General features: G+C 39.8%; 1 protein-coding gene across 1 annotated transcript; it reads left to right on the top strand.

Moving 5' to 3' along the window:
* The first annotated feature begins 8512 nt into the window (after positions 1-8512).
* ISOC1 (isochorismatase domain containing 1) lies at positions 8513-24033 on the top strand. Its single transcript, XM_018086182.2, has 5 exons — positions 8513-8798; positions 18414-18533; positions 18701-18904; positions 19276-19392; positions 22529-24033. Exons 1-5 carry the CDS (start codon positions 8520-8522, stop codon positions 22673-22675), a joined length of 867 nt encoding a protein of 288 aa, XP_017941671.2. The 5' UTR covers positions 8513-8519; the 3' UTR covers positions 22676-24033.
* The last annotated feature ends 48056 nt before the right edge of the window (positions 24034-72089 follow it).

Below are 72089 nucleotides of genomic sequence, written 5' to 3' on the forward strand. Positions count from 1 at the left end.
AATGGAGATAAATGCCGACAGTAAAAGAGCAGGCAGAAGATATTTCTTCAAAAATCTCTAACATTTTCCTCTGTCTTACAGTTGGCTGATATACCTCATAAGAGTGGAACTGCACTTTCCAGCATAGGTCAGAGCCTGACAAAGAAGAAAGCATGTCAAGAGAAAATGTGTAGGCAAAATGTGATAGAAGCACCTTGTTTATTTGGGTAGCTATTCACTCTGAGAAAGGAGCAGAGAGGGTAAGAATTTGATTGCATTTAAACTAACACTATGGAGTTTAGCTCTAAGTAATTGTGCTGGGTTTTGGGTGGGGTAGAATTAATTGCCTCCACAGTGCCTAATATGGGGCTGTGTTTTAGATTTGTGCTGAACACAGGGTTGAAATAATAATACAGAGATGTTTTTGTTATTGCTGAGCAGGGCTTACACTGAGCCAAGGCCTTTTCTGCTTTTCATACTGCCAAGCTGGGGAGGAAATTGGGGGTGCATGGGAGGCTGGGAGGAGACAGAGCCGGGACAGGTGACCCAAACTGGCCAAAGGGATATTCCAGACCATAGGACATCACACTCAGTATAAAAAGTGGGGGGAAGAAGGAGGAAGAGAGGGGTGTTTGGAGTGATGGTGTTTGTCTTCCCAAGTCACCATTACATGTAATGGGGCCCTGCTCTCCTGGCGATGGTTGAACACCTGAATGCCCATGGGAAGCAGTGAATTAATTCCTTGGTTTCCTTTGCTTGTGTGCAACTTTTGCTTTCCCTATTAAACTGTCTTTATCTCAAGCCCTGAGTTTTCTGGCTTTTACCCTTCTGATTCTCCCCCTGGTCCCACTGGTGGGGGAGAGACTGAGTGGCTGTGTGGTGCTTGGTTGCCAGCTGGGGTGAAACCACGACAGGAATCTGTTCATATTTTTAAAGGCTAATTTGTTCACCTGATGATGTATCTGCCAAAACTAGGCTTCATGCTTCATGCTACACAGCTACAGACCTCCTGTCAAAACTCTGTGTGCACCAACAGGCTCTTCACGCTGCTTCTATGGGGGTCTGGCACCCAACTGCAGGGGAAGAGGTAAGCTGCCTTTCAAGGTCCTCCCTTCCTGCCTTTGCCAGGGTGCTGCTTCTGCTTCTAACCTCAGGCCTTTGAGTGATGTTACAGGTATCATTGAGCCCTGACAGACAGCTTGATGATTCCAAGCAAGAAATTGGGCAAGGAAGGCAAGAGACCGGCACGGCTGAGTCAGGAACTGCTGGTCAAACTAAAGGGAAAAAAGCAAATGCACAGGCAGTAGGAATAAGGACAGGTAACCTGGAAAGAGTACTGGCATAATGTTTGGTTGTGTAGGATGGGGTGGGGAAGGTGAGGAATACCAAGGTAAAGCTCAAACTAAAGCAGGCAAGGGATGAAAGAGTAACAGGAAGGGCTTCTACAGGTATGTTAACTAGAAAATGAAGGTGGCCATCAGGGTGAGGGCAGTGATTCTGCCCTCCTCCTCTTCTCTGGTGAGACCCCACCCGGAACACTGCACCCAGCTCTGGGGCCCTCAGCATAAGGAAGGACATTAACTTGCTGGAGCAAGTCCAGAGGAGGGTTACCAAAGATGATCAGAGGGATGGAGCACCTTTCCCATGAGAAAAAGCTGAGAGAATTCTGATTGTTCAGCCTGGAGCAGGGAGAGTCTCAGGGTGACCTAACCGTGGCCTTCCAGTACTTCAAGGGGGGCTACAAGAAGTCTGGAGAAGGATTTTTTACAAGGGCACGTAGTGGCAGGACAAGGGGTGATGGTTTTAAACTGAAAAGAGTGTAGGATTAGCTTTGATATTAGATATCATTAGATATAGAACAAATTCTTTACTGTGAGGGTGGTGAGGCACTGGAGCAGGTTGCCAGAGAAGCTGTGGATGCCCCATCCTTGGTAGTGTTCAAGGCCAGGTTGGATGGGGCTTTGAGCAATCTGGTCTAGTGAAAGGTCTCTCTGTCCAGGGCAGGGGGGCTGAAGATAGATGATCTTTAAGGTCCTTTCCAACACAAGCCATTCTACAATTCTTTGATTCTAACCCTGACCTGCTGTCCTGGCTTTCTTGGCTTGCCCTTGGATCTGCCTCATTGTTAGAGACTGGGCTGTTCCTGAACTGCTCTGCTTTTCTGGTTGCTGCAGCACTGCATCCCTGATGGTTGATGTGTTGCCTCCGACTGGCTTGCTGCCATCCCCAGTGCCTGAGCAGTATTTTCCTGGTGGAATATCCTGCTTTTACACAGCAAACCCTTCACGTACACTCAGTTACTTCTAGAATTCCAAAACAAGCAGCTCAGAAGGTTTTGCAGCCCATAAAGACAGGTGTATTAGGAAACATACCATTAGTTACTTTTCCTTGAGGTTTTTTTTTAGTTTAAATGCCATTTGGTTGAATTTAATGTCCTCAAGGAACTCACTAAGAAGTATGTAAAACTAGAGAGAAAAAGGACAGTTATTGCAAGCTTGGTTCTGTTCTCAGAGTGAGACAACAGAGAAAATTTCAACTCATCTTTGATGGTTGAAGAATAGTTTCATTGTTCTGACTATTAAAATGCATCAAGTGCTTTCCTTCTTTTATCAGTATATGTAAACTACTGCTTCAGTTATTACAAAAAAGTCATACAGTTTACAATTAGGTGTTAATGTAATAAAACAGTGATAGTTTGGGAAAATGAACAGCATTTGTGATTCCATGCACATCACTTAAAAAGACAATAGAATTCAATAAATTGAACTACTCCTATTTGTGGAAGAAGACTCTCATTCTACCAAATGTCCCTGAGTCTCATTCTACCAAATGTCCCTTTTCCACTGTGGAAAAGGCTACCACAGTGTACTGATGGAAAGTCACATATGTATACATTTATTACAGCTGTTGTTCACAATAGCAAAAGCCACCATAGTTGGGGACAGAAACAGAATGCCAAAGCACGATGAAAAGAGTAGAGATGGAAACAAAACTGGGAAGGAATCTGATCTGGCAGCCACTCACTCATGAATAAACACCTCATGTGCAGGAGAAAATCTGTTCGAAGTGTGAAAAACCTGATTACTTGGGGAACCTAGACTTGCCTGACAAATCCCTAGATCTCTGGTCAATCAACATTTTATTGTTGATTTACCACTGTCACATTTTATTATCCTATTGTAAGTGCTGTTATATGTGACAGGAATTTAGGATATTAAAATACGGCCTGAATGACACGGTACTGAATTATTAACAGAGGAGCTTTAAAACACCTATCAAGCTCCAAAATCGGAGGATGGTCAGAGATCCATCCCAGTAATGTGCTTTTTATTTCAAGGTACCACATGGCAGGTGATATTAGAAGCAAACCTAACACCTCAGGTATGCAGCACAGACAGCAAGTAAATCTGCCCGGAAGCCCAGTGTCAAGGGTAGTTTTAAAATACAATGCAGATCTAGCCAGATATATTAAAGTCAATAGAGAGTTCAGGTAAAACTGCAAAGCTGGGACTGCAAAACTAAGCTATTGGTGCTGAACTGCCTGATAATGTGGATACACTGCTACGACAAGGTAAGCTTAAATACAGGTTTGCAGGACAAGGTGCAAGCTCTAACAAAGGTTTCTGTGGCAATGCTCTAGCAGTGTAATCTGCAACATGCCCTCATAGGGAATAAAAGCAGTAATTTGGACATGAGATGAAAATAATTCTGAAATATCACAGGGGAATGGGTTACACAAACACAATAGAAAGTCAATGAATCTGCATAGAAAGGCAGTTTTATATTTTATGCATACGAGTTTATGAAGCACAGTAGTACGGCTGTTACCTTTTCCTTGACTTCCTTCCTATTGGAGATGCGTAAATTCCAGGCAGTGGTGATGCCAAAGAGGATTTTGACCTTTAAGAAATCTGTCAGCTCTCTCTGATTTTAAAGCTACCTGTGCACTTTGGACTTTCAAAACACAAATCTGTTTACTGCAGGACACGCCTCACCATTCACATTTTGCTCACTGAGAAGGCATCACCAGAGGAGTAAATATTTTTCTCTAGAGCTCTCTCTATGCATGATTGCACTGTAATTTTTAACAGAGTACTTTGGGGAGTGTATAATTTTAGTAGATTCAGTTTGACATTGTGTTTCATTCTACAAAGATGACCATATAATGGGCTGTCCAAAGACAGACTGAAACAAACAAGTAAAATAAATCAGGCAGAAATACCCTTCTGAAACTTTGAACTGATAAACTGATAAACCCTTATTTGAAAGTTAGAATACTGAACTGTTTTTTTCTTACAAGAAGCTTACATTTTAATGCTCTGAAGTTCAACTTTTGCTCTGAAAACTCACAGTGACTCTCTCCTTACCGTTGGCATTGCATAAGCTTCCCTCTTTCTCACCTTATCGATCCTAGCTCTTGATGGAAATGCTCCTTAACAGCTGAAAACAAACAAACAAATGATTTCCAGAGGCTGATTTCAGATGACCTTGTTCAGTTCTGCTGCAGGAAGGGAAGGTCCCGTGTGGCTGGCAGGGCCTTGTGTCTGAGCAGAATGCCAATAGACTTGTTGGTAGCAAGACTTCAATATACACATAAATGCTTCAGACCTGGAATAAGGAAATTTGGCTTTCACTTAAAATCTCCAACACTTGAGTAGTTTTCCATCAATTTCTTTATAGTACGCACCACCCAAGAGGTGTATTTGCTGTGATTATATCCCCTTTTTCATGACTTCAGCATATGCTTAGCTTGTAAGCATGAGGTTGGCAGCTTCTTAAAAAAAGACATGGTTGAAGATCAGTTAACACTGAATTTCTACTAGAAGCAATATTTTTCTTTCTTGTATAAAAGACATTACTTGCAATGCAAAATGCCAAAGAGATGTGTTGCAAATGCTCTTACTCACTTGTGTTATTCACACTGAGTTAAAATATTTTAGGCCAATGTAACGGAGATCATCCGACATTTCTCCTGTGTAGTGCACTGTACTTTCTTTTCTTTCTGTGAAGCAAAAAATGCTATGCTGTATTTTGTAGGTGGGCTAGAATCTCATCTTTGTGATAGCACAATAACTCTGCAACTTAATTAAAGGCAGCCTGGTCAGCCACTGCTGCATGATTAAGAGACACATGAAAGGTCAGTGAATCCAACTAACCTCCAGCTGGTGGTGCTTGGAAAGTGTCCCTTCCCAAGTCTGTGTCTCAGGTTGATACCTTGAAAACTGAAGATGACCAGAGTTGGGGCTGGAAAAATTAATAGTCTGAGATCTGCTTGCATCAGAAGCATCTTCCTCTGTGGGACAGTACTATCCAAGAACAGGCAGCTACTCAAAAAGACTTAAGCGGTTTCAGAAGAAAAATTAAACTACCTGTGAAAAGACTGACTGTGGAGTTGCAGGGGAAGAGAAACTGAAACGTGAAAAGATCCAAGGTGGTACAGCATGACACAAGCAGAGTTAAGGCACTGATACAGGCTAGGATTAGGTGTCACTCGGTAAGGAGAGATGAGTTGCATGGTAAAAAAGCAGCTGGTGGCCTCTGCCTTCATGTGTGTGCAGGGATCTGGCAACTGTGCTCCCCTGCCTGTGAGACCTTGTACAGGGAGGGAGGGAGGGAGGGAGGACAGGCCCCCAGTCTGTGTGTCTGGGTCCATCCCCCTGCTTGTTCCTTGACCTGAGGGGCAACAGGGGCAGTAATGGCCAGACGCAGTAGAAGAGTCTCTTCTCCCCCAGATTTTGGATGAGTGTGAGTACTGCCTTGCCAATTCCTTGCCATTACATAAACCTCATCCTGTTAGCAAAAACTTTTTCTGTTTTTTAAGTAAACCCGAATCTGGCCAACTTACTAAAATATGTTATGTATTCTGCATAATAACTGGGTAATTTGTATTCAAATGTATTCACTGTAGACAGCAGTGGTAGAATGGTAAGAACTTGCTATGGCCTATTTTGTTAATACAGATCTACCTCTCTTGCTATAAGGGAAAAAGAAAGCCCATTTAAAAGGCACTATTAATCAACAGAACCACTATCCATGCTATGTTTTCAAAGTATACTGAATTTTAGAACTGCACTCAATTAAAATAAAGTATAAATTAAGAAGTGGAAACCAGGTTAAGTCACAGAAAATAAATAGAATTCAGTGGGTATTCAATTTGTCACCTTTTCTTTCGGAGAACTGAACAGATTCAAGTCAGCTAATGACTAGGCCATAAAATTGCTCACCCTGTATGCCTCTACTGTAGCAGCATTAATGACTGTCTGTAACAATAAATTAAATCAGCAGAACAGTAAGCATGGATAAAAAATTAAAATAAGCCCTGAACCCTGTCTACTGGATATTTTTATAGCTGGCAGGTGGAATAGAGTTGTATATAATCCACCAAATACTCTTAAGTGTATATTTTTAGAGGTGAAAATTTCTTTTTTTTCCTAGCTCAATACTGTCACACGCAGAACAAGATTAAGTGTTTAAACTGAACCCAGACAGGATCTCCTGTGTTTTGACTCTTTAATCACAAAGATGTGTTCCATTAGACTGAATACAATCAGTTCGACTCTACCTCCTTCAGAAAGGTGGAAACTCCATATGAATACATTGAATTCCCTGTCAGTAAGAGAAGGCAGAATCCATGTACATTTTAGACTTGTGATTGAATCCTTTAAAAACTTTAATATATGTAATTTCTGCCTAGACACAGTATAACTTGCATGTTTTTCCTGTAATGTGCAGGCACCATTGCACATTTGCTTCTTGGATAGTGTATGAAATAATCACTTCATGCTGCTTCAGTGAATGCCTGGTGAATATATGGGTGAGTAAATAAGTAATTGTGAAAGACTACATATGCTTGCAATTTTTAAATCAAATCATACCAGCAGTGTATTTTCTAGGGAAAAACCCCAAACCAACAAACTAGTGAAAACATAATATTGACATTTGTATAGAATCACAGAATAGAATCACAGAATATTCTGAACTGGAAGGGACCCACAAGGATCATAAAGTCCAACTCATAAGTGAGGGGCCCCTACAGAGGTCAAACCCACAGCCTTGGCATTATTAGCACCACGCTCTAACCAACTAAGTAATGAGGGTTAACGTGACAGCTCCACACTTCTGACATCAGTAAACCCTGAGAACAACGTTTATAGAATCACAGAACGGCCTGGGTTGGAAGGACCTAAATGATCATCTAGCTCTAATCTCCCTGCTTTGGACAGGAGTACCTTTCACTGGACCAGGTTGCTCACAGCTCCATTCAACTTGGCCTTAAACACTTCCAGGAATGGGGCATCCACATTTTCCAGAGGCAACTTGTTCCACTGCCTCACCACTCTTAAAGATTTTCTTCCTCAAATCTAATATAAACCCACCCTCTTTCAGTTTAAAGCCAGTCCCCTTGTCCTCTCACTATATGCTCTTGTAAAAAGTCTCTCTACATCTTTCTTGTAGGCCCTCCAGGTATTGGAAGGCTGCAGCTGGATCACGCTGAAGCCTTCTCTTTTCCAGACTGAGCAGTGCCAGTTCTCTTAGTCTCTCCTCTTAGTAGAGGTGCTCCATCCCTTTTATTATCTTCGTGCTTCAGTTTGTTGGTATTTAGCTAGGCAGACATGCATTAACCTTGATGGTGGTGCCACTGCATTGGAATAGGGCATGAAAACATACACTTGGCTTTAACAGAGAAGATTTTCTTTTTATGTTTGTAGCACACTACTTAGATCTTTCCCCCCAAAATATGGTCAGCAAGTCCAGCTGCCATCTCTCTTGGAGAAACAAAAATAAAATACGGTAGAAGCTGGGAAGGACAAAACTGGGAGAGGTATTGTATCCTGCTCACTTCTCCTCACCAGTGGATGGAGTTGCAGGCTCGGAGCTGCGGCGTGCAGCCGCTCGGGCACGTCCCGCTGCTCAAACCCGACATTTCCCAAGAAAGCCTCGTGCGAAAACTCAGCAGGCGGTGTCGGCACCGGGAGAGCGAACAGCTGTCCCCCACCCAGACCGGGACTCGGAAGAACCCGGGCACGTTTCAGGCTCCACCAACAGGTTCCTCCCCCGGTTCCAGGGAAGGCGGGCCCGCCCGCCCGCAGCCCGCCGGCCGCGGCCCGCCCGGAGCGCTCCCGACCCGCCGCGTCCCGAGCGGCTCTGCCGGCCCGGGACCTGCCGGGACGGGGCCGCCCACGGGCGCTGTCCCCGCCTCGGCCCGCCTGACCCTCTCCGGGGGGAGCCGGACGAGGGCGGATGTTCCGCGTGTGGGACCGCTCCTCTGGCCGCCCGCGCCGAGCAGGGCAGGCACCGTCCCTGCCGGGAAGCGGCGGAGGCTGTGCCCGCCCGGCGGAAGGCGCCCCCGGGGGCGGCGCTCGACCCCGTGGGGTTGCGGGGTAGGGCCGGGCCCCATGGCGGGGAGGAGGAGCAGGAGCAACCGCAGCCGGGATTGGGGGCCGCCGGCACCGGCCCGGCGGCCGGGGGGGAGGCGGCGGGAGGAGGAGCGGCGCGGACCGCGCAGCGAGCTGGCGGGCTCGGCGCGGCGGTCCCTGAAGATGGCGCGGCGGAGCCGGGCCGCTGCTCCGGGCGCGCGGGCGGCTCCGTGCCCTCCTCTCTGCTTCTCGGTCTTCGCGCGGCCCTCCAGCGTGCCCCACGGCGCCGGCTACGAGCTGCTGATCCAGAAGTTCCTCAGCCTGTACGGGGACCAGATAGACATGCACCGCAAGTTCGTGGTGCAGCTCTTCGCCGAGGAGTGGAGCCAGTACATCGACCTGCCCAAGGGCTTCCTGGTCAACGAGCGCTGCAAGGTGCGCCTGGTCCCGCTGCAGATCCAGGTGAGCCCCGGCCGCCGGCAGGTGCGTGGTCCCTGACCGCTGTCCGGGCGGCTCTCGGCAGCCCCCCACGGCCTCCCGGGGAGAAGGGGGCAGCCCGGGGCCGGCTGGGGCCGCGGCACAGCCCCCGCGTTTAACAGGTTTCTCCGAGGAAACTTTTGTGCTTCCCTGGGGCCGGGCGGCAGGTGCGCTCCGAGCCACACGCGTCTGGTAACCGGGCTCTGCCTTCGGCGAGCCAGAACTTAACTTGGCGCCGTGAATGGGAGAACGGTCAGGTGGCTGAAGCAGTCAGTGTGCTGCATTAAAACAGGCGGCTGGTGCTGCCCGGCCTTGACCGGGGGTAATGCTGCTAGGTGGAAACTCGAAGTAAAATGGGCTCTGCTGGAGCTCGGTATCTTGGCTCGTAGGTCGCCAGGACTTCTGTATCCCTCTTTGCCTCAAAAAACTCTTTCCGATTTACGGGTTTGTAGCTCGCTGGCTTTGTGACCACAAACCGGGGAGCCAGACTGATGCAGTTCGTGTATTTCGTATGCAGATACCTTTATGCACACCGGAGGCTGGTGCAGGTTGTACTGTAATAGTTCAACTCGAAACACATTGCTTCTTCCTTTCCCCAGTGTCTAAGAGTTAAGCTTAACCCCCCCCCCCTCAATCCCCGCAGCAACAAATCATTATTGTTTTCATTCAGAGCATTCTTTTTTTAATTGATAATTAAGAAGTTTTAGTTTGTCGAGACAGCATTTCTAAATAGTTGAGAAAGTGATATCGTGAAACCTGACACATTGCTTGTCTTCTCCCTATGGTCTTAGAAACAGTCTAATTCGTGCTGTTTGTAAACCCTGGTTAATCGTAGTGTCTTGAACCCATAAACCCTCAAGGTGGCCTGTTTGCTTACACTGTATAATAAGGATGCCTTTGGAGTCTCTTGTTCTTTCTTAACTTTATGTATGGAAAGACCGTACATAAGAAGACCAAACTAGTTTAATAACTTATTTTGTCATTTATTATTAATTCTCATCATATACATTCATCATATTCAGTTTAAAACTTTTTTTCTGTGTTGTGAACAGAATTTATGGGGACCCAACCAGGGAATCTGGAAAGGGACAGTCTCTCCAACTTGCAAAAAGAGTTCGTATGGCTGTTAATTCAAACAAGGATTTTGAAAACAGAATCTGTGTAATCTGGTCGTGTAATAGTGTTGCAGGTCAGAATTTTTCTTCTCATCGCTACTCTGCAAGGACTCTCTTGCAGATGCCTTCTGCACTGAAACTGTAAATGCAGCCCAAGCATTCGAAGCAGGACATAGGTCTTAGGTCTTGGTGTGAAAGGTCAGTCTTGAGATAGGGAAGGATATGTCACTCCCAGGGTGCACATGTGCTACAGAGCTTTAACTGACTGCAGGAATTGAGGATGAACCAGTATTTCGTGCATTGATTGCCTACTTACACCAATACTGTTGCATTTCTGTGACAGTAGCAACTGTTGATGTGAAAAGATGGTATTTTTGTATTACTCCTTGATGTGCTTCAGCAGCTGTGAATAAGCTGAAGACATGACAATGAAGACATCACAATGATGTCAGTCAGTTTGCCTTAAGCCACAGGCAAGTGCTCAGAGATCACCTGTTTGGGGAACATTTGGTATGATACAGACACAGCTGTGCTTTTTAAGACCTTTAGGATTTACCAGCTGGAATATTATACTTTCTTTCTGTATGTTCATTCATGCATTGCCACTGTTATGTGCCCTTTTTCTCTTCCTCCCTCCCTCCCTCCCTCCCTCCCTCCCATCCTGATATTTGATCTGCAGTTATACACAACATCAGTTTGTCAACTCGGTGTGTGGCGTAGTCAGTTGAATCACTGTTTTGAATGTATCTTTCAAGAGGGACAACTTTTGCTCACTGATGTGATTAGACTTGTATATTTGGAAAGATATATTTGGTTTAAAGTTAAGAGCACAGATGCTAGGATCTGTATGCTTAGACAATGATTTCAGTGCTTTTATACATTTGTTTTATGAAATATATGTGTGCATTTGGCTGGAGATGGCAGTTTAACCCCCTAGATGGCAGCTAGTGCCCGTGAGCTCTAGAAAGGTATCCTTCTGTTTTGATTCCTATGCAGGTCTGTCGTAGAAGGATTCCTTTTGTTACAGTAGCTCAAGAAATGTCAGCATCAAATGATGTTTGACTGGGCTGTTTCAATTTCCTGTCCCTGCAGCTGAGAGGGGCAGTAATCTCATGGAGAAATTGCCATTTGCTGCCCTTGGAAAGCCACTCCATGCAACTGAATTCAAGGCTTGATCTGTACAGGGATGGTCGCTCCCCTGTAGTTTTATGCCTTTGTATTGTCCTCATCTGTGTACATGTGTTTGGTTTGGCTGTTCTGACTCCAAACAGCCACTTAAACTTTTAGTGGCCCCCCGTGTTGGGTAGGCTGATGGGGTGCAGTGCACTGCGATGTTCGGCCTGGCTGCTGCTCTTGAAACTCCCCCAGCCACAGGCTTGCACCCAGGAGGGACATTTCCTCTGGCCTCTCCCACCTTGAGGGACTTAGTGCTAGCTGAAGGGAGACATCTGCTTTTCGTGGATTTTGTGTGTTTTAAATGATTCAATGGGAAAATATTTACAGTTTGGTTGGGGGGATGCAGGACCACTTCAATCTCTTCTAACTCTAAATGCAGTTACATAGTGCTACAGAAATTATTGTGGTTTGCTGTAATGTTGTAGCTGCCTTTGGAGAAGAGAAGCAGTAAGGAAGAACACTTTGGAGATATCCAAAGAAAACTCAGCTATATGCATATCACAGCTGTGCAATAGAGGAGTTAGGGCAGCATTTGAATACATACCCAAGAGAGGCTATTTCACAGTCACTGTCATAATTTCAAGGTGACTTCTCTGCAGCAGCACTTGTGCTCTCTGTTTACAGACTGTTAAACCTTAAGATACTAAAGGTAAAATGATAAAATTACTGACATCATTGCATAAAGCACTTCTTCAGCACGTTTTTTTGAGACACGTTGGTCTCTCAGGCACGTCTGTCTTGTGAAAAGCCGCTTACTGAACAATACTCAACTGTTGCTGCATGATAATGTAAATAAAATAGAACTATTTATACACAGAATTTCACTCTTATTGCACGTATCTAATATTCCTATGTTCAGATGCTTTGGAAATAGAAGTAACATTAACTGAGGAACCTAAGTTCATTTTCTGAAGATGGAGAAAAGCCGACGCATTAATTGCTGGGGAGTTGTTTGTGGGTTTTTTAGGGTACAGTTATAGATTTTGATACATTAGTAAATTTCTAAATAAATAATTTTTTAAAAAAGCAGCACATGGAACCTTAAAGAAGGGGAAAAAAAGGACTGAAAATATTGAAAGAGGATTTTTTTTTTTTCAAATCCAGACTCTGTGTATCTTGCTCTGCAGCACGCGTTTTAGTAATTTTAGATTTTGTTGAAGAGTTTTATACTGCCTTAGCTATAGGAGCATCACATGAGTATCCAACTAAATCTGTCCTTTGTAAATGCTGAACTGCATATAAAAGGCTGCATATTAGCTTCGCATAAAATAAATATTTATGTTCCTAAATTGAAACACTTTTAACCTATTTTTCTCTTGAAATACATTAAACTGAATTTATTCTTTTTTTTTTTCCTTTGAAAGATAGGCAGGAAAGTACAACTGAATCTTACAGATTTCCTCTTAGAAATATAGGAGAAGAACAGATGATAGCTTCTTTTTGTTGTTGTCTTTTTTATCCCATCCTTGAAATACCAAGGCTGCAACATCCTCTGCTCTGCCCTTTAAGTGGGTAACCTTTGCATGAGATTTATGAGGTGACTGGTGATGTCAGATGGGATTATTTCTTTGCTTCCAGTTTCTTGCTCGTTACGAATACTGTGAGGAAATTTCATTTTGTATGTGTAATGATTTCCTGGAGTTTGGACAGGGAAAGTACAGATAAAGAGGCAGTATAGGTGAATATTTTTGTAAAGCTGAAATTATAGTTCTTCATCACAGTCAAGTTTTGCTTGATTAATAATAACCAGCAGAGATGAAATAGATGTGAAAAAATACCTCTCCTTTCCCACCTAGGCCTTTTCTAGAGTAGGATTTAAAGCTGTATGTAACTCATGGCAGCATACCTTTAAATCCTGGTCTGGACAAGGTCCTAGAGATGACTTCTCTAGCTGGGTAAAAGAGCTGCATCAGGTTACGTGTCCATTTGTTGATGTACCTATTCTTGTGCTGTGGATAACCTCCAGCTGGAGGACAGAAAATCATGGTGACTGAGAGGTGAAGTGCAACAAATGGAAATGCTTATATACTGTTGGGGGGAACTTCAGGCAATTTGGGTTTTGATGTGGGTTTGGGTTTTTTTGTTTGTTCTTTTGTGGGGTTTTTTTGTTACCTTCTTCTTTCCTTTTGAATTCAAGTTTTTTGAGGTAGTTGTGGTTGAGTAGATCTTATATTCAGGGTGGATTCAGACAGGTACTCTGGCCGTAGTGGTTCACCATCCTTGCCCCGCCTGCCTCTGCCTTGAGAGAAATCAGACAGGTGTTGGCATGCCAGCCCATGTGTAGGTTTTTTTCCCTCCCTGGCTCACTGGCAGGGTGTGGCACTGGTGTAGTGTGGGTGGTAGTAGTTTTCACTGTCAGGGGATGTGTGAAGTGGAGGTGACCCATGTCCCTGATGCAGTGTTGCTGTAGATGGGGAGGATGGCTTTGAAAGCCAGTGACTAGTAGGATTTATGTGGCACACTGAAGAACCAGTAAATGGAACCTTTCCTTTATACACAGCAAATACATGAATTTATTTATAGACTGTGTTAGCTGCTGTTTATGAAAATTAATTTCAAACTGCTTTCTGCTGCACTCTGTCCTTCCCATATCTGCTATTCCAGGTAACACCAGCAAGTGTCAACTTTTTGATCTTACCATCTATTTTTTTCAGTTTCTTCATGTTCTGCTATGATTCAGACTGCAAGTTAATCGGAAATGAATATGAAAATGAATGTAAGAAGTATTTGTGTTAGATTTTGTAAAAGCTTCGATTTGGCAAACATATAGTTGACACAAGTTTTATTTTAGAGTGCTGCTGGTATTAATCTGAGTATGATTTAATAAATTAAATCATAGTAAACCAATATGACACTAAAGAAGAACAGATACAATGCTTTTGCTCCAGCTCCCTGTGGTGTTTGACATAAACATATGGGATTATTGATTCAGTGGAAGTCTGTAATGAAGATGCTTTCTGGCTGGATAGGCAGCCAGTTTTCTGGACTTCTCTGTCAAATCAGAATAATAGTGAATTTGGCTCTATAAGATTGGTTTGTAATTTTTTCATTGATTTGTAATTTTTCCATTGTCCTTGTCATTAACAAAATTTAGGAGAAATACTGTTTTTGCAGAAGGCTCCAAACTGAGAGGAACGGCAGGCATCTGAACGAGCAGAATGCAGGCTTTTCAGGGCAAGTTGGAGGGCCTTGAAGTGGGGAGCCATGTGAGGAGCAGCTGAGGTCACTTCTTCTGTTCAGCCTGGAGAAGAGGAGACTGAGGGGGGACATCATTGCAGTTACAGCTTTGTCATGAAGAGAAGAGGAGTGGCAGACACTGATCTCTTCTCTCTCGTGGCCAGTGACAGAATCTGAGGGAATGGCCTGAAGTTGTGCCAGGGGAGTTTAGGTTGGATATTAGATAAAGGTTCTTCCCCCAGAGGGTGGTTGGGCACTGAACAGGCTCCCCAGGGCAGTGGTCACATCACCAAGCCTGACAGAGTTCAAGAAGCATTTGGATGGTACTCTCAGACACATGGTGTGACTCTTGGGGATGGTTCTGTGCAGGGCCTGGAGTTGGACTTGATGACCCTTGCAGGTCCCTTCCAGCTTGGCATATTCTGTGGAACAAGGTAAAATAAGATGCAGTTCAAAATGGAAGCGACAAATGTAGGAATAACAAGCTACACAAACAAAAGATGAGGGAGAGTTCAAGGGATGATATTAAGTTTAAAATGCACCTCAACAGTATAAGTATCATCAATTATGAAAAGAGCAAATAGTGTATTGGAAAGTACAAAATAAACAGGGCCTGCAAGGGCTGTATATTGACTCTCTCTGAGGCTCTGCTAGTTCAGAGAAGTAATATGGGCAGAGGAACACTGCTGTGATAGTAGGTATGAGTGCCTCACTGTAGACTGCAATTTGAAAACTACCCCAGGGAGAACTATGAAAATTATTTGAGTTGTAAGAAGAAATATTAAAAGAATTAGATATGTTTTAGAATAAGGAAAGGTCAGGGAAGGACTAAAGGGAGTCTGAATCCTGAGGTTTGGTAATAGGTTTTGTGCGTGGTTATCCATGTGAAGGAAGATGGTAATGCTCTTGCATTTCCAGTTCACCATGGACTTAACGGGAAATAACACTCTTACATGGCAGCGAAGGAGTTGTGGGTGAGAAGATACCAAAAGGTAAAGATAACAGAGCTGTGTGTTGGGTTTTATAGTAGCTCTACTGCTGATAGGTCCAAGTAGCTGTCTGTGAAGATTACGTGCATTCGTTTGATCCTTCTGTAGAAGGAGACCATGCAGCTTTTTGAAGACCTTCCTAATCTGTTCACATTTATTCCTCTGCTAAGGATGGTAGAGCTATCTGCTACATTAGCATAGGAAGGTGTATATCAAGGGAGTAAATTAACTCCACACAGTTTACTCTATAATCCATGATGGTTTGTGGTAGTTCAAAATGATCTTAAAAAAATTAGTCACAGAGTCAATTAGGTTGGAAAAGACCTCTGAGACTGAGTCCAGCCTATGACTGAACACCACCATGTCAACTAGACCATAGCACTGTATGCTACATTCAGTCTTAAACACCTTGAGGACAGTGACTCCCCCACCTCCCTGGGCAGCCCATTCCAATATTTAATCGCCCTTTCTGTGAATAAATTCTTCCTGATGTCCAACCTAAACATCCCCTGGTACAGCTCTTAAAGTGATGGAAGGATTTTTGGAAGGAAATAGTAGTCTTTGCTTGTCATGTAAATGCCAAGACAAAATGACACATTTTCTGAGTAGGAGCCACACTTATAAATATTGTCTATTCCAATTATTCTATTTTTATTGCTGAGTGGTAGGAAAGTTAAATGTCATAATTGACTTCTGTTATGGTAGTAGGTGCCAAAGTTGGAATGGGTCACAGTGGGTGCTCCCTGTGGTGTTGAACTTTACATCAGTACTTCCTGCCAACTAGTTTCTGCGTTGTTCAAGTGCGTAGATGGGTGGTGTTCAAGAACAAGGCAGTTATTAATGTTTAATTTTATGTCAAATCTTTCTTGGTCCCAGGTGTCCTTTATTATATGCTGTAAAATTGCAGAAGTGTCTTCTGGGGGGGGGTATCTAGAGATTGCCTTCCCTAACTCCTTGATCAAATCAGCTGCTGATTTGCTGAATGCTGAAAACCTCCAAGGATGGAGATCCCACAACCATGCTAACCTGTTTCAATGCAGCTGTATCTTCCTGGTGAGAAAGATATTCCTGATGCCTGTTTTGATGCTCTTCTGTCTTCCTGTGGCATCAGTGGGTCCGGTATTATAACATCTACTTTTTGGTTGTTTCTGCATTTGCCTCTCTAGCTGTTTGTATTAATAGTGTTGCTGTTTGGCCCATGAGGACTGGAGGAACCATGGTTATGAATATTTGCTCTTTCAGCGTTAGTAGTGTGCTGAATCTGAGAGGTGTGGGAATTTAACATTTGTAATTATTACACAAGTAATTTTCCCAACAGTTTGAACAGGCCATTCCATATGGTGTGGCAATTATTGTAGATTTTTAGCCTTGGGAATTGAGATAAAAAGCATTTTACTCAGGAGATGTGGTGAATCAGTGGAAGTTTTGGAACTAGTATTTATGGATTTCCAATTTCCATGCAGTGAGTAGACCTTGGCTGACCACCTGTTACCCAACAAGCTGCTCCATCACTCCCCATCCTCAACAGGACAGAGGGGAGAAAATACAACAAAAAGCTTGTGCATAAGATAGGGAGGGATCGCTCACCAATTAGCATCATGTAGAAAACAGACTTGACTTGGGGAAATTAATTTAATATTTTGCCAATCAATAACAGAGTAGAATAATGCGAAATAAGAACAAATGTAAAACCACCTTTCTCCCATCCCTTCCTTTTTCCCAGGTTTAGCTTTGCTTCCAGCTTCTCTATCTCCTCCCTTCAAGCAGCATGGGGGGATGGGGGAAGCGCAGTTGTGGTCAATTCATAACCCTTCACCTTCTGCCACTCATCCTTTTCACACTCTTCACCTGTTCCAGCATGGGGTCCTTCCCATGGGAGATGTCTCACCATGGGCTGCGCCGTGGGCTGCAAGGGAATCTCTGCTCTGGCACCTGCTGCACAGTGGTTTTCTTACCCTTTCTTAAGTATGTTATCACAGAGGTGTCACCAGCATCACTGACGCAGCAGATCCATCTTGGATTCAGCTGGCATAGGCATTGTCTGACCTGCGGCTGTTTCTGGCATCTTCTCACAAAAGCCAGCCTGACAGCTTCCCCTCACTACCAAGACCTTGCCACAGAAACCCAATACATCTGCACTCTTCTGAAATACATTATTTTACAGATTTTGTAATTCTGTTTTAGCTTAAAACATCACGACCTCAGTTTGCAGTAAATGAAGTGTATATAATTAATGGCTACTTCCCAGGAGCTGTTTATTCAATTTGACTTATCAGTCTGCTGAAAAGCTCCTGAGTGGATGTAATTTCTCTCGAGTTGCCTGACAACTAAGTGATAGTATATAGCTGTTTTCTTTCCCTGTAGCTTCCACCTGAAGCTCTATCCCCGGGTTCTACAGGTAGAGCAAGTAATTTCATGCAAATGCAAAGCACTCTTTCAAAGTATGAGAAAATTAAATGTTTGATTTATTTTTCTTATCCCCTCCCTTCTACTCCACTTGGTAGCCTGTATTAAGGAAACTCTAGGAGATTACTTTTGTCATTAAAATGTATTCAGTTCTGTTTCTGTAATATTGACAAGTTTCTTTGCTTTCATTCTAGCCTTTGGACTTTCATCAGGCTTGTGCTAAAAGATGTCTTTAAACAATCAAATTGACTACACACTGGAAGTGTTGAAAATATGTGTGCATACAATATTTGATAGCAAGTGGAAGTCTGAATTTTTTTTAGCTTTAATTTATCCTGATTTTGTATCAGTTCCCAGAGTTGTGGATTGTAAAATGAATTTGAAGAATGTAGTTTCACTGTTGGTACTTTTTCTTTTTTTTGCTGTGCTTTAGGCAGCACGCTCCTCCAGCCCCATCAGGCTTGAGAAGTTTTCATGTACACTGACTTGTGTCTCCCACCTAATAAAATCTCTGTTACTTATTGATGACTGTACCATACTGTTCATTATCAGCTATTCATTTGAATTCAGAAACGTGCCAAAAATCAGGCTTGAAAAACGTTTCTCCTGTTTTCACTCGAACTAACATAAATCCATAACCTGGCAGAGGCATTGCAGACTCTCTCTCGTTTTGCTGCTTTTATGAAAGGGTCTCCACTGCCATGGAAAACATTATCTTTATTTCTTTTTTTTTTCAGATTACTACTTTGGGCAACCTGACGCCCTCAAGCACCGTTTTTTTCTGCTGTGATATGCAAGAGCGATTCCGGCCTGCCATCAAATACTTTGGTGATATCATCAGCGTGGGTCAACGACTGGTGTGTTCCCGTGTTTTTCTCTTGTTTTGGATCACACACATAAACTATTATTTTATACACAGATAGTTTAGTGGTTACTCAGTTTCGGGTGATAACAGTGTCTTTGTGATTATTGTTCTTAAACAATTTCCTTTTTTTAATATATTTTCCCCCTTGCCCCCTTGCAGCTCCAAGGTGCACGGCTCTTAGGAATTCCAGTTATTGTGACTGAACAGTATCCCAAAGGTCTTGGCAGCACTGTGCAAGAAATTGATTTAACAGGAGCTAAACTTGTGCTTCCCAAGACAAAATTTTCAATGGTGTTGCCAGAAGTTGAAGCAGCATTAGCAGAGATCCCTGGAGTCCGCAGTGTTGTCCTGTTTGGAGTAGAAGTATGTGCCTTGCCATTCTTGTACTGGTTTATGGTAATGTCTTTTGGCCCACAGAAATACTAAGCATTGCTCCCTGTAACTAAAAAACCCAACTCAATTCATATTAACAAGAGCTCATTTATCCTCTACAGAATAAATTATTCTTGTGTTGTCTTTCATATTATCTCATAATAAAATTTGAAATTACATATTTGTAAACTGCAGGGTCTTGTCTCAGTTTTAGCTGGTATTTAAAATGCACACTGAGTTCCCTAGCAATGTCAGGGGTAGAAAAATATGTATTTGAACTCTAATTAATTATGTACTCTAATTTGGTGTTCGGTTACTTACGTTTTGTAATAATAATATATATAATAATTTCTCCCCTGTAGACTCATGTCTGCATCCAGCAAACAGCACTGGAATTGATTGGCAGAGGTCTGGAAGTTCATATTGTAGCTGATGCCACCTCATCAAGAAGTATGATGGACAGAATGTTTGCTCTTGAGGTAAGTTTCTTAGTCAGGGCTTTCTCCACCTTGGGTTTGTATGTTAACTTCCCTCCTTACTGTAAGCTAACAAGGAATTTCTAAAGACAAAGCAGTGGACAAATGTAGATTTGAGAAGACATGAGTGCTCTGATTCTTAGAATAGCATCCAACAGGGAGATTTTTCTTCCTTAAATTATGATTTAATATACATAACCCAGTTTGCTATGTCTGGATTTTTAAAGTGATTGTTTTGTGCAATCTGAGTACTCTATATAAACAGCAGCATTTTAGGATATTTTCTTATGGAGTGTTATCTGTACAGCAGGAGTAAAAGTGCTGCAAAGCTTTTGGTTCTGTTGTCCCAAACAGTATTTATTCAGCTGTTGAAATTCCTTGAAACGCAGTGAAGTGCAGTAAGTGATCCCGTTCAAAGCTCCTTCTTGTATGTCTGTCCCTCCCTGTGCTTTCCCTCATCATTGCAAATTAAAGCTTAATCTCAAGACTCTGTGATTATAGTAAAGATTCCCCTCCCCCTTGCTTCTAGGAGCTTAGCCTAACTAAACGTTGAGAAAGTGGAGATAAATGTAACAAGCAGATTTAAAAGCGTGTACAACTATGTGGTAGCAAATTCATGCAAATGATTTTTTGATGGTGCACTCTTAACTTGCCTGCGGGCATCACTGTGGGAAATCAAAAACTGATACAGACATTAAGTATTGCAGTTATTGCCTCAGGTCCTAACAATTATTTGGAAATTGAAACTAATAATAACTGCAGCGTGTTATACTTTTTTCCTAGCTTGTGAGAAGACTTAATTTCTTCTGCTCCTCATGAATGAGAGAATTAAAGGCTAAAGAGAAATCCCCAACATATAATGATTGATGAAACACGTGACTTTGATTAAGTGGAAACCTAATGTCGACTGTCACGTAGAGCACAGTGACCCACACAGAGTACAGGAATGACTGAAATCATGGACTTCCCAAATCAATGTGGCGCAGCAGCAGTAAGAGGCAAAACAAATACAGAGCACAAGGAGACTGTTTTGCTGTGGTACCCCATGTATCACCATTACAATATGATTCAGGGAACATTTGCTGCCCTGCAGCGTTGAGCAAGCCAGTTATGTGGCAGCAACTCCTTCTCTGCTGTGCATGGTCTCACCGTACAGATCACAGTTCCTAGTCATATTCTTTTAATTAGTGAATCTGACATTGTCTCACTTGCAAATTTGCACCACACCTGGTGAGCTGAGGTGAGATTTATTAAGCTGGGTTCCCTGGATCCTTCTCCTTACCTTTCTGGGAAGGTGAGTGTAGTGTTTGTCTTTTCACAGAAACACAGCTTTTCTCTTTTCACAATGACTTCTCAAGGATGATAAAGAGTGACCTTGCAGTGAAAACAACCAGCTTCTCCAGGAACCTCAAATAAGTCCCATCCCTGCTCCTTCAGTTCTCCACATTTCCCATCACATAAACATGTGTTTTGATCGTGCTGGAGACAAACATCTGAGCAAGTATACTATTAATTGCAGTTTGAATTCATTTATAACCAAAGCTTTCATGTCTGCCTGGATAACAGGTTGTCTCCCCTTCTGTTGTGTACTTAAAAATGACAGCAGGCAAAAACTTGCAGTCAAAAAAATCCTCAGAAACCAAAAACCCTTGAAATTTTCAGTGGTGAAATAATTCAGCCCACCTGTTGAAGGTGGTGGCTGTTCTGAATCTCTTTCCTATCCAATGAAGATATCTTGTATCGCTGCTTGGTCTCGGATTGAGAAAGCTTTGTCTGTTGCTGCTGCATTTCTTTCCTGTTCTTTATCTGTTCTACTTGTTTCTGCAGTGTGGGTGCAACATATCCTTGATAATTTTCTTCTTCTCAAAGACTGTGTGCTAAGAAAACTTGTAATTTCCTTGAAAATCATCCAGGATGCTTAGCACATTCATCTCTTCATTTCTGCTGATCTGCAATCTATTTAAATTGTATTTAGTCCTAGAAATAGGGTATAAGCCAATGCCAGCCTCTTTGGCATGTTATGGTTTGTTTTGCTTCTAAAGAGAAGGCATTCTCTTTTTCAATCAGCATTTCACAGATATGAATTAATAACTTTTCCCCAGCAATTGCTTTGTAACTGAACGACTAAGCAACAGTGATCTAAGTCCTAGAAGGTCTGCAGCTTCTCTTCCATTTAGTGATAGCAGTTGAAACCTGTACGTACGCATCTGTATTTTCTCCCTCTTACCCCGGCTTGGCTCATTCAGGATCGCATTAGACTGGGTGGAGCATGCAGCTGAGTAGAGGATGGTGGAGGGAAAGCTGGGTCTGTGAAGAGTTTTACTGCCAAAGCACCTGTATGATTGCTGAGAAGATGATGGGGGGCCTTTGCTGAGGATAACTTTGCTATGTAAGCAACAACCACAGTCTTAAAAGTCCGGAAACTTTACAATAAGTCCTGTGACTCGGGCTGTGTGAAGCATTGCTCTGTTGAGTTGCACACTTAAAAGATCTAGCAGACCTCTTTTAGTTTTGCTTTCTGTGCGTTTTGTTCTGCAGCATGAGAGAACTAACTCCGGAATTACTGAGGCTGTAATGAAACGTCAGTTAAAAAGAGCTGCTGTTATGCCAGTATGATTTATAATGTCTGTAGAAGAGATTTTCCTTCTGCCTCCAGAGATTATTTTTAAGAGTGCACTGGGTAGTCCAAAAGCCAAAGTAGTAACAAGGACTGAATGAGAAATTGTTACAATTTCTCGCTTAATTATTTTATCTTGGACCTGGCTATTTTATTTTTCCTACAAGCCTTTCATATCTGCATTAGAGTGAAGAAAGCTGTCCTCTGAACCATGCAAGGGGAAAGGGTTGTTAACATTAAGAGATGTGGGTCTGCTGCCTATTAAATCTGAGGTGGGGAAAGAATCCAATCCAAGTAGGAAACCTTTGTTGTAATCCAGGGCAGCCTTTTGCCTCAGGAAAGTCTCAAAGCAGTCAATAGCTTTATAAATTATACCACTAAGAATTGCCGGAATAGAATTGGCAGTACTTTCATTAGTAGGAGATGTTTTTAAAAATGCTATTCATCTTTTTTACAAAATGTATACTTGTTCACATTTGCAAATATTTCACATTATTCCCTCTCTGCTCTTTTCTCTCCTAGCGTCTCGCTCGTACTGGAATTATAGTTACTACTAGCGAAGCCATATTGCTGCAGCTGGTAGCTGATAAAGAACATCCAAAATTCAAAGAAATCCAAAATCTCATTAAGGCAAGTGCCCCTGAGTCAGGGCTCCTTTCCAAAGTTTAAAGCGAACGTGGAGGACGCGGATCTCACTGTCCTCTTCAAAGAGGAAGCAAAGTTGTAAGCGCACATGTACACCTTCTTTCGCTCAAAGTTTGGTAGAAGTGTAAAAATAAAAGTTGACATACTCGTGCTTGCCTTAGCAAAATTGTCTGGTTGTACATCTGAGTGCCAGTGTGTTCTGTTAAGTTACAGCTGTCGGGGGTTTTGGGTATCATAAGACCCTTTTTGTTGTCAAATTTCCGTATTTATTTAAAATAAAGGAGAAAAACCAACAGAGGTGCCTACTAGTCCATACTATACACTGATTGTAACAGATCCAAAAAATGCATAATTCTGTGACACCTCTTGATTGTGCGCTTTCTAAAAGTGTTCTGTGATACTCTGTTTTACTTTTGTATTAATAGAAGATAATTATGTGTTGGATAAATGTGATGTGATACGCTTTAATGTTCTATGTAAATGAAGTATTTTAATAGGGCATAAATTAAAACTGAGTAAGATATATGGATTACACGTGCGCTTTTGTTCTCTAGGATAAAATTTAAGCACTTTGCTTCATAGACAAGACAGATAAATCAAGCAGCAACTGATGTTTGATTGCCCTAGGTAGCTGAAGCCTGCATCATGACTTTTGAATATACTGAAATTGACTACCCAAGACTGTACTTTACTTAAGTGTATACAGACAGAAATCTGTCACATCATGAGTTCTTTATAAACAACTGGTGTAAAGTCCTTCAGAACCTGAAAATATTACAAAAATTTTAAATTGGCAGCGCTAAGGGGATGTTTAACAACGAAAACTTTTCAGGTTCCAATGCTAAATCTACTACTACATTTAGATTTATTTTGCCTTTTTCTTTTTTTATACCGCATTTTAGTTAGATTGAATAATTCTATCCAATTTATTCAAGTGGGCTCTGAAACAAACCTCAGCTTCTCTAGGTTTTTGTGCTTTTTTTGTGGGCTGCAGTTGGGTGGAGTTTGAATAGCGTCTGGTCTAAAAGCATTCTTTAGAAAAATAGCATCTTTACCTTAATGATACATATATTTTCTATCTAGAACCAATCTTTTAACATGTGATTGTTCAGAAACGCACTTCCTTCATGTTCTAGGGGATTAAATAATGTTGTATAAAGTTTACAGTTTGCCTGAGACATTTATTTTTTTAAAAGAGTACTAGAAGATGTCATACTTAACACTAATCTTTTTGGTAGAAAACCAATTAGAGTACATGTGTTGGTTTAAATTGCTTATTTTCCCCACAAGATGGCTCTAAAAGAATTGTTTCATAAATAAGAATTGTTTCCATTGTTTCATATAACCTTTATATGTTCAAAACAAATAAAGAGTTAACATTTGCTGTCTCTCTTACGCTTGTGATATTTATTGAAGAGCAAATCCTGAAAGCTGTGTTTGCCATGGACCTTGTACAGCTGTGGAAGTTCTATGGATGTCATGGGAATTTTGTGTAAAGATCAAGGGTGGATAAAGTCGAATAATTCTTGTCTTCTGCATCTAGTTACAGTGTTATTTAGTGCTCCAGAATATGAGGAATGAACATTATGTCTCTAACTGGAGGCAGGGATGCAAGTTGAGTTAAGAACCACTGTCCTATATCACTGGCCTACTTTTAACCTTCATTAATCGAGTTGCCTAGCAGTATAAAGTTCACTTATATAAATCAACAACTATGCACAAAAATACTGTAAATTTCATATGAAATAGTGGTTTCATTGCTTTCTTGCTTTGATGTGTTGATGATACCAAGAGAGAGTAATTGAAGGAAAAGTTGTAACGTTTTTTTACACGTTTATTTTTCGGACAATATGAATTTCCTCAATAACTAATACATGGATATTTAAGAAATAATTATATTGGTTACTAAAATTTTACCATTTTTATACAAGAATAAATTGAAGGACATCTTCCTTTACACACAGTTTTCCTAAGTTTTTTGCTATGAGGGGAATCATTTGATAGCAAGATGGCACTAGAGAAGAAGCTATACAATACAATGATATTCTCTGTGATAGTTCTACCTTTTTTTTAACTTGTATTTGCATAGCCTTCTGTGGGCACTAGATTTTTTTCAAGATCCTTAATTTGTGGGGTTTTTTCCCCATGAGCTTGAAATATTAGCACTCCGAAATATCCAGTGTTCTCTTATAAAACTGAGCTCTTAGGGGTGAATTTAGGGGCATAATGATTGAATTCCTCTTTCAGAGAGGTACCTTAATAAGCATCACATGGATCATTCAGATGAAATTGTAAGAGTGTTTATTTTAAAAGAATAGAAAAAATTGTTACCATAATTCTCTTTAGAGTAAGTTTGTTCATGGGAGATAATTTCCTTTGCTTCTTCAGGCTCTCACTCATCTGTATTTTTTGTTCACTGACAAGTGGGTGTTCCCATGCAGTAGAACAGCAGAACTGAGTTGTTTGAGAAGAGATCTGCAGGCTGTTGCATTATGTAGTGTAAGTGCTGTTTAGCCCAGCAAGAATAGGAAATAAATCAGTGAAATAACGTGGAGGAGGATTGGTTAGGGCTATACTCAGGTGATTGAGAAGAAGCCTAATTCATCACTGTACATCAAGATGTCCCTTACTTGAAGATCTCACCACAGCTGTGGCTAAGCAACGCAATTGCCTCTTGCTGCAGGTGGCTTCAGCATAATTTCTTTTTCCTTGGGGAAGCAGAAAGTCATTTCTTGATGGAGAAGGCTGGTTTATTTTCCTCAATAAGAGTTCTGGTTCTATGCAAAATTGCTGATACATTGTTAACCTCAATGCATGCCTGATGTGTAAATGCTACACTAAGTATAGTAAACTATGTGTGTGATTAGTTTTTCTCTGCTAAACCCTTACAAAGACAAGTAATTTTTTTCTTATTGGGACACCTTAAGTTTTTAAAATATGATCCTGTCTTTTCACAGAACCATGTTCTCTTTATTATTTTTCCACTTGTTTGGTAATTTTGTACGAACTAAAACGAGTAAGGTTTCCGGTAACGGTTGCAAAACCTGAAAACAGAGAATGAATAAAAAATCAGCTGTTCTGAGCCAATGTTTTCTATTATGGTTGGAGAAATCATGCTGTGGGACTGCTCCACCATGATTTCTGCACTTGCCTGTCAGTAGCTCTCAGGCAAACGTTCACTTGAATAAATCATGCTGCTTATTGAGTATGTTTCCTCTCAGACATCAGGGTGGTGCCCTCTCTCCACCCCACTCGCTGCCCTTGTGTTTATTACGTTACTTAAACAATTTTATTAACCTTTCAGGGGAGAAGAATTCAGATCAGTTGTTTTCTACTGCTACAGAATTTTTTTTCTCTTATGTAAGAAATAAAGGTTAAATACTTCAGCTGCAGAGCCCTGAAGAATGGCAGATGATGGTGAGGATGATAAAGGCTTTTCCTTTAAAAGCAGTGATGCTGACTGGTATTCTTATATGGTTCACTTGTTCTTCAAAGTACTTTTCTACATTAAGTGCTATGGTAATGACAGAAGATGGCAGTGATTTCTAGAATCTGGGGTTTGGGGGTTTTTGCCTTCTGGATAAATTACAGATAAAATAGACTAAATAGGTATAGCAGATGTCCTTCAAATAGGTTTAGAATTTCTGCTCTGCAAATGGACTGTGGCAGAAAATCCATTTAAAAAGTTCTGATTGTCTGGTGCTGTCTTCATCTAATAATTGGAACATTTTCATGAAGCTTTTGTTAGTAGTTTCTGTAATCTCAAGAAGTACTCCTGGTACAGCAGAGATTACGATTGATGGTATGTGCTGCTCCTCCTAGGACACAGTTATGTGTATATATAAATATGAGTGTGGGGTCTACTCTTTTATTACTTAATTGAGTTGCATAACTTAGTTTTTCGTATGAGATAAAGGAATATTTGCAAAGGACTGCAGTGAATAGAGGGAATTTATTAAGTGCTAGCATGCTCAGGTTGGCTTAATAGACTTACTAAAACCACCAGTGTTGGCAGCTCTCCTGCCACTGACAGCATTAGGCTTTGCTTTAATGAAACCCTTTTATCTGCTCAAGAGAGAAGATTGAGCAAACAAATGAAAAGAGCAGTTAATAGAGAATAGGTGGTGAAGTGCAAAGGCAAAATGGAAAAGAAAGCATTTTCTAATTATTACTGGTTTGCTGCTGTTTTTGCATGGGGATGTTAAGCTGGAACACTTGTTAACATAGAATTACATACTTTAAGTATACAAAAATTGAGTAGGTCACAGCAGTCATTGCCTCTATCTTGCTGTGCATTTTATTCCCTTCCTAGGCTGATTTTACCTTGTTTTCATTATCACTGTCCAAAAACTAGACTCTGCTGAGCTTTTTTTGTCCCTGAGTATCACAAAAATTGCCATCTGGAAGGGCAAATATTCTACTATCAAAGTAAAAAAAAGAAAGGGAAGCTGTTGTAGAAAGACTGAAGATCATCACAGACTTGTCACTGACATCCCGAAGGCAGGTAGTAGGTGTTACCTGCACTCTGACTTCAAGAACAGGAAAATATACAACTGAGACTTGGACAAATGAAACATTTTTTGAAAACAAAGATAGCTTATCATAATTAGAATGATTTGACCTGTCTAGGACATGGATTTTTACACCTAAATTTTCTTTGTGCACTTGAAATAAAGTGAGATAAACTAAGTTGGTGCTACTCATCTAGCAGCATAGGGAGGGGGCTCGATTATTAGATTGAGCCAAAATACATTAGAGCCAGCCTTAATTCAGCTGAACTCTTGAAGTTGGATTTTCAAATATGGTTCAGGCATCTAGAAAACCGGGTATTTGGCTACCACATTGTTTGCATCGTTCCTAGAGTCTTACTAATATTAAACGTTATGCTGACATTTCGACATTCAAATATCATAGAACCATAGAGGGGTTTGTGCTGGAAGGGGTCTTAAAGATCATCTAGTTCTAACCCACCTACCGTGGGCAGGGACACCCTCCCTTGGACCAGTTTGCTCAGAGCTCCATTCAACCTGGCCTTAAACGCTTCCAGGGATGGGGCATTCACAACTTCTCAGGGCAACCCTGTGCCCTGGCCTTACTACCCTCACAGTAAAGAATTTCTTCCTATCTCTGATGTTAACCTGCCCTTTCAGTTTAAAGCCATTCCCCCTTGTCCTGCTGGCAAAGTGGAATTTGAGGGATTACACTGATTTAACCTGCTCCTCCAAAACTTCTGTGATGTACAGAAGAGGAAAATGTCTTTCTGGTCATGTGGAAATTGTTGTAGCCAAAACTTAACAATGGTGTAGGAATGGTAAGAATTTCTGCTATTATACACTTATTTATTTCACATTTTAAATCTTAAAGGGAATTTTGTCATTGAATGTCAGAAATCCAGGATATGCAAGTATCAAATAGAGTAGAAGAATAGTAGTGCAGAATTCAAATCCTAGTCCCAGTGGTGTCTTGTAGCCTTTAGCAGTGGAATGCAGTACTTGCACACCTGACTAATTTGTGCATAAAAAGAAATTGATGTGAAATGAGGAAAAAACATGAAGTAAAGGTGACTTTACAGTGACATTCACACAAAATAAGGTTTGTAGTGAAACCCCACTATGATATTATTGGTGCTTTATGCAACTCCCTGCCCCCATAAATACTTTCAATGAATGTCTTCTCTTTTTATGTGTAGGAAACAATAAGAGATTATTCTTTTCTGAAAGAAAAGCAAAAAACCAAAAATTTCAGAGTGCATAAAAAGGTGAAAGAAAAAGTTTGTGTTCGGAGAGACTAATTCTTCCCAGCAGGGGTTTTGCAGGCATCCAGGAAAAGTATGGGACAGTATTCTATTGCTTACCTCACACCACAACCTTTTTCTGAATACCAATAGTTTAAATGCAATGGAAGACAATTTAGGATAGTATTTTCAAATGTAATGAGTATGAATACATACTAGAATTTATTGAAAGCCTCCACTTTACAGATGAGGGAAGCCACTTTATGTTTAGATGCTTAAAAAAATTAAATGGTTTAAAAAACACGGGCCGTTTCAAACTATTCAGTTTTGGACTGATCCTGTCTAGATCATCAGTATTTTAACTCTATTATCTGCATATGCACACAAGTAAATGTTTATGACAATATTTGCCCTTTCACAAGTCAATGTGTTATTAAAGAGGACTTCTTTTCATAATATCTTTTGTTCTGTGGCTGAGGGTCAAATAAGATGTCTCCTCCTTGGCCACTGACTTCCCATTGAGATTGCTGGACATCACTAGGCTGGTACTTAGTGTCTTTGCGGATTTCATTCTGGAATCCAGATTATGATCCCAGTCTATTTAGGTTAATAATTTGATTAACTCATGAGTAATCCCGTTGATTACGAAGAGATTAGCAGTTTCACGTAATGCAATAGTTTCACCATGTGTTCCTGAAAACAAGCTAAAATAGTCTGTTACTGCTCATTGCAAATCCTCCAGATCCTCCCGTTTCCACAATATATAGTTAGCTACGTTCTTTTCCTAGGGAAAGTAAATAATCTTTACTTTCCTGAATAATGTGTGGAATAAACAGAAGCAAACACATTCTCACCACCGGAATAATCATTAATATATAGCAACTATTATTGCTAAAATAATTAAAGCTTTTTTTTTCCCTGAAAGTGATAGTTGCATTCTTGTCATTGCTACATGCGGCCTTGCGAAGACTCGATTATACTTTCAGTCTTTTTCAAAACTCAGTGGAGTACTCAATTCTGTACAGAATGCTGCCTGTTGCTGCTCTGTAGGACAGAAAGGTCACATCTGCATTACCACGCTGCATTTTATCCCATCCTTGAAAAAAATCGATAGTATTCAGGGATCAGTGAAAAGGGCACACAGAAAGTTGCTAGACAGGCATTATTTGCTTCCTATATGCAGCAGTATAGTAAAGGGTCCAGCCTGGTGAGGTTTAGGTTTAGCTTTATTAGAACAGAGAGCTCAGTTGGTCACAGTTGAAAGTCAGCTTGGAAAGCTGTTCCATAGTGTTTCCCGGTTGTTAGCTGTTATTTTCAGTCCGAGAGGCTGGTGTCTGGCTGTGTCCTAGTTTAGATGCTGTAAAAATTTAGGAGTCTCAGGCACAGGCCAAATATGCAGTGTGAACATAATTTTTAACTGGTTGTCATATTTAAACTAGTGGGATGAAAGGATATATTTGCACTCTGGAGGAGTATTGGGAGATAAACCCAACAGTGCTTTAAGAGTCATGAAAGAAAGAGACATCAACCATGAGTGGCTTCAAACTGGAAATTAAGAATAATTGCAAATCATCAGAAGAATGTGTTTATGAAATATTCCTTCAGTGGAAATAGCACAAACCCTGCCTATTTTCAATTAGAATATGCATGTGTTACCTGCATGTTGAATCCAGCCAATAAACAGGAATATAAGATATAGTTTCTTCCAACAGGGAGCTGGTTAAAATTTAAATGGTGAGCCAAATTCTGAATATTTGCCACTTCATGGAGATGAGCACTTTGCATCTGCACAGACCACCTGGGGCTGGCAGGCCTCCTCACGTTTGCATTGACATCACTGGTAGGTCAAGACCGTAGCCCTCAGCCAGCACCATTTCAGACAAAACTCCCAACAAGCTATAAGAGAAAAATCGACCCAGGAGCTGAATCCAAATCCCCTTATAGGTTCAATAAATATCACAGTCATAAATAAACTTTTCTTTCTGTATGGATGGATAAGTCATTAACCTGTTTACTGAGATATACTTACTGATTTTTTAAAAATTTGTATTTAGGTTGCAGGACAGTATATCCTGCGGGATCCGAGAACCTGGGAGAGGCAAGGCTGCTGTCCCTGGGTCCAACCAGCAGCACGGCTGGAGATGCGTTCCCAGAAGGCAGACACACACAGAGTGCATGTACACAGCACAATTCACACATCCAGCCACACGAATCAAACACCAAGGCACTCACACAGACACAGCCTTCACTGAGGGTGTTGTTTTATTCCCCTCTACAGTGGAGCTCATAGGAGGTCAACAAGTGACAAAATACACACACTGCAGCTCTCTCAGACCCTACATCTGACCAGCAGTTGCCCTTTGGTCCCAGTCTCCTCAGTTGCTAACATTGGGACATTACAATCCCTGAGGTTTCAGCAGCACAGTGGCTGCTATGAGACTATTACACACACACACACACACACACATACACTTGCAGACACAGTTGGCTGTCCCCATAGCCAAGCCCTTTGTGCTCTTGCCCCCAGAGGACCCCACAATTACTTACTCCTGTCCACTTCACTAGCCCGGTGTCTCATCCAGCGTGACGCTTGCTGGTACTTACACACTCACCTGCACACCTACTCCCACTGTGGGTACTGCACAGTAGACACAGGACACCTACTCACTCTCTGATTCCAGCCACTGCATTCAGACCCCATATGTGTACATATGTGCCACACACACACAGAGCTGTGAGGGACAAAGCAAAGAAGGACTCTGGTAAGCAGCCAGGACAGGTTGCACTGGCTGGGTGCAGGGCATGGCTGACAAGTGTACCCACTGGCCAATCCCCAACCCTTTTTGCTCCCTTTGCCATTCGGGATGGGGCAAACTCGGAGGTTTGTACAGACTGGGGAATGAGAGGCTGGAAAGCAGAGCCGTGGAAGGGGCCCTGGGGGTCCTGGTCTATGGCAAGTTGAATCTGAGCCAGCAGTGCCCTGGCAGCCAGGAGGGTCAACCCTGTCCTGGGGGCATCAGGCAAAGCATCACCAGCCCAGTCGAGGGAGGGGATTGTCCTGCTCTGCTCTGACCTGGGGCAGCCTCACCTTCAATATTGTGTGCAGTTTGGGGCACCACAATGTAAGAAATGAATCTGTTAGAGAGTGTCCAAAGGGGGGCAACAAAGATGGTGAAGGGCCTTGAGGGGAAGGTGTGTGAGGAGCAGCTGAGGGCACTTGGTGTGTTCAGCTGGAGAAGAGGAGACTGAGGGGAGAGCTCATTGCAGTTACAACTTCCTTGGGAGAGGAAGAGGAGGGGCAGGCACTGATCTCTGCTCAGTGGTAACCAGAGACAGGACCTGAGGGAATGGCCTGAAGCTATGTCAGGGGAGGTTTAGGTTAGGTATCAGAAAAAGGTTCTTCACCCAGAGGGCAGTTGGGCACTGAATTATTGGGTCAGAACTACCTTGCAGGGAGTGTGTGTGTGTGTGGAGGGGGCAGGGATGGGTCAAACCTCACGGAGGTGAAGTGGCATCGTATCCCTCATGGCAGGCCCCTGGAACCTACCTGGGGAAGCCCTGAAGTAGCTGTCAGTCACAAACAGCCCGAGAAAACTCTAACACCCCACAGCTCCTGGAGCCTCTAACCCAGCCTCAGATTGGCAGGGACAGTGAGGACGCTGCCCCTCACCCTGGTCTGGAACCCCAGAGTGCCCTGAAGTCCTTTTTGATTGCCCTAGCACTTCTCCCCTCAACCTCATCACTGCCAACCTGGACAATCCGAAGTGGCTAATAATCAGAGAGACAAGTCAGTTCAGAGAGTCTCCTAGTAATGTCTCTTACCTGTGAGAAGAGTGTGAAGTTAGAGTGATAAGTGTGACCTGGGGGTGCTCCTGATGGCTGGTGATGGGTTTCATGCTGGGTGCAGGCTGGGGCTGTCCTGCGACAGCCCTGAAGGGCTATGGAAGGTGGTTTATTCCTCAGGAGGTCTTGGTTTGGGTTCCTGCCTGCCATCCTTGCCACTGGGCTCCTCAGGGCTCATGCTGTGGGCCTTTTATGGGCTGGTGGGCCTGGGGTGGGCCTGGGTGTGGCCAGGACAGAGTATTATTTGGGGAGTCCCCTTGCTGCTGTTGTTGCTTTGTGCTCCTTGGTGGGTGTGCAGATGAACTTTTATCACATAACCTAACAAAATTAGTTCAGTAATCAACATTTACAATATTCCATACATATAGAGAGTAAGTACCCAACAAAAATTTGATGACAAAATTGTCTTTAACCTTTCAACTCACAATACCCTTAGGCACCTGGTGTGACTCTTGCAGATAGCCATGTGTGGGGCCAGGAACTGGACTCAATGATCTGTGTAGGTCCCTTCCAACTGAGCATATTCTGTGATTCTGTGTGAATATGTTTTTCCCATGATATTACAGTGATGCTGTCGCAGAGATTTTTTTTTGCAGGGTTATACATCTTAGAATTTTTTCACATGTAAATGGAAACATATGTAATAATTAAATGAAAGTATCACATTTTGAGGTCTGAGATAAAAGAATTAATTTTCAGCAGAATGTGACTAGTTATATATTAAAGCAAGCCAAATAAATTTCAGATATACCACTTTTCAGCCCTTTTTTTTCTTCGTATTCCAAAATTACATGTACTCCTGAACACTTCCAGTAAGTACTAGAATTTCTTTGGGACTTCTCATTACAGGTGTAGTTTATCACATAGGAAAGCGTAAACTTAATTTATTCTTTACATTCGTTCTTAACTTGCTTGCATACTTGGCAAAGGTAACTATTTGCTGTGGCAGTCCTGAATTGAAAGCTCTGAATGTTCAAGACTAAATATAAAACTCCTGTGTATTCTATTTTTAGATCACCCCAGCATGCACGCGAGCACACCCCCCCCCCATGCACATTCATTTGCCTCAACTGTGGGGTTTTGATGACATTTCATAGCATTTTAATACCACTAGAATGTCTCAGCCTCAGCCCCTCCACAAGCATACCAGCAGTCTATAGATCATAGATCCCTGGCAAGGGTTCAGACTACGTGAACTTTGAAGGTCCTTTCCAATCCAAACCATTGTATGATTCTGTGATTACTCACTTACCTTCATAGCTTTTTGCACAAAAACCTCGATGCTGAAAATCTCTAGTGTAGTTTGCTTGCAAGTTTCATGATTGATGGTCCCATTTACATTGTTTAGCTTTCAGTTGTAGTACCTTGACAGTGATAGGGATGATTTCTTAACTTAGTGATGAGGCCTTTAGTACTTTCAAAAAGCTTAATGTCTATTATAAATCTTTACATTTAAATACACATTCTGTTTCTCACATCCCATTCAATTTTGTGACACATTTATTCTATTCCAGTGTGGCATTATACATGTATCACCAGGGCAGCAAACAGTCTGGGAACAATTCACAGTACCGTGCTTCACGCTGGTAGTCTGCCACCCCCAAGCTAATGCATCTTTAGTGGACTTGCAGATGATAACAGTATTTTCTGCTGCCTTTACAGAAACACAACTGATTGGAAAGTGTGACAGCACAGAAAATGTGGGTCCACATAGCCTTTTTGTGAGCAACAGCTTGTTCTGCCTCTCTTCACTAGGCAGCAGTACAGGGTAGACACGTGAGTCAGATACATAGCAGCTGGAAGATATAGGTAGATACTCATCAGGCTGAATGAATTCTGCTTTGGGATTGACCCTGAAGAAAACATGATCTTTTAAGGGTATTGAATAGCAGAAGCAAACTGAGGAATGCACAGTTGCCAGCTTCCCCAGAACACTGTGATGGAAACTTGCTAGGCAGGGGCAGCATACGAAGAGTTAATATGGGACAGCTGGATGTTGTGTTTAAATTGAAGTTTTAGGGGCCAGTAGCCATGGGGTTACCACTTCACAAAATAGGCATAAATATGATAATGGAGGGGGGACAAGGTTGTTATTGTGCTCATTACTTTGTAGACAGTCTCTTGAACTCATTACCAAGCAACTATGATAATCTTCCACTTAGTTATTGTAACTCACTTACCATAACTTCTTGAATTTGAGAGTGATTACTTCTTATTGTCAATATATTTGGTGGTGCTCTTAGGGACTTCAAAACCATTACTTAATAGATGCCTAACAAGATGTGAAATAATAATACGTCTCCAAATTCAGATGGAGCGGGCATAAACAAAATTTAAAAAGCATTTTTTAATATAAAGGATTGTACATGCTCCATCTGTAATGCACAGGTTTTGGTGTTTAATGAGCATTTGATGTTCTTCTCATCATGAAAACCTAGGCTGGCCACACATATAAAAAAGCAGTTATTTCATGCTTTAAAATAAGGTAACAGAAGTTACTTCAACAAATAATTTCTGCAATACATGAAATCTATATATAGAGTGGACAATCAAAAAGCTATTTTGCACACACTTCCAGAAATTAAAAATAACATGCTCAGGGCTACATAATCAACTAAAGTTCGACTGTGACATTCAAAGGCAAACCACATTCAGCTGATGAAATCTGTTTGAAAGTGTCTGCACTGAGGATAAACCTTTAGATGCACTCGTAGGTTAATCAGTAACCATGTGAATGGTAGAGCAAGTCACTCTGGAAACAGACACATGCAGCACTTTGGAAAACATTAAATGCTGAAAAGTGAAGAGATGGAGCAAAGTACAATCGAGCAACGCTTCGGAGCTAAATTTAGATTCTGAGAATACACTTAAACCATTAGGTATAACCAGTCCAGGCTTACAAAGCATCTGTATTTACAGATGAAATAGTGTGATTTCTAGATATTTGAGACCTCAGTTTGGGAATTTTTATAGCTGACCCTGCCAAAAAGGCCAGATTCAGAGCTCTGATGTGAGGTGCAGTAATAAACACACCAGGGTGTTTGATGTAATATTATGTTTTCTGAAAACAGTGATGACACATAGAGAAGATCAGTCCTTAAATTCTCCCCTGTTAGAAACTTTTTATACTTTTTTTTTTTCCTGCTGAGAAAAGATGGAGAATCTGGTAGTACATAGTAGTTTGAAAAAAGAGGTGTTTATTAATCTTTGCAGAAAACCCTACTTTTAGATTCTTTATGAACCCTGTCTATTATCTCATAATGATTAGGTTTTCTGTGGTTTCTTAAAAAAAAATATATATTTTTTCCTACTGTGTACCAGAAATTAAAAAAAATCAAGAAAAAACTTTTTGTTACCACTAGGCTTGGCCTTCACTACAAAATTGACGAGATTCTCTCTGGCAGACTTGTTACAATGAAACATAGCGAGAAACCATTTAACTTTAGACCTAGCAAAGAAATATTGGTGGAAAACAAGACATTAATTGCTAAGGTGAAGTCAGTCTACAGTGTGTTGGTAAACACGGGGTGCAGAAATGTGGAAGCACCTTGATTTCTTTCTGTATTTCAGAGACCGTAAAACCATGATGACAATTTAAAATAGGAATCTACTACCATCTACCATGGCTTAACAACCCTAGGGAGACATTTCCTAAACAAAAAGCTAGCTTGTAGAAACAAACTACTCTTATAAAACTGTCTTGGTGATTGTTTCCTCCCTATTTTCAGAGAGAGTATCAAAGGTCTCTAAAGCAAAGCTTTTCTGTTTGAACAGTGCCTGAATCGATAAACTGGTGCCAACTATTCTTGGTTTCTTGACAGAATATTAAAGGTATGTGGGAAACAATCAGATAGCACAAATCCTTTAAGGTATGGCATTTTCAGTGTGTGCTGTGCACACAGTTAAAGGAGTGGGAGGTCTTAGGGGTATTTCATAAGTTTATCTTGAGTTCTGATAGTTTTCAGTTTAAAATCACAGCATATGTTGAGTTGGAAGGGACCCAGGAAGACCATCAAGTCCCACTCCTGGTCCTGTGCAGGACACCCAAAGAGTCCCACCAGGTCCCTGAGAGTATCATCCAAATGCTTCTTGAACTTCGACAGGCTTGGTGCTGTGATCACTTACCTGGGGAACTTGTTCCAGTGCTCAATCACCCCTCGGGTGCAAAAACTTTTTCTAATATCTGTTCCATGAATCAGCTTCCTGCCATTTCCTCATGTCCTGTCACTGGTCAAGAGACTGAAGAGATCAGTGCCTGCCCCTCCTCTTCCCCTCCCAAGGAAGTTGTAACTGCAATGAGCTCTCCCCTCAGTCTCCTCTTCTCCAGCTGAACACACCAAGTGCCCTCAGCTGCTCCTCACACACCTTCCCCTCAAGGCCCTTCACCATCTTTGTTGCTCTCCTCTGGACACTCTCTAACAGCTTAGTATCATTCTTATATTGCAGTACCCCAAACTGCCACAATATTGAAGGTGAAGCTGCCCCAGGTCAGATCAGAGCAGGACAATCCCCTCCCTCCAGCTGATGCTTTGCCTGATGCCCCCAGGACATGGTTGGCCCTCCTGGCTGCCAGGGCACTGCTGGCTCAGATTCAACTTGCCATCAACCAGGACCCTCAGGGCCCCTTCCATGGCTCTACTTTCCAGCATCTCATTCCACAGTCTGTTTGTACATCTGGGTTTACCCCATCCAGGGTGCTGAATCCAGCGCTTCCACTTGTCCAGAAGGATATCAGAAGTCCAGACAGTATTAAAAGTTTTAGGTGAAGTTCAAAAAGATTACATCTACTGGCTTCCCTTGATCAACTGGGTGGGTCATGTTGTCATAGAAGGAAATCAGGTTTGATAAGCAGGACTTCCCTCTCATGAAACTGAGCAGGCTGTGACCAATGACAGTGGTGTCCTTCAGGTATTTTTCAATACTTCCCAGAATAATCCATTCCAGGACTTTACCAGGCACTGAAGTGAGACTGACAGGCCTGTAGGGCCTCCTTCTTTCCATTCTTGAAAAGTAGGACAGCATTCACCATCTTCCAGTGACCTGGGACCTCTCTGGAGTCCCAAGATTGCCCAAAAGTTGAGAGAGGTTTTGCAATGACATCAGCCAGCTCTTTGAGGATTCTAGGATGAATTCCATCAGGCCCTATAGATTTGTAGGGATCCAGCTGGAGCAGCAGATCCCTCACAATTTCAGGGTCAACTGGGAGTTGATTGTTCTCATGGTTCTCCAGCTCAGGGCATTGAGACCCCGTTGGTCCTCGTGTTGAAGACAGAGGCAAAGAAAGCATTAAACACCTCTGTCTTGTCTCTGTTCCTGTTTGTGAGGTGACCATTCTCATCCTGGAACAGGCTGATGGTATTCTATGCTGCCTATTGCCATTAGTGTATTGGAAAAAAACTCTTTTTATTACCCCCCACATTTCTGGCCAGCTTCAAATCCACTTGAGCTTAGTTTGCAAGGATTTTCTCCCTAAGCAGCAAGTAGCATGTCTGTATTCTTCCCATGTCACCTGACCTTACTTTCACTGGCTATACACCCTCCTTTTTCACCTTATATCCAAGAGAAGATCCCTGCTCAGCCAAGCCAGCCTTCTGCCTCACCTGCTTGACTTCTGACATTTGGGAATTGCTGCTCCTGTGCCCTTAGGAGGTGATGTTTGAAAAGTGACCAGCACTGATGGACCCCAGCACCTGCAAAAGGATTTTCCCAGGGGATCTTACTTACTGATTCCCTGAGCAGCCTGAAGTCTGCTCTCCTCATGTCCAGAGTTGAGATTTGCTGGCACTTTTCCTCCTGTCAACAGAGGTTTTAAACTCGATCACTTCATGGTTGATGTGGCCAAGGAGACACCAATCTTCACTTTACTCACAAGATCCACTCTGTGGACAAGCAGCAGATCAAGGAGGGCATCTTTCCGAGTTGGCTCCCTTAGGACCTGTTCCATAAAGTTGTCATCCAAGTTTTCTAGGAATCTTCTGGCCGGGGTTGTCCAGCTGCGTGATGCTCCCAGTTGATTTCTGCAAGCTGGTTGCCCATAAGGACTTGGAAGTGTCCCTTAGTTCCTCAAAGAATAATTCTTTGAGGCATCATCCTGGCTGGGAGGTCTGTGGCAGACTCCCACAATGACATTTGCATTATTTGTTTGCCCCTTGATTCTTACCCAGAGGCTCCCAACTGTGCCACTGCCAGCTGTGAGCTCCATACCTCCTAACCCTTCTATTACACACAGTGCCATCCCTCCACCTCTCCTGCCCTACCTGTCCCTGCTGAAGAGCCTGGAACCATCCAACAGGGCACTCCAGCCACAGGTCTCATCCCACCAGGTTTCACCTATGCCAGTGATGCCAAATCTCTGGGACTGGGCCAAAGCTTCGACCTCCTCTTGTTTGTTCCTCATGCTGTGTGCATTGGTGTAGGAACATTTCAGGTGTGGCACATTGTAGCCAACACCTCGTTAGGCAGATTGGATAGATCCTGTTAGCACTTGTTTCCTCAAGTTTTGTCACACCATCCCATCACTCATCACTGGCGAGCCTGGTATTTTTCCCTTTCCCCCTTCCAAGCTAGTTTAAAGCTCTATAAATGAGCTCCTGTCTCCTTTAGAGAGTTATTCATTCTACATTTGTAGGCCAAGATCCACTTTAATACCCACTTATTGTTGTAATCTGCCAGAAAAAGAGGTGTTTTAGTAGTAGAATCTGATAATAAATATAATTTAAATTGGGAAGTGGAACATGGGGCTGACCTTCAGAAAAAATAAGTCACTTGCCAGTGAAGGCTTCTGGCAAAAGAATGTGCTGTGGCTTGCAAGAAAAAAATCCATTTCATGCTGTACAAAGCACAAAACTAGTATGAAGATTATTCACCAACTTTCTAAAGATCTAAAGATATTACCATATGCTGAACAATCTTAGGAGTGCAAATGTAAATCTCTACTAAAGTGCTGAGAGGAAAAAATCCTTACCAGACTCTCCTACCCCACTACAAAACAAATGGAAAACCTTCAAATGCCTCATTTCATTATTCTGTTGGACTGCATATTAACAGCCACAAACAGGCTGAGGGCCTGTGGGTGAAAATCAGGGACAGGACCACTGGTCTTGGGGGTCTACTATAGTCTACCTGGTCAGTGGAAGCCTGTTGATGAGCTCTCTTGCCCAAGCATCACACTCACAAGCTCTCATCCTGATGGGTCATTTCAGCCACCTGGACATTTGCTGGGAAAGCAATACAGCTGGATGCAAGCAATCCAGGAGACTCCTGGAAGTCAGCTTGCTTGTCCAGGTATTAGACAAACCTGAGGTGAGGCATTACTGGGCCTGGTGCTCAGCAGTGTAGATCAGCTCATTAAGGGAATTCAGACTCAAGGCAGCCTGGGCTGTAGCAACCAAACCTGGCTGAGTTTGAGAGCTCAAGGAACATGAACCTGGTGAGGAACAAAGTCAGGGCCCTGAACTTTGCAGGAGTGAACTTCCAGCTGTTTAAGGAGTTGGTGAATGACATCCCCTGGGAAACTGTCCTCAAGGACAGGGAGGCTGACCACAGCTGGCAGCTCTTCAAGGCCACTTTTCTTACAGCACAAGAGCTCTTTATCCCAGGAAATCAAGCAAGGTAGGCTGGAAACTGGCATGGCTGGGCAAGGATCTGCTCCTCAAAATGAAGAATAAGAAAGAAATGCACAGCCAGTGGAAGCAGGGACATGTGATGTCCGGAGACTACAGGGGTACAGTTTGAATGTGTAAGGATGGAGTCAGGAAGGCCAAGGCCACGATGGAACAGGACTTGGAAAGGGACTTGAAGAATAACAAGGGATTCTGTAAGTGCATAGGTCAGAAAAGAAAGGCCAAGGAGAGTGTACCCCCCCAATAATCTTGAAGTGTGAACTGGTGGTGGCTGATATGGAGAATGCTGAGGCACTCAGTGAGTTCTTTGCCTCAGCCTTCACTGGCAGCCAGGTTTCCCACTTGTCTCAATTCCTGATCCTCTGTGAGGGTGTGGGGGGAGTGAATTAACTCCCATGGGTGTGGGATTGCTTGATGCAGCTGAATATCCACAAGCGTATGGGACCTGATGACGTGTGCCCCATGTTCCTGAGGGATCTGGCTGATGCTGGGTGCAAGCCACTCTCCACCATTATTGGAAAGCCACGGCAGCCAAGCAAAGTCCCCAGTGACTGGAAAAGGGAAACATCACTCTGACTTTTAAAAAGAGGAGAAAGGAAGATCCAGAGAACCCCAGACTGGTGAGCCTCACCTCAGTGCCTGGGAAGACCATGGAGCAGATCCTCCAAGAAGATATGCTCAGGCACATTACAGACAAGGAGGTGATCCAGGGCAGCCAGCACAGCTCTACTAAGGGCAAATGGTTTCTCACCAATTTGTTGGGACTGGAATCCACATTTCCAAAGCTTCAAGAGAGATACAGATCCCTAATTCTACACGGCTTAGCGTGGTCTGATTGTAGTTTCTTCACTGAAATAATAGTAGAAAATATTAGTGGAGAATATATAACATAGACAATATGGTAATTTTCATGTAACTTTCCCAGGCAAACACTGCATTTTCAAGTTCATCCAATTGACCTGCACAGGAATTCTCCTCTTTCAAGCAGGTGTCCCCAAAACACAGCTGGAGATGAAAGTGTCACATGGTTGAAATCAAATAACTCACCACAGCATTTGAGAAGGATGTTCAAGTCTTGTTTTCAGGTGCCCAGGGACCACCTCCCCCACTGATCCCTCTTCCTCAGTAGCCTCCAGAATCTCCACTGAACCACAAATAGAAGGGTTTATTTCCGTGTCCTTTGCCTACCCTTTTCGAAATCCTGTCTCTTTTAAAAGGTTTTAAGAATTTCTCTGATGTTGCCATTGGCAACATTATCAGTGTGAAGATTCAGGGGTCCAATTAAGAGGCATAATCAAATTATGATGAACCTAAGAGGAATTCAATAAATATCAACAAACTAATATAAAATTAATTAGCATTAAATAATATATGGACTGTTATCTGTTTTTTGCCTCTAATTATTGTGAAGCAGTTTAGCAACATTTTATCGAGTACCAAATTACAGCACACTTGGTACATCATTTGGGGTGCAATTCACTTAATAAAAATACTCTTCCTAGAATAACAGTGCTACTTTCTGCATGAGCCAAAACTGGGCTAATGCCTCTGTGCCACCAGGCACCAGCAAGGGGTGGTGGTGCAGCACTGGTGTTAGGATACTGCCACTTCTACCTACTTTCTTTTTTGTGCTTTCCTTGGGAATAAGCAAATTAGGACCAACCAACTGGATGACAACGATACTCCTTCCTCAAACTGGAATATGAAGTTATTTAGGACAACTTTTAATCATTTGTAGAATTTAAATGCTTGTGAGGTTGTTGTTTGCTGTGGTTTTTGGTTATGGTGGTTTTTTTGTTTGTTCATTTTTTTGTTTTGGGGGGAGGGTTGTTATTTTTCCCCTCTCTAGTCTAAGGTAATAAAAACACAAAAGAGATTACTTTTTTTTCCCAATCAATGGAATTTATTTTACACCATGCAAACTTTTGCTGGACATAACTTCAGCAATGACTATGACATAGGACTTTATTCAGTGTGTATATAGGCTTTGATGAATGCCCAAGCAAAATGCCAAATGCCTGAATTTGCTAAATTCTAGTCTTGACTACTTGTGAATAAAAGAACTTTTACAGTTCTATATGCTGGAGGTTATAATTCTGAAAATCTCTTCTGGGGAATGGAAAATTCTTGCTCCTAAGTGAGCTTGAGGTAGGGAGGGGCACTCTGAGTGGAGCAAGAAAGGCTTAGATGCACACATGTATTTTTTCTGCATAACTTCAATGCTCCTGAAGGTGAGAAAATAATAGAAACGGCTTGGATCAGACACAGTGCAATCAGCCCCTGTGAAATCCTCCCTATGTAACTCTCCTTATGGACCTCAGTGCTGGCTTGTGGTATCCCTCTTGGTTCCAGTTCTGGACCTCTCTTGAGCACAGTCTGCCAACTGTATTGCTTTGTGCCAAATTACGTGGTGGTTTTCAGATATGCGCAAATTGTGCCAAAGAGAGATTTATTTAAAGAAATGAATCAGGTGTTGAGATGTTGCTATAAATGAAATAGAGCCATTTGTATGCTCAGTTTATTTCTAAAGTCTCTTTTGATATGCAAGTCTAAACAATCCAACTCTTGTTAAAGTGTTGGGGTTTGGGTTCTTTTCCAGTTGTAAAATAAGAAAGCCACCCTGAACGAGCTCAGCTGAGAAATAGTTGGTTATTTAGTATGCACAGTAGCAACCCCAGGAATTATTTGGAAAGAAGCAAATGTGGAACAACTGATTCAGTGGAATAAACTTTTCCAAACTTTTAAGGGTTCCCCTCTTGGAGCTTGTTCTATTCATCATTCTATTTACATGGTTCATGTTCCCGTGTAAACCACATGTTGCTGGATCCCTCAGCAGGACAGATGTGTGGATGTAAGACAGGAAACTTCCAGGTTTAGATTCAGCCACTGCCACGGAGCATAAAATCTCAGCAAAAAGATTTTGTTATTACATGGTATCTGACTTGTTTCTTGGTTCTATTGTTTTGAAACTAGCATTAATGAAAGAGAAACGAAAAGTTACCATGTTAGAAGTGTATTTGAACCTTTAGGGTAGAATTTTTAAAAGTGCCTAGCACTGGCCTTTCTTTGCCTCTCTAACATCAGCAGGAACACAAATAAGTCCATGCTGGCAATGCTATCCTTAACACGTTTTGTTGTAGAGCTTACACCTCATGTGACCCCTCATTATTCCTCTTTTCTCCTATCTAATTAATGGTCACTTTTAATTCATTTACTCTCTAAATTGGTTAGCCAGGAATATTCTGTGGCTAAAGTAACTTTTGCTACTTCATCACTATAAATATTTGCTGATTTTAGGAAATGTAGGAAAAATTTGTGCAATTTAGAAGCTGTCCATGCATCATGGCATCATACTGACTAATACAACAAAAATACAGGACTTCTGTTAAGATAAGTGTAAAAAAAAAGGACGATTGGTCAGAGCTGTCTAGTCTACAAAATGGTCTAGAAATCTTGCAAATGCAGTGAGGCATTTCTGTGAGGTTGCTATCATATCTTTGTTTTAGCCCAGCTCGAAAGGATCACAGCAACAAACTTTTCTTTTGGTCTTTTCTTTTTGGTTGGCTGATAGTTTCTCTTCTCACCAAAACTAAAACTTAAAGAGGTAAAATAAAGCATGCACTTAAATGTTTTGAAAATGCTAGCTTTAAATGCACTTTTTTCTGTAAGCTCAAGCCCGGGCTTTTTTAATGGGATCATAAATAAAGAAAGAATGTAGGGGCAAAATCCTCCCTTTTAAATCTGATCTGAAATTGAAGGCTCAAATTCTCTTCTTGATTACACCACAGCAAGACTAGGCTGGCATTATTCAATTGTTTTTCACTTGTATCATACACGTGTGCTAAACAATTTAGAATTTAACATGTGGATTTTTTTTTGTCCCAAAAACTAGCATTACAATCCATGGAGAATAACACTCGAAAGGTTACTTACTAATACTAATACCTCTACTTTGGAACTAGAATAGCACCTCATTCCTCCCTAATGGAAATTCTAAAATCTAGAAGTTTTTACAGAATTCTGGAAAAAGTTACAGAAAAACTATTACCAGTGTTATGCAGCAATCCAGTTCTTCAGTGATGAACTAGAAAAACATACATCACCATCCTTGGTCATTTTTTTCCTAGTTTTTGGACAACTACCTCATTTAGAGATGGCTGGAGACAGCCAAGAGCACATGAAATCTATAGATATGCTGATTTGAACTTGTAATCTGTGTTAGAATGTAATACTAGCTTTGAAAGTGAAGGAAATATGAAGGACTGTAAATTCCCATCCAAACAGCCTGTCTTAAACTCCACATTGTTCTTTTGCACATGGGTTTCACTACCTGACACTACCAGATTATTTTTATTTCCAAACCAGTAGTTAATCAGGGGCTTCTGCTCCTCTTATGCAGATATTTGATGGAACAACTTTGTTTGAAATTATTTTGGGAGAGATAGCCTCTCATTTTCTGCATTTTTCTAGTAAAACAGTTTACTTTTCAGTGATGGTAGTGTTTTTCTTTATGAATGAAATGTTAGTTGCTAAGATAGATCCAATAAGTTTTTAGTGATCATAATTACCTTTAATTAACATTAAGGGATAATAAGTTTTCCTGCCAAAACCCTGCAAGCTTCAGTTGTCATGACAACTACTATATGCCTATCTTTTTAACACAGAGAAAATATTGCTGCTGCTTATTACAACTTTTCCAAGAGACTTTTTTCTCTTTTCTTTTCTGAAATACAGGCACCATAAAAGTGAATTCAACACTATCTGGGCTGCTGAAAAAGTAATATGGAGCACTGGCATATTTGTCTCTTTCAACATGGAAGATTCTACACAGCAGACAATGGTGACCTAGTTACAAGACATACGAAAGGAAATAAAAGTGAAAATGGAGGAAAGCAATATCACAAGCCACTCTTATTAGAAGTGGCTCTTTCTGCAGATAATAACAGGATTTTTCAGCTTATGGCACTAAAGTTTTTCATCTATGACAACAGAAAGAGTTTAATTAGACTATGTCGACAGAATAGTGAAGATAAATTATTTTTGAAAAGTGTTTTGTAGTATGCTTTTCCTCCTTTCTTCCTTCCTTGCTTTGCTGATGAGCTAGTAGTTTTGAATGTAAATTAACCAGCAGGTGGTAGCAGTGTTTAAGATTTCTACAACTGATATATAAATCATGCATGTTACTAATACATAGAGAAAATATTTCAGAGTACAAACCACACAGTCGATGCCTCTGCAAGTTTAGCTTCATGGCGAGGTTCTTCCATCTTTATTGATGAAGTTTGGACATTTAGTTGACACCTTTAAGACATTTCAAAGATTTTTTTCATGTGCAGGGTAATAGTCAAATGAGACTAACAGGTTGTGAGTTTTTGGTTTGGTTTTACGATTTTTTGGCAGAAGGTGACTTATTAGCCTACTCATTTCACCACTGTTTCCTCTGCATCTACAAAACATAGAAATTGTTTTGACACTGTTCACATCAGAGGGTTTTTTTCCTATTCACTTCAATTCCAGTACATTTCAGCTTTATCCTTTTATTCTATTTGGCTTCTTTTATTACAGTCATTAAAGTGAATGGAAAAAATGCACTTCATGCTATCATCTCTTTGTAACTACTCTTGTTATCTAACATAAATATTTAAAAACAATATGAGAGCTCTGAATGTTGTAACACACAGTCTCTGTTAGTGGCTAGTTAATTTCTGAAAAATACCTGAGGCACTTGCCAGTTAAAGAATATGTTGTGATATCTACACTGTAGCAAGGTATCTGTACTTGAATAAGTGTTTAAATAAGAAGTTTTGGCCCATACTAGACAATCATTAAGAACAGGATAATTGTGTTGAAATTACTGATGTGTATAGCCATGGAATTTCCCAAATGACAAGCAGAGGAAAAGTAGTATATCTGTCTTGACATCAGTTTTAAGAGTTTACAATTAATGCATTCAAAGTATGCTTAAGATCCTTTCAACAACTGCCCACATTCCTATAAGAAGATGGGACTGAGGGGAGACCTCATTGCAGTTACAACTTCCTTGGGAGGGGAAGAGGGCAGGCACTGATGCACTGATCTCTGCTCTGTGGTGACCAGTGACAGGACCCGAGGGAATGGCCTGAAACTGTGTCAGGGGAGGTTCAGGTTGGATATTAGATAAAGGTTCTTCCCCCAGAGAATGGTTGGGCACTGAACAGGCTCCCCAGGGCAGTGGTCACAGCACTAAGGCTGACAGAGTTCAAGAAGTGTTAGCACAATACTCTTGGGCACACGGTGTGACTCTCAGTGATAACCCTGTGCGAGGCCAGCAGTTGCATTCAATGACCCTTGTGGGTCCCTTCCAGCTCAGCATATTCTGTGATTCTGTAAATGCTGATGAGAAACAAAATATACTAGGCATCAATGACAATTTGACTTTGCTGTCATATCAGGGCTTGCCTTTTGCATTTAAGGTGTATTCATTGCTCTTCTCCATAACAGGCAACCCAAAATCTCACAAGATGGGAAGGGAAAGCATGACTGTTAGGACATAGTTATGACAGAAATAGAAAACAGCTTGCAGCATAGTGTAAAATAGTTCCAGTAACTTATTTTGTAGTCTGTACCCCCTCTAATTTTAGCAGGGAGAAAAAAAAAATAGTTAAGTGATGAGAAAGAAGAATATAGTAAATCTGACTCACAAGTTTGAAACATAGAATGATTTAATCATAACATACCATCTAAATACAGCCATGGTAAAATACTGCAAATGATCAGCAAACAAATTAAAGGGCCTTGAAACAGTTCATTTGGCTGAAGTTATTTTAACTGCAGTGATGTTCTTAGTGACTTCATTTATCAGTTAATAAGTTCTATCTGTATGGCAAGATGCATTCACCTATTTATACAAATAGCCTCTGCTTCAGCTTAATTGATACAGCTGCCCTGCCAGACATTGCATACAGAATACTTCATTATAAACTATCTGCGGTTATTTTGGAATTAAAATAAATTAATTATATGATTTTAGAGTGATTCTTAAAATATTCCAGAACAGAATGCACATATAATGTGCAATTAGTATCATATCTGTCAGAAAGCTTTGCTGGTTTAGCAGCATATTGCAATTGCCATCCAAGGATGTATAACTTCTCTCAGTGCCTTTACATGCTGCATCTTTTAAGAAACAGAGATCTTGTGTCTTTCCTGGTGCTTCAGAGGTAGCTGCAATGTATAAACCTGACACTGCTGCCAAGAGCTGTTCCTCTTGGCAGGGTCTGCCACATTTTTGGGAACCCAGCTTCCTCTCTACCATTTGCTGCTAGTAAGTTATATAAAATATTTTATTTCTTCAGATTGTGTTCTTACTTATTTCTCTTTGGTGAATTCTTTGTAATAAATTGATCTTTGATTCAAGGAACTCCCTAGATGTTGTCAATAACATTTTATCTTTCTTGGGTGAATTTAATTGTGAGCAGCACTAGTAAAACAACTTTACTGTCTTGCGTCCATTAAGAGTATGAAGAATAGATAACTGCAGTTGTTTGAAAGGAAAAAAATATATTAAATAGTTTAGAATTTATTAAATATTTGGCTTCACATGCAAGTTCACAGCATGTCCTTAAACTTGTAAATGAAGGCAGTTGCTGAACTAAGTAATTCATAAATTACCATGCGTTACCCATGCTAGCTTGTTAAGAATTCATGGCAAATTGACACTTAAAGACAAGAAAACCTTTGCTGATTCTCCTCAGTAAGTGGATGCAATTCAGCAGTTGCCTAGAAGTTATAGAGAAGTGTCAGCACACCATGTTTGATGTATTTTGTCAGCTTTTCCACACCAGTGCTAAAGGAAACAAAGATTTTTTTTTTTCTTTTATGGACTGTATTCTTAGGGTCTTAATCTATTCCTCAAGTGGGCTTTTTCTTGTTTATTACTTGAAAGGTTTTGGTCATTTGATGCTTTCTGCTTTTCAGGTTGTAAATTTCTGGAATGACAAGTAGGATTCAACATGTGGTCTTTCATTTCCTTTTATTTCAGCTAGCCTTCTTTCATAATTTATAGATGCCTTTCATATCAATACTCGCTTCACAAAATTCTTTACTGTGACTCTATTACGTATTTAATGAGTAATGTATTACACATTTAAGATCCCATTTTTGTATTTACTTTGCAGAAAGAATCACAGTGATGATTAGAAGTCTGCAGTACTTGAATATGATGGCTTATTATCTGTTTCAGTTGGGCCTCATATGTGCTCATAAATATGTTGCACCGCCAGCCAGTAAGCAATTCCAAGCACTCTTTTTATTTCAGTCAAGTAGAACAGTCTTGTACTTAAGGTAGCGTTGAGGAAACTTCTTCCCAAAGGACAGACATCTGCAACAGCTGAGCTCTTAAGGGTTTGGCTAATTCACAATATTTCTATACTTCTGTGAAAATACTTAATCCCTTACTACATTTTTTTTACCTATCAGTAGCCCCCACTGTCAGCATTCCTCTCAGCAGCATGTCCTGCTGTGACTAAGTAAAAGTTAGCAAGGCCATACTGACATTCCCTGTCGAACATAATAAGACCATCTTGTTTGATTTTTTTTTTTTTTTAAATTCCTGCCATAGCTGCTTCTTCCTGAAAGGCTGAGTGAAATCTTATGCAGTAGGTATGTCAGGCATTGCCAAGCCGTTTACATATGATAACTGTCTTACTAACCTAAAAGTTAGGACAAGCTTGTGGTTTTGAATATTGGAAAATACTCTTTACTTTCTTTTTTTTTTTTAAACAATTTTCATGTATGTAAGAGATGATTACCCTCCTGGCTGAAAGGAATATTGAGATGCTAAGATTCAAGGGAGATAACGTGACCTGCTTATTGTACTGATCCGTAGGGAAGGAATCCAAGGACATATGGTAACATGGAAAAATTGTGGTGTTTGTCCAACTGACCTGACTTCTCACCAGGCACTGATTATCCTAAAAAAACATGCTGTGAATAATCAAGTGCCTTGTTTCTGTAATGTAGCACCTGGACCTGTTTAAGGAAGGGATGTTGTGTTTCTAGACAGCCTAGGGAAGCTTATCAGATGCTGCAGGTGGTGCAGTCAGTCTGTGCATGTCATTTTGTTTTTATAGGATTGATTCTGGATGAGTCAGCCATGAAAAATGATTTCATATATTTCATAACTGAGGGCACTAGAAATTACTGAGTAAAACTGAAGCAGTTGAAACACATTTAAAATGAATTTCACAAGTTGCTTATTTACTTTGCAGAGTATAAGCTGAGAAATCTGGAAAAGGATCAATCTCCTCTCCAGTAACCACCCACACTGTCCCTCAAGCTCTGTGCTATCACGACTTGTTACTTCACTTCCCTTTACTGCTGCCACCATCTAAACATGATTTAAACGTGTAAACTGGCAGAAGTTGATTCAATAATTTAACTCTGCCATTCTGGGTAACCTCTCCAGTTTCCTGGTTAGATTACTTGCAGTGACTGTAACATGAAGGACTAATCAGCTGTAATCAGCTACCAAGCTTGCCCTGTTGTTCCATACATCTGCTGCTGCTTACTGTTGAACTTTGAAAATGCACACCCTCTTTCCTCTAGTGAAGAATTAAACTGATAATTCCAAAGCAATGGATAACATGGATGAACAAAATTCTACAAGTTGTAAACGAGAACTGGAGAACACATACTATATTTTGGTTTAGCAATACTTGCTTGACTCCCAGGTTTTTGGTTTGGTTTTGATGCTGGTGGTTTTTTTTCCTGATGGAAATTAAATCTAGGAAATTTCCATGCACTTCGTTGCAAAATGATGGTATGGGAGGATAACTGGGCCAGGATTTTCATTAGAATGAAAATTACAAAAAAGTATTTGAAAATATCAAGACATGTAGGTGACAGACTATTTCAATATGTTATTTTTAAGATGCTTTTTATTTAGCTACCGTATGGCTGTGAAAATGCTGCAGACATGTTCACAAGTGTTTCTTTTAGTTCTTTTCTTTTGAGGGGAGGGGTGGGGACACAATTTTATTCTTACATTACTGTTTGAACAGTATTTTTGTTTCCAACAGTAAATCAAATCCTGCAGCATATGTTCTTCCCCACTGTGCTTAGGCTTCCAGATAGACTAGAACAGAACTCTTAATCTTACTTTATAGTAATGATATGTTCAGCAGAAAGGTCATATGCCTACCAGATCTATCATAGCCTTTCCCTTTTCAGTGAGACATTGCTAGTAACTCAATTAAGGGATCTTGCAGATTTGCTAAAACTTCCCAAAGTGTTGATTCAACTCCTGTTTAGAAGATCCCATGGAAATGAATAATTACTGTTCCTCTCTGGGGCATCTTGTATGTGACATCTCTGTTTTAAACTGAAGACCTGCCTTGGATGATGTTTAAGTACACATGCACAAATAAACACACATGCACACGTGAGCATATAAATAAGTATTCACACACACATGCATATTTGCACCTATACACATGTGAGTATCTCTATATACATAAATACACACAAATAAATATATGTGTGTCTGAACACATATGAAACTGTTCTAGCTATCATAAATTATGGGTTACAATTAAGGGTTATAGACTCATACATGTAAGTAGAACCTTTCAGACCACGACTTCAAATTTGCGGCTTTGTTTTCAGATACTCTCCTCAGGTATGCTTACTCTTTCTTTCATTTTGATGTATATCTAAGAAACATTGGGGGGGTTTCCCCCATTTTTTCCCCTCATAGTCTGAATAATGGCAGAATGTTTTAAAAATCAGACATGAAACTGGGCTCAAGGCAGCTATGTTGCCAGTGTGTTAACAATGACAACTGGCACTTTGGCATTACACAGTACTGTTTTCTTTTGGCTTATGCTTCTGTAGTTGAATATAACATCATGTGCAACATTGTCAATAGTTTTTCTAGACAAACCCAATACATGCAATTAGTACTTTCCTTTGCTAAAGAGGCTATTAATCTGTTTGAGGAAGAAGAGAGATTGTCTTGACATGATTTGTTTTTTGATGGAGTTTGCAATTTGGCTTGTTTTCATCTCGTTTTACTCAAAGAGCTGACATTCATTTACTTACTTCATACTTGCTTACTCTTTCTCCTTGGCCTCACAGATGTTAAACTCAGGGTTATGTACTTACCTCTGGAGGTCATCTGGTCCAAGCCTCCTAATTCACACCTAATACAGCAATGCCACCTCCCGATTCAGCAAGGCCATAGTCAGCTGCTGAGGGGGGTTTCCAGACAGTTATTCCAGACAGTTATTGAGTATCTCTAAGGAGAGAGACTCCACAGCCTTCATGGGCAACCTATTCCCTTTTGAATTATTAAGCTGTTGTGGGAAATATTTGCTTCATAACATTAACTTAAATTAGAATGATCTCCTTCTTCACCTTGCAAACAAAACCTGTAAGAGATACCACCTCTACCTGTTTTCCTTTTCAGTCTCTCTTTTTTTTTTTTTGTCTTCAGATCTAGTTTGCAGCTGGAGTTTTGACAGATGTGAAAAGCTGAGTTAAATTAATGAAGCTGAGCTAATTCTAGTACATAAATCCAGCTGCTAGAAAATATGTTGGGACCAGATCTAAAATCCCCAAATTGGTGCTACTGCTGCTGCCAGCAACCATACTGTTTTATGTAGTGGTTGACTTAATTAATGGAGGATAACATTTTTATCTTCCCCTCCTTTTTAGGTAGAAAACAAACCTTATCATATGTCCTCAGGAATGGTGTTCAGATCATAAATCTTACGATATTTTTAAATACACTCTTTTCTGTCTAATTCAATATTCATTAGACAATTTTGGATATCCTGTTATGAATGAATGCCTTAAACAACAAATATTCTGAACCTTTCACTCATCTGTTATTTATATTGAATATCTAATAAAATATTTGGTATCATGAAACTAACTGAAAGAGTGTTATAAAACCCTATAATGCACGAATGAATTTCCCTGTGAGGAAGGACATCCCAATTTTCTCTTTCTCCTCTTTGTCTCTGCTGGAAAGCACAGATTTGTGCTTGAGGCTCCCTGACTCTGATGAAGATCCTCACCTGAAGACCAGATTTTTTGTACTGTGAGAAGGAAGAACTGGACTCAGTAGAGGTCACAGGATACAAGTAGAAAACAAAAACAACTTGCCCTCTGACTTCACGTGCTGTGGCATTTAAAGCTTACTACTTTAGGCATAACATCGTAAAAAGTAATTTTAGAAGACAGTGTTATGAAAACAGATTTCTTTGAGAAAATATTTTAATTGTCCTAGCATTTTTGCTCACTGAAGTCTACTTAGGCAGTTTAAGTGTATGAAATATGCAACATACATACTAGCAGAGTGTAATTTAAGGTTCTGTCATCTGTATCTATATGTCTAGATCAGTTATCCTGTTCAGGTCAGCAGTAGGTCAGCTATTGCAGTTTACCAACTACTGTATAAACACTCAAGAGATTGGATAGATTCCAAAATTACTAATGCCATTTTTTTTTCTAATCTGGAAAATGACCCACTTCTTCACCTACTGTATGTAGACAACAAATGAGACCCTTTCAGCAGTAAAATTGAAGACCTTTAGTTATTTCTCTAGATTGATTGATTTCAACATAAAAGCATAACTGTGGGACTTGTTACAAATAGTGAGAGACCACATGACTAACAATCAGCACTGTTAACTTTTATCTCTGGTTCTTTCAATGATTTGTTGTATTATTCCATGTAAATCACTTTCTTATCTTTCCAAATGCATTCCACAACTTTTAACTGTTTTCCAGATTATAATACTGACATCTGTGAAGCTACCTGTCTTTGAATAAGCAGTATTATAAGTGACAAAAGCTCTTTCTAGATATGAGCATGTTCAAATGCAAATCCAAATATAATGGCATTGAATCCACCTGTTCTTTGTCAATAATATTGTATATTTCCATTTTCTTAAATATGGGACAATAATAAAAGAAGTAACTAATTACTTCATTTTGAGTTCAAAATCTTGATGGCTTCTTCCCTTTGTCTGCAGCTTGGAATTTTATTGGTGTCAGGGGGAACATGTAGATCTAAGATTAAGAAGTACAACTTACCTTTTAAGAAGCATTACCTGGCAAATGTGCATATTATTTAGAGTGTTGGGTACCCTTTCCTGCTCATTTCACTAGCTCTGGGCTTGTTGATATTTGCCTGCTATTGAACTTACAGGAGTTCAATATCATACCAGTTGTAAAAATTAAGAAATATGGAGCATTGTCTATGTATCAGTTCTGTTAAGATGCACCAGGTGAATGTTACCTCTTTACATAGATGTTTTGAAATACAGGAACACAGCACAACATCTTGCTTATTCTATGATATTTGGTCTTACGTATTGTGTTAGAGACAGATACATTATATTCAGCTTATATTGAAGACAGCATGAGTAAATATTAATAAAAAGGCATAATAAATAAAATGGTACTGGTATCACCTAGCAACTTCATAGTGGAAAACAAACATAATGTCAATATCCAATTTTTAGTATTTATTTACAGATAGATATAATCCAATTTACTTGAACTCTGAGAATAACTGCCCCTATACAGTTCATTTACTTGCTTGCAGAAATAAGTTTTTTCAAAGGTAATAAAGTTAACAGCCCTTGTCTTTGAATTACTTTGAAGGGAATTTATTGCCATCAGTCTTCAAAGAGCTAAGGGAAAAATATTTATTCTCCACCGCAGCCCTGGAGGCCACACAGCTCTGCACTGTCTGAAGAAATCATTTTGCTGAAATATAACAGTTTAAATGAGGGAAAGACATTTGCAACATGATTTTTAGAACTCGTCAGAGTGACCACTGAGCTGAAGTAATAGGCCCGTTTAATTACAAGTGTTGCAAAGCTGCAAGGCTTAAACATAAGGTCTTTTGAGATATGAGCCTGGGCCAATATTCTCAATCAAGGTGACACAATATATAAAAACAGTAATTTGGTTTATTTTAGCTGATCCAGAACAGAAATGCGATCTTCATATCACTACAGAGCAGATGCACTTTTGTTCTCAAACTCCCTGCTGAGTCCCAGCACCCTTCAGCCTTCTTCTCTGATGAGATCAATACCTCAGAAGTTCCTCTGGCTCTCTGTTTTCCCCTCAGAGGCATGTGGAAAGCGTAGCTGGTCAAATCTGACATTTTGACAAACCCCAGAAACTAACATTTAGAATTATTTGCAGTTTTGTTTATCATCACAGACTGCACTTTCGGCCAGGAGGAAGGTCTGGCAAAACTGGAGAACAGAAGTAGATTATCAGTCTGAGTGGTCCCACCAGAAAATCTTGGCAAAACACACTTAGGTTACAAGGACAGATCAACTTTTTATGTGATTAATTTTAAAACTTCAAAATTGGCCTCTGCAGGAGGTGTTATCACAGCTTTGGATCTGGTAGGAGATGAAGTTGTTTACGTAGGGAAAGCTAAATAAGTGTTAGGAGAGCTGGAAGAAATGATCCAAAGAAATAATTTCTAGTATTTTCTTTATAGCAGATATTAAGCATAACACTAAAGCTGTCATGAGGATTTCTATGAAAAGACACTGTATTTAGCAAAAAATTTAGCCTCCAATCTACTTAGCAGGACTCTTTTTCTGCCTTATCTGCAAATTTCAGCAGACACTTAAAAAATGGAGCTGTTAGTAATAGAATCATTACCATATAATTAGCTTAGAGCATTAACTGAAAAGCAGAACAAATTAACTCGCTTTACAATAACGAGTAACTGGTATTTGAGAGATGAAAGTATTGTGATGTTATTTTTGTATTAACAAATTATTGGTTAATTAAGAGATCAAAAATGTTTCATCTGTTTTGCCCTAACTAATTACTTACTTCCATGTGACAGCTAAATGTATTTTAATGATAAATACAACAACACAATATTTCATTTGCTAATTAATCATGTGTTTTGCTGTAATCAAATATGGATATGTAAGAGCTATTCTGTTTTAATAATGACATCGTATGCCAAAGCAAAAATCATTCTAGCTATTTTGTCATTTCAGATTGACCATACTAATGCTCTTTAATAATTTCAAGGGAATTGTTCCTGCATATCTTGTGCCAGCTTCTACTACCCTTTGCTCATTATTTTAAATCCCTGTAACACCTCTGTTGCTTCTTTCACCTTGTTTTTGCTGAAAGCACTTCGGCCTGATATACTGAAATATGAGATTAAAAGAATTCTGGTATTTAAAATTCTTTACTAAATTGGTTTGATATATTTGAAATCTCAACTCACCAACCTATTCGGTAGATATAAAAAAATATTATTATCCTGTATTCTTCATGGGTACCTGGTCTTTGTGATATTCCCACATCCTATTAGAGTATCTGAGTGTTGTATAGTGAAACTGAGTCCTGTAATGCCTTGAGAATAGATACTCAGATAACTGCACACAGGAGGATTCAGAAAAATGGATAGTGATACCTCTGAAATATAGTCTCTCTGACTGTGTAGTATTTCCATTTTACTTTGTGCATTTGATTCCTTATCTGTAGTTACATTAAAAGATTTGAGATACAAGATAGCTTTCCAGGCTTCTAGATTCAAGTTCTTGACAACGGAAATAAATATGTAGGAACTGCCTGCATTCATTGCTTTGCACCAAGAAAAAAAAACAAAAACCAAAATAAAATACTACATGAAAATCTTTATCTGGAAAATAATCAAAGAAGTCTTTTGCAAATATCTGTCTCGGCCCAAGGGAGGTAAGCATTATTTTAAAAAAAGAAAAAAGCTTTTGCCCAAGAGTTACACCTGCTGGACAGTTTCTGAGCACTCATGGTATCACATAGAGCCTCATGTTTAGAGAGGGGCTGCATCAGGCTCAGTCCTGTTCATGAACGTGCTCCATTGGACCCATGCAGAATCCCACTGCTACCATCAGGGCCCAGGGAGGCAAAAAGCTGACCAGCTCTGCAAAGATTTATACACAGGGATTGGAGCCTTAGGTGGAGGACATGTGAATTTTGTTGAGCAGTTCATTAATTTTTCACAGCTTTGGGGGAAACACAATGAATGACAAAGCTATTAGTTTCACAGCTCGTAGATCACCACTCCCAGAGAATGAGAGAGTGAGCAGGCTGGGGTACTGTAATAACCCACCAAGGGCTCCCATCATCAGGAGCACAAACTTCCCCTTACGTGGTGGGGAGGCATCCGGCTGCATTTGGCATCAGACATCAATTATTTCAGAAGTTTAGTTTGCTGCAGTGCAAGGGTGTAGGTTTTTACAGAATAATTCATAGGCTTGCTAATGATTTGTTTTGCCACTATTTATCAGTGTTGGGATGCACCCTGAGACTGTTGTAAATATATCCACAGATTTAAGTGGATTTGAGCCTTTAACAAGGAGTGACCTTGAGACCGGGTGGTCTTTCCCTCTAAACTACATCATTTTTTAGTTGGTAAGTGCACCATTGATCCCTGTACTTTTCAGTTATTGGGCTCATTTAAAATGCTTCACAGTTTAGTTGTTTCTAATGACAGTGCCAAAACAAAAGCAAAGGTAATGAAGATTATGGAAGTAGAACACTATTCTATGCCCAGCAATATTGTCATTGCCGACTAATAGTCTCCCTCAATAGCTGGATAAAAGAACAGTGAATCCCATTTTTCCTAGAAGTAGCACACCTGGAAAGATCTGACCTATGCTGCAACCCCTCCTAGGCAGGGCAAGACTTCCAGGACCGTGGCAGAGAAGGTAATGAATAAAATAGTTGTTCAGAAAGGAGATTAAATAAATGGGATTATCTTTAATAGGATCACTCAGTAGGGCACAAAACTGAGAATGAATACTCCTATGACAAAGAAAACAACCAAATTAACCATTGATGTGACAAGGCTAAGGGGAGTGGAAATTAAGTTCATAATTGATTTGAATATTTACCTCTCTAGAGTTAAAAGTTTAATGGGGGCAATTGACTGAGGTTTACCTTTAATTCTTTAAATGTTAAGCATAATATTCTTTAAGTTTAAACAGTAATTTTTGCTAAATATGCTTAATATGCAAGACTTGGTAGAATATGCATTCTTACTGGTTTGCCCAAACCTGGAAGTGCTGTAAAACTTGAATTTTTTTTTTTTCACCTGAGCCTTCTGAAGCACCATAATTTTGTTCTTAAGCTAAGGAAAGTAGAAAAATTGAACTTTCGGAATGCTAATCCCTGAAAAAGTGTCAGAAGCTTTCGGTTCATTAAAGGATTATACATTTCCTGATGGACTTCCTGTTTAAATAAAAGAGTGTAATATCTACAGGTTTTGTTTGGCTTGCTGAACTGCCTTTCTTCTTTTATAGAGATTTAATGGGGGAATATTTCTCAATCCTGCAGGTACCTGGCAGAAGATAACTTCCTAGATGAGGCTTAGTAGGAGGGAAGGGTGTGCTGCACTGCAGAAGAGGAAATCTTCAGTGGACCTAAGGCTCAGAAATAAGCAGGGTACCTTGTATTACATGTCTCATAGGACAAGGGGCTGATAAGAAAATATTAAACTATCCCTTGCTGGATACCAATGTTACAGTTGATGCCATTACTTTTGACAAGCAGTAGAAACTCTGAGTGTGAATTAGGTTCATTGACAGAATGTGCTCCGAGACTGCTGTCCCTAAAACAGTAATTTTAACACATCCAACATCTGCATTACATTAGATTTAATTCATACGGAGTAATTCAAGTCATTTACAGTAAGTATTGAAATCAATTTAAAACATATGTCTCATAAACTGTCTGCCCTAGTCTATGTAGATTCTTTGCTACCATACAGATGCTTATGACCAGGATGCTAAAGAATGGATTTTAACCATATTTTTGCATTTACTGAAATTATTTGAAAGTTTCTGTCTTCTGTGTGTCACACAGAACTATAAGCCAGAGCCTTTCTTTTTAAAGTCCCTAAATGGCTTTTGTGTGGGTTCTGAGAGCAGGCATGAGCTGATACTTTTTGGGATAAGTTACCACAATGACATGTCACTGGTTGAGCTGGACAATACAATCAGCTCAGTCTTTGAGAACTGGAAACATTTTTTGGTGAATCCATTCATTCATGGGTGTGTCACACATTCCTATAGCCATGAAAAATTATCTGTAGTTCTGTATACATAATATGTACGTGTATTCCTATGGCATTTGTCCATGGTAATTCTACAGAACGTGTCATATAAAATATAATTACTTTCTCTGATGGCATCTTTGAATATTCACCTTGTGTCTTTGCTAGCACAGAGGACGTGCTGTCTGTCTTCACCTGTTATAATTTTTAAGTTATGAAACTCATTAAAAATTCTTCTTTAATTGTGAGAAATAGGATGTTTTCCATGTCTGTAGTAAAAGCTACTACAATGAAGTATTCACTTCACCATGAGTTTTTCTTTTTGTATGAAAGAGAAATCTGAGGAAAGACACTGGATATAAACTAGTTGAAAAAAGTAGAAGGAAGAGTCATGGATAATGGTATGTGATGATATTTATTCATTTTCTGGGTACTAAGTTGTTTTAATCCTTTTCTTAAGTGGGCAGCAGAACACCTGATCTCAGTACTCTAATCTGTAAGAGAACACAACACAATTGTGTACTTTGTCCCGGAAATGTGAGAAAAAGAGCCAAACTATTGAAAAAAGCAAATTTCTTAGGGCTTCAGGGAGCATGTATATGAACACAAAGATACATATATACAGGTACATGTGTATATATTTTTATACCTGCAGATATTTTTATACATATATATGTATATAAATACAAAGATAACTACAGACTTGAGCAGTAGGCCAGCTCTGTCTGACTGTGTTTTGCATCACTTAGATATTCTTCAACTGCATCTGGATAACAATCGTGGGACCTAATTTTGTTTCCATGGAGGGATAATAAGGTTCATCTGCAGCAGTTTTAGAGGGACAAGGAACTCATGATGTGACAAAACCTCATGCTGTTCCAATCAGCAAGCCTACTTCTTTTCCTAAGCTACAACACGACATCCACCCTGAGAGTTTCAGACTTTCTCTTTCAATGTTTATTCTAACTACTTTTACGAAGTGGTTTTAAATGTGTGAGGTGAACAAAATAATGGCATAGAAATCATAATTTCTATACCTTTTATTCCCATTCAACACTAGTTAATGTTCCAACGTACTAAAAAATCTTAAGTAAAGCAAAAGTAAACTCTGTGCCATAGCGTTTTCTTATGAAATGCTACAAGGAGTGTGCACATCCAGCAATTCTTACCACTCTGTTTGATCTTCACAGGTAAAATTCTGGAACCACTGCAATCAGCAGAGGTTTTGCCTTTCTGTTCACAGAGATAGGACACCCCCTCCTGTTTCTCACCATCCAGTAAAATGAAAATAAAGGAAACATTAGCTCTATGACTTTTGCCATGTCTGTGTCAGAAAAGTGTTTTTTTTTTCTATCACTTTCAGTTGCAGATAAGATCATTTGATGCTACTGACAATTAATTATAAGTTAATTGATAAGCGAAGTGCTAATCCTTTCATTACAGTAGAAAGAGGATACGGGTCACAGACATTTCATGCCTACATCTTTGACAAAACTACATTCAAATTAATAATCATCCTCCTGACCTTTCAGAAATATATTTTCAAAATCTATAAGAAACCTACAAGGAAACAGGAATCTTAGTCAGTAGTCCCTAAGGTAGTTAAGCTTTGGTTGCAAAAGTAAAGAGCTCTTTGTTGCCTGAACATTTCCCTTGATTTAACTTGGAAAGGTTGCTGGAAAATTGTTGGAGTTGGCCTTTTCCCGCCCAGTGATTTCTGTGTAGTCCACATCTAAGTAAATATGTAATCACAACAGCATAGAATTAGGTTAAAATCTGACTCTGGAATAGTAAAATATTTGGAGGCTTTGATAGCCTTGCCTTTTCACAGTTGAGAGATATTTGAGGGGAAAAAGAAGACAAGCCATTTATGGCCCATTAGGAGGAGTGCTGGTTCATTCAGTTTCTCAGAACCCTGCAAAATATTGTCTAGATGTAATCTGACTCTCTTAAAAAAAAATACAAATCAAAGAACACTGTATTGAATGATATGTGATGGAAATGACTATGAGGAATACCCTTAAATAACATTTCAAAGGAAATGTACATTGGAATTCCCATAATTTGTGGTGTACATCTGTACCAGTGAAAACAGAAGACGTAATTCTTCATGAAATTCTGACATTCCACATTGAATTTCCTAAGAATCAAATCAGCATACTATGAAGTAACCTACAAAATCACTTTCCATTAAGTTCCCTCTCTCCTTCTCCCTTGTCCCTCTGTGTCTCACTCTCCCTGTCCCTCTCCCTGTGTCTATTTTTCTGCCTCTTTCTTTTATGTCTCTTGCTTTCCATCAAATCTTGCAATGAATTTCTGAAGTACTAGAGAATGTACAGAGATCTGAATCATCAGCCAGTTCCAAGAAAAACACTGGAACAAGTAATCATTGTACTGCAGTGTTATCTGAATTCTCCTTTCCAGTTTCTAAGAACAGATTTTATCTTCTAAATTAAACATGTTTAAATACTCTAATGGATTGTAGAGACTATGTAAGTCTATATAAATCTGTCCTTTGCACATATATTTTCACAAATATACAGTGTTATATCAGAGATATGTAGACGCCGTTGTTCAACAGACTAGGGAATACATGAAGGTCAGGACATTTCATATTACTGCTAAATATTTTTTACTGAAAATTATTTCTAGTCTTCAGTTTGTGTCTTTAGCTTCCAGTGTCAAAGATCTTATGCCTTGGAAAAATCACCAAGGTGAGCAATTTATGGAAGAATAATACACAAAGATGAAGAGAATAAAGGGGAACGTGACCAGCATTTGATGCAGAATGCTTGGATTTTGAGACTTCTCATAACAACATTTCTATCTTTACTCGGGAATGCTTATGAAATTTCTTGTTTACACTTTTTACTTCGCAAAGGCAAAAGCATTCCTGAATCCTCTCCCATTTACTGCTGTGAAAGGTTTCCTTTGCCATTGGTTTCCATAAGCTTGAGTTGAGATCAAGATGAATAGTACTTGAGGCATTTGTTTATTGGAAAAAAAAAATGTATCTGATTGTTTTTTGTTTGCTTATCTCCTTAGAAGGCTAACAGGGGCCTTTCTTTAGAAAATATATGAAGGTTTGATATATGAAAATATATGAAGATTTTTGCAACTTTCGCCTTTTAAGCTTCAAGTAAGCTTTCTCACACTTTCTTTGTCAAGAAATGTGTGACTGACACTGATGCAGCACTCAGGCATATCTGTAGCTAACTGAGAAGGTGGTGCCTGCAGAGACACCAGGAGATTTCTTATAAAGGAACTGTGTAAAAGTCTTAATCCTGCTTCCTATAGAGGTCGGTTGGAGTTTTGTGTTTGATTTTGTGGAAAGCAAATTGGTCCCCAGTTGAACAGAAAACAATCACTCACTGTATAGGGAGAATTTATATCTTGCAAACAAGAGTATCCATTATTAAAAGGGACTGACATAGGGGTCACTGAGCCATTTTAGTAGCCTACAGATCATTATGTTTATTACTCGATTTTTTTTTCCTTTTATGCAAGAAAAACTCACAGTGACTTCAGTAAGAGTTTTTCCTACTTAAGGAGTACAGAGCTGGGTACTTAGTTGAGAATGAAAGCAACATTAATGACTTCCATATGTCATTGCATAAACCTCATTCATATGTTTTTGATTTAATGGATTATAAAACAGAAAACAAAAATATTCTGTGTAACTTTTTGTGAGAAGCAGAAATGCCTTAAACATCACGGATGAGAACAATTGGATTTTAGTTAGATGTGCAGTAATTGTTTGAACTCTGGAAATCACTTCTACAAAATAGTCTCTTGTTCTTTCTGTTCCATCTATCTGTCTTACATACTGTTTCCATTCTCTTGTCTTCGCCTTCATTATTTCCAAAAACCCTGTGGGGATATTATGTCAGCACTTCTTGACCTCATGTGGTGAAGTTGTCAGTGTTGAATTAAGCATTTTTTTAATATAATTATACCAATCCCATGCGCAGACCTTCCCTGAAACATCCTTGATGGTGTAGTGAGGTGAAAATACATAGGGTAACACTGCAACTTAACTGAACGTCCTTAGGTACAGAAAATAATAAACTTTTCTTTTTCTTTGAATAAAAATCAAATCAGAATATAACCCACTCCTTAAGGACAGTTGTCCAAAGTGGACTTCTACTTTGATCTTGGTATCTGAGGTTTTTAATTATGTGTACTCTTCAACTCAGGTTTCCCCCCATGGCCATTATTTGGGTTCCTCTGACAGATGGCTGTGGCCAGACAGCATGAAAACAGTTGCGATTTTTTCATTTACTGTATTAAAAATTTAGCTGGTAATTCACCTAGATGTGAACTGTGTAAAATAGTGTAAGCCTTAAATCATGGTACAAGCAGTTCATATTTTTCTTTCGTATTTATTTAATGAACTGTGATGTGTTATTCTCTTGCTGATGAAGTGAGGAAGAAAACATGAATATGGTAGTCTTTTAATGAACTGTGGTCATACCAGACTAGCAGTTTTCTAGCAACTGTGCCATGGCTGAAGATTTAGGTCAGTGGGTCAGAAATTACTCATTTAGAAAAAAAAGGCTGGCACTGGCTGACAAGGCTGTAAAATTTATCAGCAGACATTGAAGCAGACATATATAAAACCTGTAAATAATGCAAACTGAAATGAAATAAAAGGAGGAACTGGCAACATCTTCAGGCCTCTTTCTTTGGTTGCTACATTTTTAAGGGTACTGTCAACTCTTGAGGAAGGAAGATGAGTCAATAGAACAAAATGAATAAGCAATCATAATTTCATACATACAAAATGCAGTTTCCTCACTATCTGTAAAAATATTTTCCCCAGTAGGTCAGATAAAGTAATATAATCTCTTTACCTGCAAAGTTAGAGTTTCCTCTACTATACTTCCAGGCTTCTGAGCCCGTCCACTGTTCAAAGTGGTTTCTCTCTCACCTCTCTCCATTGTTTGGATGGTGCCTGGTGTCTTCTCTCAGTGTGGTTGTTCTCTGAAATGAGGCACTCTGGAGCACTGCCTTTTGAAGGTAGCAGAGAGACATGGAATGATTCACGCAAAAAAGACTGTGATGAAGGAACATGTATATGGTTATTATCTCAGAGCGTTCCCATCTCTCACCATTTCTCTGAAATCCTGATGGAGCTTCCCAGATGAATGATATGACCCCTGAAGTATTGCTCATCTAATCCTAAACTGTTTGCTTGTCACTGATGGGGACATGCTGCTTGTCTGTCTTTGTTTTAAAGGAATTATTTAAAATAAGTGTAAGCAAACAACTTAGCAATACCCCACTTCTTTAGTCCTAGAGATTGTTTAAAAGTTCTGCCTTCTCTGTTTTGGCTTGTTGAACAGAAGCTAGTAGGGAAAAGAGGTAAGCAGATATAGGTGATGCATCCTGAGTGGTAGCTACTATTGATGGGTATGTTTTAGCTAAGTGAGCAATAGTTTTAATTGTACTTAGCTTCCTTTTAGGCAGATAGGGCCTCACAGAATAAATTAGAAACAGTAAACCGTCATATAAACTTGATAGAAGAAAGAGGTTTTTTTACATTGAGAACAACAATCACTACAACAACCTCTTCAGGGACATGGTGGAGTCCCCAGCATTGAAGATTCTGTGACATGATTAGTCAGGAGAATGGATAATCTCATCTAGGCTCCTTTTCCCACGAAATGTTGGACCAGGTGGTGTTTTGAGATCCTTTCCAACCCGAGCTCTTCTAGGATTCTATTGTTCTATGTACATATATATATATACGTATAAACTGATAAATATAAATATATATATTTATGTAAAATTGAAAAATATAGATAAATATAAAATATATATTGTAGATAGATAAATATGTTATATATAATCTACAAATAAATTTATCTATAAATTAAAATAGGGAAAAAAAAACCACCAAAGATGGAACTCAGTGCAAGGAATCTCTGTCATTGAAATGTTACTGTCTTAATGTTGACGGTAAGTTATCGAGGCATTCAAAATTAGAGGTGGAAGGTCATCTTGGACATCTCTTTTCATTGCCCTCCACACCTGATTCATCTAAAGTTCCCAGCAAAAAAGTGGAGCAGGAGCTTGTGCCCCATCCAGAAGCAAGAAGTCCTTACAGTATCTAGAGGTACACTCTTCTTGCTGATTTTCTAGATGCAAACCTCACTGTAAACCTCTGGGCCTTTTTGTAGAAACTCAGTCCTGTTTAGTCCACCTAAAAGTAGAAGTAGTTGCTCACTATATAATGATGTATATCCGTCCTCCCTACAATGATGTAATTAGAAAATTAAAGGGAAATACTGTATGCATTTTATTTTCTGCAGGACCATTTTAGATATATAGTGTGTTACCATATTATTATTACTGACAAATTACTGTGAGGCTTTCTAGCATGTAGATAAAATGATAACACAAGATCAACTAAAAAGTAGATAACTTGGATCAACATTTAAAAAAAATTATTCTCCAGGCACCATCCCCCAAAGCCTCAGCATTTGTTTTTCTTTTGGTGGCAGAACATCGATCACATTGTGTCAAAGACCCGAAGAAATATCACTTTGACGAGAAGGATTTAGTTAAAGAATGCACTTTGTTAACAGAGGTGGTAGAAATAACTTATGGAGTGTAACATATACACTTGGCCTGACTTCCAGCTGTTTGGCTTCATAGTTATTATGTGCACTGTGAAAGAAATAAATAAATCTTTCAGTAATGCAGAAAAAGATTTCGGAGTCCATCAGTTACTCTTTATGAACCTGTAGGGAAAGTTTCCTTTCTCTAATAATTTTGGGACGCTATGTAACTTCTACTGGGTAAATTCTAAAAAAATCAGAATGTCCAGTCAATTTTGAAAGTGAACTGAAAAGTTAATTCAAGAAAATCTGTTATCTTTTCCTAGAAACAAACATGTTGTCTGTTTTAAAATATGTAGCTTTCCAGAAAGAAATACAATTTCAAGTCAGTAGTACAGTTAATATTATTTCAGAGTTCTCTAGTCTGGTATGATTTAAATCTAGGAAGTATAAATGAAAATACTGGAAAATTCGGCTTTTAGGGAAAACATATATTTGAAGAAATTGTCTCAGGTCAGTGTGTACTAAAAAGATGGCTCTATTTTTCAAATTTCTGTCCTTCTGATTTGTTTCCTTTTTTTTTTTTTTAATGCCAGATATTCTCCAAACTGCATTTGATGGAAGCTCTTTAAGACAGTTTTATAAATTTTACAGTACTTTTGAGGGATCTCATTCTCAATGGGAAAGTATTTCTGCTTCTTGAGCTATTTCTTGTACATGTGTGTAAACTCTTTACAACATAACCTAAATCCATGTATACATCTAGGAAGAAGTGTGCGGGACTAAAAAGAGAACAGGAAGTGAACATGGAGGTAAATACAACATAACATTTGACTTCTAATGATTGTATGGAAGGAAACCCTCTTCTGGTGTCGCCACATCCCGCTGACTGCAATACTCTTCTTACTGAGGAACTAGAGAGTTGAATTTTAAATCAACTGTTTGTGAACCTGCATTTAAAGGCTGTTATTTTCACCATAAGCAAAACCACAGTATACAAACAAGAACTTCTGATGTTAACAGCCTCAAAATTTCTTTTGCCAAGAAATTTTTAGAATTGTAAGATAACAGAAAATAAGAGACATGATTTAAGAGGTTAAGTATCTTTTCAGTCTGCTCTGTGGGCTTTCGCCTGAGATATGGAGGTGGCTGCCAACACACCAAAATGTAACAAAAGTTAAGCAATGAAATGAATTACAGTCTTTCTCTTAGGTGTTTCATTTCAGCAAAGGGCCTGTATGTTGGAACAAGATACAAACACAATAATTATACCTGTATATAATCAGAGCTGTGTGCATATGTGGGTGTATATATATGCCCTACCGTTCAGTAAAGTGAACTTGTCATGATTTTTTCCATCTCTGCACCCAGATTTCTCTCAGAAGAAAAATGACAGCATTTAACTCTCTTACTGTCATTTCAGAAAAAAAGTTGTTGTTGTGAGAACGGCCACTGGGGAATTTGGGTTTGCCCAGTGAGCCAGAGCATAGACAATAACTGTCTGGGTTTCTCTGGGCTGTTCCATACAATTCACCGGTATTTCTGCATTCATCTTACAGCACTGCACTTGACTTCATCCTTCTATCTGAGCTGAAGTTGTTCACCACTACTATCTTTTTTTCATCACTAGTATATTTTGTTTTGTTCAGTCTTGCTGTTAATAGTTTTCTTGGTGTGTCTTCTGCAATAGTCTTCACCATTACAGTATCAGAAGTTATTTTCTTGGTGAATGCAATTTAGTCCATAGCTCAGCTGTTTGTTTGCATGGCTATTGTATGTAAGAAAAGGTTCATTGATGGTCCTGATTCAGAGCACAGAGCATCACAAGTGGAGTCCCAAGCTTCTAGGTAGATGCTTTAAAGATAAATTTAAAAAAAAAAAAGAAGACAATAAAATTCCATGACAGCTCATAGGTTTGTTCACATGGGTTTAGTTATGGGTTGGGGTCCAAAAATTTTGTGTCTTTTGCTTCTCTTTATAGATGGTCTGCAAAACAACTTCTCTTTGTCCAGGTATTCTTTTTTTTATTTTGGTTACTTGTGCAAGTCACACTGCTGTCACGACATGCATGGAAACTCCGAAGGCTAAATATATTTTAGAGCTGAGCTGACTTGTACCAAGTGCTAAAATGACTTGACAAAGACCACAGAGGAAGTTTGGGGCAGAACAACGGAATTTGCATTTTCTACAGCCTTGCCCAGTCCTTGAACCACAGGTATAGCCTTCTGTTCCACTGTCACTGTCACCACTGTGACTCATAGATTGTCCAATCTGCAGTCAAGCTTGAATGTTTTAGTAATTAGAGCTGGGTAATTTGTAAAAGAATCAAAACTTGAAGTATCGAAATAAACTCGCAAAAAAGGGGCTTTGGTCAACCATGAACATCACTTGTATTCACTGTTTATTGCTAGTTATGCAACTGAACCTCCTTAAAATGATTTTTCAGAGAAAGAAAGCCAAGGGATGGATATTTGTCATACAAAACTTTTCTGTAACATACTACATCCTACAGGGTGTGCTCCATTATAAAAAACTGGGATCAGAAAAAGAAAAATCCCCATCAAGGATTAAACACAAAATCAGTGGGGAAAAAACCTGGCTGATCTTAGGGAAGGGCATCCTTTCACTTCAAAATTTTTGACTCTGAGTGGATCATTTCACCCATTTTTCATGGATAATAGCTGACAAACTCTTTTAGATATTAAGAAATACAAAAATATTGTTCTCTGCAAGGAATTTTGAGAAAAAACCAAAATAACAACATAAATAAATAATTACATGAAGACTGATGTGCACCTCCTAAGAATTTAACTTCTTTCTTGCCTTTTTAGCTGGATCAATACAAATTAAACCACTAAATTCAGTTTATGCTGAAGAAATTTCTCCTAATAGTTAAGAACTTCTACTGTGAACAGAAGCATGTTTGTCATATATTTCAAAGCTATTTAACATTGTCTTCTTAAAAGAATAATTTTCTTAAAACAATAATTTTCTATATCTAAGAGTTGCAGTATTTTAAGGGCTTTTTTGCTTATCACTAAATCTTACCTAGCTTTTTGGCACTTTTCTTCTGCTTGGAAAACTTTGACATACATATTGTAGTGCACAATTTTTTCATCTGTCACTAAGCTCTCCTTACACAAGTGCAGAAGAATGCAGCAATGAAAAATAATGGCAAGAAAACACTTAGACAAACATTTCCAAGGCTGCAAGAGAGTTTGGTCTGGCACGAGAGAAAAGAATGAAGGTTCAGGTCAGAGGGGTAAAATGGGTTCCTTATTTTTTTTGTAAACTGTTTTCCCCTCTTCTCAGTGATACCATGACAAAAAATCTGCCAGTAACATAAAAGATTATGCCACTGTGTCAGTAAATTTATGTACACCTATATTTCAGGAACTGCTGCAGCTAAGAGAGAAGTCACTCTGTGAGGTCAGACTTCACCAATATTTTAGGGAATTGTGGAACAAAATTAACTAGTAATAAAAATAATTTTGCAGTTTTCAGCTTAATAAAATGGACCTTGGACTTCTGGCCAAGACAGATCTGTTAGATTTGGTTTTTGAAGTGTATACAAGTGATAGTAATTTTTCCACATCCCCTCTGAAACATCAGGTGTAAGAGGAAAAAAATGCCACTCACCTCACTGAATGTGAAGACAGATAAAACTGCCTTTGCAGTTTTTCTTTAGGGGGAAAGTCAAGGTCACTCACTTTAATCAGTTGTAACAGTTAGAGTCTGGGCATCGATTTCAGCTGCACATTGCCTGTTTGCATCTAGTGCAGACACACCAGTGAAATGAGTTTTTATCTTCTCTTATCTCTTCTTCCACTTCTTTCTAGTACGAAGCCAAACAAATTATCTTAAAGCTGCTAATTGCTTCCACCTGACTACCAAGAAGAAGAAGTATTAAAAGTTAGAAAGATCTGAAAAAATGCTTTCGGCTATGCTTTAGGAGCAACCACTCTGTCTTTTTTCATTTACTGTCCTTTATTTCAGTCCAGACATCAACAGTACTATTTTGAATGGACTTAGGTACATGTTAGCAAGTCAAAATAGCATGAACTGAAAATTTATGAACAAATCTGGACTGAAAATTCACAGGCCTACCTCTGTTGCAATATCTCCTGAGAAAGCACTTCAGCAGTGCACAAATCTCCTTAGCTCTGAGACACAGTTCCATACAGGGCTCTGTTGCCTTTCATGTTCCCCTCATTCACTATGAAGCTCACAGTTATTGCCTTACTTTCCTCTTCAAGAAGAAGATAATAAACTCCCAATGATGAAATATGCAAATGTGGAGGACCAGATAAAATGGTAGATGGGTGAGTGAAGAGCTGAAAACCAGAATGAAACAACCTTTTAATATTTTAAACAACATATACCTATATCTATACAAAAAAATATAAAATACATATATATAAAGATTCACATGGCATTAGACAAAAAGCAAATCATACCGATTTTTGTGATTTTACCACTGTATGGTACTCGATTTCTCTTTTGTTCAAAAGCCTGTTCTAAAAAGAAATACCTATCCAAAGATTGACACAAGTGTCTAAGCAGCTAGACACTCAGAGTTGTACATCACTGACTTCATCAGGGCTTGTGTGCGTAAACACTTCTGTAGAACTGAGCCACAGTATTTAGCACTGGAATAGTTAAGGACATATTGAGAATGTCTTGCAGTTGAAGTTGCCTAAAAATGTTTGAATTATGCAGAGAAAGCGGGAGAGGCTACTTAAGCATTTCTTAGCCTGTTCAAGTTGTTTATCAAGTTCAGCCAAAGTTAAATGTTATGTTCAATGCAGTTCAAGTTTTATAGGTGGTATGGGGATAGATACATGTAGAGCTGTGTTACTTTCTGCTTGTATTCAGCAATTGTGAACCTTCTTTTGCTCATTATCTAAGGCTGGTCTCCATGGGTCTCAGCTATTTGTGACACATACATTTAGCAACACCCCTATGTTAACATGGTTCTCCTGAGATCACAGCTGGGACACAGAGTTTCTGTAGTTGCTTATGATTAGAATAAGACTGTTCTCTTTCCAGCTTTTACTTCTTATGTCACTGTAGAATCATGAAGTCCGGTTTTGCAACTCATGCCCTCTTAAATTCTGGAGGTGTCTCAGGAAGATTATGGTTTCTCGTGAGGGTTTTTTTTTTTGTTGATTTTAGTTTAGTTTTTAATATTTATTTTTAATTAGTCACGCCGTTATTGAAACAATTTTACTGTAAAGACCTTTAAATCACTATTATTTCTGAGGGAATTACAAAACGATATGTTCACATCCACCTTCTCTTGCTCTCTTACTGTGAAAAAAGGAAAGTATGTGCATCACTGCATTCATACTAGAGGGTACCATTTGCTTAAACCTGCCATCCAAGATCCTGGAACAACAGCTACACAACCTGCTTCACACGAAATCTGCTCTGCTACTGTAAACAAAGTGATAAAAAGAATAAGGAATACCAGATGAACATCTTTACCAACAGACACAAAAGGATGTGCTACCTGAGGAATCCTGCAGTAGGGGACTCTCACTTCCTGCACTGACAGTGCTAGATTTCTAAAAGGATGCCTGATGCCCAAAAATGGGCTCCTAAGCCAGTACAGATACAGACTGGGAGTCAATAATGCCTCAGATTCCTTTCACAGGAGAGAGTCTTCTGTGAGTTTTGGTTCTTGACTTGCTGTGTCTAGATCTGACCCTCCTGTCCAACACTTATAGTTGCATGTGTATGTGCAGTCTTTCAAGCTGATTGCATTTCTTTGCTTCTGTAAGTGGTACGCTATTTCCTGTCTTCCATATTGCAGGAGGCTGTTTTGCTATTCTTGGATTCTTTTTGCAGTATTCATCATGGCTGCCTCCAAAAGGCAAAGCCCTTGCCTTGTGATTGGCGTAGTGCAACCAGCTTTCTGTCTCCCTGTTAGACAGGGTACACCTAAACATCTGCAAAGGTGTACTGAGCACTTTCACATGGGCTTCACCTGTGCATCCTGGCAGAGAACAAAATAGGTATGAGGCTGTCAGGAAGTTCTCTGGCACTAAGTGAATTCAAGATATTTCCTATTTAGTGAGGGGAAAAATAATGAATTATTTTTGCTTAAATGCATTTGTTTCTTGCAAGGATTTTTCTTACGTGGAACTTTCAGTTTCATTCTATTTACTATTGTCCTTGCTAAGGTTCTCCAAAAATCAGTTGATCCATATTCTACCTGTTTTGCTTTTCTGGAAAAATTTGAAGAAATGCAGTGAAGTTTTGATGCCTGTCATATTGCAAAAATCTGTCAAAATATCACATGTGAAATACAAAGGAAAATATTTGCACATCCATAACGTTCATTTTATTACCTTTGCAAATTTACAGGTCTGTTGGAAGAACAAGCAGTTCAGATGCTGTCTGTTTCTGTAGATGTCACTGACTTCCAAGGTTGACAGCGTGGGGGATAGCAGTGATGTTATCAGCCTCCAACAATGATACAACATAATATTTACCAGCATACATAAATAATGAGGCAATGGGCATTTTTGTTGTTTCCACTCTCCTTTCTCTGTAAACTTTAGAGTAGTCAAACCATCTGCGGTTTAACAACCAGACAAGTGTTGTGATCATACCTTCCTTCTATGAAATTCAGCTCAGTGGGAGGGAGAGAGGCACTGAAATGGAGTAAATGAAGCACATGAATGCGATAGTAAAACCAGCTGTTTGTGGTGCAGTGCTCTTTGCTTGGAGAGCAGTCTGACATCCCGCACCCATACGGCACATACCAGATCAATGGTCCCCAGCTGTTGCATTTAGATCCATAAACAACTGAAGAAAGGCTGAGCTGCTCTCCAGCTCTTCTCCTCTTTCCCTTTTTATCACCCAGCTGTGAGTATTCATGCAGACAGTTTTATTGATGTAGAATTAGTACTGTTTTTGCAGGATAAAGCTCTTAGCATGTAACAGCCTCCTAATGGGTGATACTTTGCAGTTAGGGAATTTGGTCAAATTCCTTTCTGTCTTCCTCTCTTCTTTCCCTTCCCCTTGCCCATCTTTATAAGAGCTGCATTTCAGAAAAAAAAAAAAAAAACCCAAAGAAAAACAACTATCAAATAATTGTTGAAAACTCACTCATAAGGTTTGGTATAGTCATTGCAAGAAAGTATGTGTAGTGAATATTTGTATTTTATTTTTAATAACGTGTATATATTTTTATAACTTTTCCATGATTTTGATATTTCCTATGTAACAGATGGCCACACATGGTACATATGCATTGTATGGTATATGGCACTATGCTGAGGGTTTATTGACACTCAGATATTACAACTGGCAGCTGATACTTCAAGAAATAAATAAATAAAAAAGATACTCTTCATCCTCAACCATTCTTCTATTTACTGGCAATGCAAGTGTGCAAGTAGTGATAGGTATTAAATCACTAAAATGGTGAAGTATGTACTTCCCTGCAGAAGCAATTCATCACAAAAATTATTGTTAAAAAGTAATGAAAATTTAATCCAGTGTAAGACAGGCCTAGTCCCACAGCTGAGCTTTGTAGGTGTTGAGTTTTTTAATGATTTTTATTGGCTCTCCACTGGTCTTCTTTTTTGGTATA

Source organism: Manacus vitellinus, unplaced genomic scaffold (genome assembly GCF_001715985.3).
Source record: "Manacus vitellinus isolate BGI_N305 unplaced genomic scaffold, ASM171598v3 scaffold_9_pilon, whole genome shotgun sequence".
NCBI classification, from domain to species: domain Eukaryota; kingdom Metazoa; phylum Chordata; class Aves; order Passeriformes; family Pipridae; genus Manacus; species Manacus vitellinus.

Coding starts and splice junctions, on each gene's coding strand:
- ISOC1 (XM_018086182.2), top strand. CDS start 8,520: ATGGCGCGGCGGAGCCGGGCCGCTGCTCCGGGCGCGCGGGCGGCTCCG. Junction 18,905..19,275: donor TTGTCCTGTTTGGAGTAGAA/GTATGTGCCTTG, acceptor TCTCCCCTGTAG/ACTCATGTCTGCATCCAGCA. Junction 19,393..22,528: donor ACAGAATGTTTGCTCTTGAG/GTAAGTTTCTTA, acceptor TTTCTCTCCTAG/CGTCTCGCTCGTACTGGAAT.